Source organism: Trachypithecus francoisi, unplaced genomic scaffold, assembly GCF_009764315.1.
Source record: "Trachypithecus francoisi isolate TF-2019V2 unplaced genomic scaffold, Tfra_2.0 Lachesis_group0, whole genome shotgun sequence".
NCBI classification, from domain to species: domain Eukaryota; kingdom Metazoa; phylum Chordata; class Mammalia; order Primates; family Cercopithecidae; genus Trachypithecus; species Trachypithecus francoisi.
In genome coordinates, this window is record NW_022681453.1 from 60,513,191 (window position 1) to 60,584,002 (window position 70,812).

Genomic DNA, 70,812 nt, shown 5'->3' on the forward strand with positions numbered 1-70,812 from the left:
GTGCTGGGATTACAGGCTTGAGCCACCGCGCCCGGCCGAAACACTCTTGAAACAACATTGGATTCTCATCTTTACCCTGACAAATTTCCTTAACCTTTTCAGAGTTAATAGGCTTTTTCATACCTTTCTTTATCCCTTCCAACAAACAAGTGACCATATGATCTCTCCTCCCCAAGTCCTCACTGCCCCTTTGATAGTTCCACTCTGGGTCTTGATCTGGAACTGCTATACCTCCTGCCTGATACATATAATGGTTTGGGTTGTGAGCCAATACCTCGTCTGCATGGGTCCTAGCTGTCCCCAAAATGCATTCTTTCTCTTCCACTGTACAAAGCAGAGACAACAAGACATGCAGATCCTGCCAAGTTAAACTATAGGTTGGAGTTAATTTCTCCAACTCATCTATGAATTTTCCTGGATCTTCAGAGAAAAGGCCAAACTTCTCTTTATATAGAACCACATCAGGCAGAAAAGGGGATATGTACTCTCACAGTGCCTTCTTCCCCATTCGCCACCTCTTTTAAGTGGACAAAGGTTTCCTGTTGGAGGTTGATAGGAGGCTCCACTATGAGTGGTACTTGCTGGGCTAAGTTCCTCAGGGAGTGGTGGGTACAGAGTGGGACTAGACGGGTAAGAAGGAGGGGATGAAGGGTTCTCAATACAGCTTTCAGGTGGACTAGAAGGAGAAATGACCAATGCATCTGAACCTTCATAGCTGACAGAAGGAAGTTCTGCTCCACCCAAAAATGCCTGCTGTCCTTCATGGTCACCAGAAATATGTTACAGGACAGGAGTCCCCATCCAGGCCCCAAGAGAGGGTTCTTGGATCTTGTGAAAGAAAGAATTCAGGGCGAGTCTGTAGTGCAAAGTAAAAGCAAGTTTATTAAGAAAGTAGTGAGCCCGGTGGTGGTGGCTCACGCCTGTAATCCCAGCACTTTGGGAGGCCGAGGTGGGTAGATCACATGAGGTTGGGAGTTTTGAGACCAGCCTGACCAACATGGAGAAACCCCGTCTCTACTAAAAATAAAAAATTAGCTGGGCGTGGTGGTGCATGCCTGCAATCCCAGCTACTAGGGAGGCTGAAGCAGGAGAATCGCTTGAACCCAGGAGGCGGAGGTTGTGGTGAGCTGAGATCGCGCCATTGCACTCCAGCCTGGGCAACAAGAGTGAAACTGTGCCTTAAATTAAAAAAAAAAAAAAAAAAAAAAGGAGTCACTCTGGTTCGAACGCCTCTGACCACTATCACTAAGTAAAGGAGAATTTATAATAAAGGAAAATTTACATCCTGTCTTTAAAGTGGCAAAGGAAGGGGGAGAATAGAAAGACCTGTTTTCTTTGTCCTGCTCTAGGCCAACAGGAAAGGCAGAGAGCTCCCCTACATGTTCCTTATCTTTAATTCAAAATCCTTTATGTTTCGGGGAAAAATATTCTGGCTTCCTTCAATGACCATGCTAATAATGTCTATTTTGTAGCCTTTTTCTGATAAATTCAACTTCTATCACTCTCCCAGGCAATTTCCTCCTCGTTTGTTTTCTTCCAGTAGATCATGAATACATTCCTGTTTCTTTGTATACCTTGTACTTTGTTGGAAATTGGACATTTTGGATAATATGTTGTAGGAATTCTGGGTCTTGACCTGCCTCCCCTTTAGGGTTTAATTATTTGCTTTTGTATTTGTTTAGTGACTTACTGGATTTTTTTTGTGTGTGTGTCTGAGACAGAGTCTTGCTCTGTCCCCCAGGCTGGAGTGCAGTGACTCAATCTCAGTTTACTGCAACCTCTGCCTCCTGGTTTCTCCTGCCTCAGGCTCCCAAGTTGCTGGGATTACAGGTGCCTGCCATTGCACCTGACTAATTTTTGTAGTTTTAATGCAACAGGATGAGCCGCAGACAAAACCTCTCAGACACCGAATTGTAGAAGGAAGGGCTTTATTCAGCTGGGAGCATCGGCAAGCTACTGCCTTAAAATCCAAGCTCCTGGAGTGCACAATTTCTGTCCCTTTCAAGGACTCACAACACTAAAGATTTCACATGAAAGGATCGTGATTGATTTGAGTGAGCGGTGGTACGTGACGGGGCTGCATGCGCCGGTGGTCAGAGTGAAGCAGAACAGAGCAGGGAGTTTCACAGTGTTCTTTTATACAATGCTGGGAATCTATGGATAACATTAGTTTCAACCCAGTCATGAGTTGGTTTTTAACTACTAGGTTTAGGCCAGGTTTTGGGTCTGGCACCAGGCTGCCTGTCTTTGGTTTCACTTCCTTGTTTTTTCTTAAAACAGGTACTGAGTATCAAACAGTATAAAACAATATGAGAGGGTCTCTCTCTTCCCCATTTCCCCCCTTCGAGACTCTCACTTTTTGTTAGTGGGAGTTCTTACTCTTATTTTTGCTACTTGTGTCTTTTTGTGCAATAGATTGATAGTGATTCATATAGAACACTTGTGCTGAAGCATTTTGGTGAACTAAGGTAGCGATGAAGCTTTTTTTTTGTCATTTGAAGAAGTACAGGTAGCAAACAAGGGAACAGTAAGCAGGTTCTTATTACTATTATAACTTATATAAGAGTTTTAAATCCTCCTGGTGCTGGGAACTAATTTTTTTTTTTTTTTTTTTTGAGGCGGAGTCTCGCTCTGTGGCCCGGACTGGAGTGCAGTGGCCAGATCTCAGCTCACTGCAAGCTCCGCCTCCCGGGTTTACGCCATTCTCCTGCCTCAGCCTCCCAAGTAGCTGGGACTACAGGCGCCCGCCACCTCGCCCGGCTAGTTTTTTTGTATTTTTTTAGTAGAGACGGGGTTTCACCGTGTTAGCCAGGATGGTCTCGATCTCCTGACCTCGTGATCCGCCCATCTCGGCCTCCCAAAGTGCTGGGATTACAGGCTTGAGCCACCGCGCCCGGCCGCTGGGAACTGATTTTTAAACATGGCTTCAGGGTGGAATTTGTGCTACACTTGTACGGGCACATGCGTCAGTTTTGTCATATTTTTAACTCTGTCTTTAACTACTTGCCTTTGATTATCTATGTGTAGACAGTAATTAGTAAGGTTAGATTTCTTATAGACCTCTCTTTCAGCTGCTAGCAAGTAGTCGAGAGCCAATCTATTTTGATAGATAGCATTTCTTATCTGAGTTTCTTGCTGGGCCAGAATAGTCAAAGCTTGACCGGTTTTATTAGTGATGTTTTTTTTTTTGTTTTTTTTGAGGCAGAGTTTCACTCTTGTTGCCCAGGCTGGAGTGCAATGGCACGATCTTGGCTCACCGCAACCTCCGCCTCCCAGGTTCAAGCAATTCTCCTGCCTCAGCCTCCCTAGTAGCTGGGATTATAGGCATGTGCCACCAGGCCCAGCTAATTTTGTATTTTTAGTAGAGACGGGTTTTCTCCATGTTGGTCAGGCTGGTCTCGAATTCCTGACCTCATGTGATCCACCCACCTCGGCCTCCCAAAGTGCTGGGATTACAGGCGTGAGCCACTGCACCTGGCTATTAGTGATGATTTTTAAACCAGTTTGTAACCATATGATTTGGTTGAGCATGTAAATGGGGGTCCAGTATCCCCATGAGCCATCTTATGTCTAAGTGGCAGGCCTATAGCACTGTATAGTTTTTTAGGAGGTCATTTATCATCTTTTTAATTACCTATGGCTATGCTTCATTTTCCACAGGAAGCATAGACTGGGAAGCCCAGGAGTTCACCTGTTTTTTATGGGCAGTAGGAAGAAAGATGGTTTAATAGTGCCAATAACATAACTACCTGTGCACTGGTCAGGCAGCTTAGCGTAGGCTCTATGTCTACATATCCAGTATAACCTGGTGGGGGCAGTCCAGTCCCAGTGGGATTCTGGGTGGGCCCAGACAGTCTGCAACCTTGGAAATTTACTGAATGGATATCTTTCTGTGTAATTGGAACTCCACCATGTAACTGTTTTCTTTGGTACCATTGTACAGTTTTTGTCCCAGATAACTAAGTCATCTTACAGAATGAGTGAATTTTTTCCTTTTTCTAGCTATGCAATGTTGTCCAATAATTGAGAGTTTTAGAACCTAGAGATGATTAGGGTGATTCTTTTGGGCCAGGAATTCATCAGGAACTGGGTTTGTAGGCACTAATTCTCGGGCTTCTTATGGCCATTGATCTCTTGTTATAGTTTCTCCACAAACATAACATGAAGTGACGTTTAGAAACTGGGCTACATGCTCGGCTAATTGCAAAAACAAATTTCTGGTTTTTCCTGGAGTCTCTGGTACTGGCACATTTAGTTTATCATAGAAAGTCTGAAATACGGCCGGGCGCGGTGGATCAAGCCTGTAATCCCAGCACTTTGGGAGGCCGAGACGGGCGGATCACGAGGTCAGGAGATCGAGACCATCCTGGCTAACACGGTGAAACCCCGTCTCTACTAAAAATACAAAAAACTAGCCAGGCGAGGTGGCGGGCACCTGTAGTCCCAGCTACTCAGGAGGCTGAGGCAGGAGAATGGCGTAAACCCGGGAGGTGGAGCTTGCAGTGAGCTGAGATCCGGCCACTGTACTCCAGCCCGGGTGACAGAGCAAGACTCCGTCTCAAAAAAAAAAGAAAGAAAGTCTGAAATACTGGTTCCGGAGAGAGTTTATGAACCTCCTCTTTTACTAAGGTATTTATTCTAGGACCTAGTCCTTTCCTATTGATGCCCAGAGATACGTGTTCTCCTTTTTTTACCTTAGGTTTAAGGGATTTGTAATTATTAATTTTAAGGGGTTGCAGCTTCCACTCGTACAGGAGGGGCTGTCTTCTCCTTTTTAGAGCTAAACAGGATCTTTTTCATCCTTTTCCTAAGTAGTCTAGATGACATAAGACCAGTAATTACACACATTTGTACATAAGCTTAATTCATGGCAGATATACTTATTTCCTGCTGTGTAACATTTTTTTTTTTTAATTTAAAGAACTGCATTTTATTCTATGCCGATTGCTATTGATAGTGGTACAAGCATTACATTTTAGGGTTATGTGCTTGGAGACCCTTCTTTCTTTTGTCCTAGCTATTACTTTACTTGTGTTGCCTAGAAAAGGACCAGTCCTTAATTTTATTTTAAAAACTTTGATCATGGGAGGCTTAAAATGGGTCATAACAGGCCAGGCGCGGTGGCTCAAGCCTGTAATCCCAGCACTTTGGGAGGCCGAGGCGAGCGGATCACGAGGTCAGGAGATCGAGACCCTCCTGGCTAACACGGTGAAACCCCGTCTCTACTAAAAATACAAAAAACTAGCCGGGCGCGGTGGCGGGCGCCTGTAGTCCCAGCTACTCGGAGGCTGAGGCGGGAGAATGGCGGGAACCTGGGAGGCGGAGCTTGCAGTGAGCCGAGATCGCGCCACTGCACTCCAGCCTGGGCGACACAGCGAGACTCCATCTCAAAAAAAAAAAAAAAAAAAGGGTCATAACACGCATCAGGTTGGTTATTTCCTGGGCTACATACCTTGGATAGAATAGCATTATACAAACAAGTTTCTTTTAGAGTCCTGGTACACTAATAATAACCATAAAATAATAGGACTGTAGCAATCTTTTGTCCTATCTCAGTGGCCTGGGAACAGCCCTCAGTCTGAGGAAGGTCAGTTGAAGTACTTACTGTACAAGTCCAAATTTTAAGGAAAATGAGTCCTGCGATGAGTTCCTCATGTTTCAGCCGTGCATGGACCAGTCAGCTTCTGGGTGTGACTGGAGCAGAGCTTGTCGTCTTCTTCATAGGCACTTTGCAGGGGTTGGCGAAGCTGCTCCCATCCACGTACAGCTCTCAGTCTACTGATGTTTAAGGATGGTCTTGGAGGTTGGGCTCACTAGAATAAACTGAATCCAATACTTTTACACAGTTATGTTTAACTGGGCTCTCTGATACCATGAGCAAGGTGGTGGGGTTTAGGGTGTTGCAAACTTCAGTGGTTATGTGGGGATTTTCACGGAGCAAGCTTTGGTGTCTAGTTAGTCTAGCATTCATTAGCTAATGGTGTCCTTTGGTATTTATTAAAATTACCACAGCATGGGGGGACTTTATGTTTAGGTTTGCCTGAGAGTTAGCTTCTCTGCTTCTTGTGCTAACAGGGCTGTTGCTGCCAGGGCCCTTGGACATGGGGGCCAGCCTTTGAAAACCCTGTCTAGTTGTTTTGAGAGATAGGCCACTGGCCTTGGCCAGAGACCTACAGTCTGAGTTAGAACTCCAACTGCTATTTTTTCTCTTTCTGACACATAGAGTGTAAAGAGTTTTGTCAAGTTAGGTAGCCTCAGGGCTGGGGCCGACATGAGTTTTTCTTTTTAACTCATGAAAAGCTTTTTGCTGTTGGTTGTAATAGATGTAGTTTAATCTATATTTTTATTGACTGTCATCTACCAAAATATTGACTTAAATCCTGTAACTATTTGATTTCAAGCTTTAAATTGATCTGGTATTCCTTGCAGGGCTCCAATTGCATCTAAATAGATGTGAGAGTTGAAAGACCTATAAAGGGCTTCTCTCGCTTTACGATGTCTTATTATTTTATTTTATTTTTTCCTGTGGTTGATGAAATGCCAGGGTGAAAGGGATAGCCAAATGGACTAAAGCACAAGTGCCACTCTAGTTATTCGGCAGAGTGCCCAGTAAAGGTCCACCACAGTACCACCACACATCCTCTCGGGGATGAACAAGGGCTGACTGATTGAAAAGCTCTTGAAAATTCTTAAGCTCACTGCATCCCTTCAGGTCTCCAAGGAATGCTAAGTTTCCTTTCTGCTGTGAGAGACACAAAATGAACTTAGTGTTGGGAGATGGAAGCTGGATGGCCCTCGGGTGCTGACCCGCAGGGACTTTGGGATATAGCAGAGAGAGCCTGGCATGACTTATTACTCCAGGCTGTAGAATCCTGGAAAAGAGCTACCATGCAGCCTACGCCTGGTTGACTGGAGGACCACCTTAGTGGAAGGGGGACAGTCAGGGCCTCTGGCCTGCCATGGGCACAAACATAACAATTGCTTTTGTTTAACATGCAGATGGAATATTTGATCCATTTTAGCCAGGCATTTGCATCTGGTATGCTGTCTTAATTGCCAAAGTTTGTTTTAAGTTCTTAACTTCTGTCGGGCGCGGTGGCTCAAGCCTGTAATCCTAGCACTTTGGGAGGCCGAGAAGGGTGGATCACGAGGTCAGGAGATCGAGACCATCCTGGCTAACCCGGTGAAACCCCGTCTCTACTAAAAAATACGAAAAACTAGCCGGGCAAGGTAGTGGGCGCCTATAGTCCCAGCTACTCGGGAGGCTGAGGCAAGAGAATGGCGTGAACTTGGGAGGCGGAGCTTGCAGTGAGCTGAGATCCGGCCATTGCACTCCAGCCTGGGCGACAGAGTGAGACTCCGTCTCAAAAAAAAAAAAAAAAGGGCCTGCAAAACTGTCTCTTTAAGTCTGATAAAACTGTCTCTTTAAGTCTGATAACAACATTTACAATCTATTCTCTTTCAAGCCTGCATAATAGAACCTTAATTTCATCTGCATAATAAGAACCCCTTATTTTAACCCCAGACACTCCCGGATTCTATTGATTCCAAGGCTTTAGATAAACTCTCAACCAATAACGAATCAGAAAATCTTTGAATCCACTGATAACCTAGAAGCGCCCGCCTCCTGCTTTGAGTTGTCCCAGCTTTCCAGATGGAACTAATGTACATCTTTTTTTTTTTTTTGAGACAGAGTCTTGCCTTGTTGCCCAGGCTGGAGTGCAATGGTGCGCTCTTGGCTCACTGCAACCTCCACCTCCCGGGTTCAAATGATTATCCTGCCTCAACCTCCCAAGTAGTTGGGATTACAAGTGCCCACCACGACGCTCAGCTAATTTTTGTATTCTTAGTAGAGACAGGGTTTCACCATGTTGGCCAGGCTGGTCTCGAACTCCTGACCTCGTGTTCCACCTGCCGCAACCTCCCAAAGTGCTGGGATTACAGGCGTGAGCCACCACGCCTGGCGGAACCAATGTACATCTTACATATATTGACTGATGTCTAAAATGTGTAAAACTGAGCTGTAGCCCTACCACCTTGGGCACAGGATCTCCTGTGACTGTGTCACAGGCCATGGTCAATCACATTTGACTCATATTTCAAATATTTTACAAAGTTTCACACTTTTTGTTGACTTGGAGGAAATGATTTTTTAGAGGTCCTTACTTTCCCATTCCTACTGATATTGTCTTACCCATATAATATTTACAGAAGTCTTTACCTTTCTTTTCATCTAGGATGTTTTCACTTTGTGGTATTATAGGCAACGCTTCTGCGAATATTTTTGTCTATGTAGCTGGGGGTATGTGTGCTCACAGTTCTCTAGGGTATATGTTTAGGAATGACATTGTAGGCCATTGGGTTTGCATATCTTTAGCAGACTATTCCAAACTGTTCCTGAATGATGATACCTATTTATCTCAGGGAATGAGAGTCCCTTTGATCTGCACCCTCAGCAACAGTTGGTATTGTGAAACTAAAATTTTTGCCCATTGTGCAGAGATATTAACTTGTAAAAGATTTGGCCAGGTGCGGTGGCTCACGCCTCTAATCCTGAAATTTTGGGAAGCCAGGGCAGAGAGATCACCCGAGGTCAGGAGTTTGAGACCAGCCTGGCCAACGTGGAGAAACCCCGTCTCTACTAAAAATACAAAAATTAGCCATGTGTGGTGGCAGGGGCCTGTATTCCCAGCTACTTGGGAGGCTGAGGCAGAAGAATTGCTTCAACCCGGGAGGCGGAGGCTGCTGTGAGCTAAGATCACGCCACTGCACTCCAGGCTGTAAGATAGAGCGAGACTCTGCCTCCAAAAAAAAAGAAAAAGAAAGAAAAAGTTTTGCTAGCTGATGAGCATATACTGGTGTCTTATTATGGTTTTAATATGTGTTTCCCTAATTATTATTATTATTACTTTTGAGACAGTCTTGTTTTGTCGCCCAGGTTGGAGTGCAGTGGCACCATCTCAGCTTACCACAACCTCTGCCTCCTGGGTTCAAGCAATTCTTGTGCCTCAGCCTCCCAAGTAGCTGGGAATACAGGCCCCTGCCACCACGCATGGCTAATTTTTGTATTTTTAGTAGAGACGGGGTTTTAACCATGTTGGCCAGGCTGGTCTCAAACTCCTGACCTTGGGTGATCTACCTGCCTCAGCCTCCCAAGGTGTTGGAATTACAGACGTGAGCCATCGCGCCTGGCCTGCATTTCCCTGATTACTAATGACATTATATGTACTGTAACCCCGCTGGCCATTTGTATACACTTCTTTTTTTTTTTTTTGAGATGGAGTCTCACTGTCACCCAAGCTGGGTGCAGTGGCGCAATCTCGGCTCACTGCAACATTGGCCACCCGGGTTCAAGCAATTCTCTGCCTCAGCCTCCCAAGTAGCTGGGATTACAGGTGCCTGCCACTATGCCTGGCTAATTTTTTTGTATTTTGGCCGGGCTGATCTTGAACTCCTGACCTTGTGATTCACCCAACTCGGCCTCCCGGAGTGGTGAGATTACAGGCTTGAGCCACCGCACCCCGCTATATATTCTTCTTTTGGAAGTACAGCATCAATTCTTCTGTGCATTTTTCTATTATGTTATCTTTTTCTTAATAAGTTGTCTTTTTGTGTATATTTTGGGTATGAGTCTTCTGTCTGTTAGATGTATTTCAATTATCTTCTCCCACTCTGAGGCTTTATTTCTACTCTGTTAATGTTATCTTTTTCTCTAATTTTGAATTTCTGATATATAGGAGTTGAAAAAATAATAGAGAGAATTCTTGTCTGATCTAGGAGTGTCTGCGCAGCTGCCAATTTGTATCTGGCGTCCTTCACACAGCATTCCCTTATGTGAACATCTTACAAAATAATAACGAATTGGGTGGGCATCCTTTTTTTTGAGATGGAGTTGCCACCTCCTACAGGGTTCAAGCGATTCTCCTGCCTCAGCCTCCCGAGTAGCTGGGATTACAGGCATGTGCCACCACGCCCGGCTAATTTTGTATTTTTAGTAGAGACAAGCTTTCTCCATGGTCGGGCTGGTCTGTAACTCCCGACCTCAGGTGATCCGCCTGCCTCGGACCTCCCAAAATGTTGAGATTACAGGCATAAGCGACAGCGACTGGCCCCCTTTGTTTTTTTTTAGATGGAATCTTGCTCTTGTCGCCCAGGCTGGAATACAATGGCACGATCTTGGCTCACTGCAACCAATGCCTCACGTTATCAGTGTCTGTGAAGGAGAAAGCAGGGAGAAGCAACAGGGAACTGATGGGCTTGAGAATAGCAGAACCCCAAAACACACAACCAGGATTCCCTAGAGAACACAGAAGGCCAATGTGAGGAGTGGCTGAAACTCGGAGCACTCGTCCCCTGCCTAATGGTGAGTGAAATGGGCCTGTAGAAGGTCACGAGTCTGCAGCAGTCTGGCCCCTGAGAGCAGAACTCCCTTTCTGCCCTACAATGAGGAGAAACTGCTCAACACAATCAAAATTGAGCATGATAGGGACAATGGAGCTCAAAAACCAAGCAGGGGAGAGCTCAGAAAGCAAGCCACATGTTTTCACAGTATACTTCGTGAAAACAGCAGAGATCTGGGAAGGTACAAAGGCCATCCTAAACCATCCCTCCTTCCGAAAGATCACATTAAAAATGATCAACAGACAGTGGTTCATGCCTGTAATCCCAGCACTTTGGGAGGCAGAGGCGGGCAGATCACCTGAGGTCAGGAGTTCAAGACCAGCCTGGCCAACATGGTGAAACCCTGTCTCTACAATAATACAAACATTAGCTGGGCATGGTGGCACATGGCTGTAATCCCAGCTACTTGGGAGGCTGAGGTAGGAGAATCGCTGGAACCCGGGAAGCAGAGGTTGCAGTGAGCCAAGATCATGCCATTGCACTCCAGCCTGGGCAACAAGAGCGAAGCTCCATCTCAAAAAAAAAAAAAGGATCAACAGAAAAGAGTAAGGGTGTCCCTCACTGTTAGAATAAGTTATATAAGAAAAATGGGATGAAAAAGAGAACATCTCTGTAAGAAAATGAAAACATGCCAGCAAGATGCCCATAAAAACGAACCAGGAGACTGTTCCTGCTATTCCAAAAACAAGCTAAAGTATTAAGAAAATGACACAAGTCATGCAAGAACAACATAAACAATAATTAGAAAAATTCAGAAAAAAGATAGAAATCAGGAAGAAATTTAGAAATAAAAGAAGCATTTTAGGAATTAAGGCTAAGCTAGATGGATTAGAGTGAATAACAACAAACAATAATACTTTAAGATAAATAGAAGGTAAAATGAAGAAAATCAACTTTAATTATTTTTCAGAGACAGGGTCTTGCTTTGTCACCCCGGCTAGAGGGCAGTAGCACAATCATAGGTCTCTGCAGTCAGGAACCCAACTTCCTGGGCTCCTGTTACTCCTGCTTCAGTCTCCTGAGTAGCTGAGACTACAGGTGTGAGTCAGATCATTTTTCACTTGAAAAAATTTTTTTGTAGAGACTTGTTTTCACCATATTGCCCAGGCCGGTCTCAAACTCCTGAGCTCAAGTAATCCTCCTGATTCAGCCTCCCAGAAAAGTTTTTTTTTTTTAATCCTTTTTTTTTTTTTTTGAGGCGGAGTCTCGCTCTGTCGCCCAGGCTGGAGTGCAGTGGCACAATCTCGGCTCACTGCAAGCTCCGCCTCCCAGGTTCACGCCATTCTCCTGCCTCAGCCTCCCAAGTAGCTAGGACTACAGGCGCCCGCCACCTCGCCCGGCTAGTTTTTTGTATTTTTAGTAGAGACGGGGTTTCACCATGTTAGCCAGGATGGTCTCGATCTCCTGACCTCGTGATCCGCCCGTCTCGGCCTCCCAAAGTGCTGGCATTACAGGCTTGAGCCACCGCGCCCGGCCTTTTTTATCCTTTTGAGATGGAGTCTCGCTGTGTCGCCAGGCTGGAGTGCAGTGGCACGATCTCAGCAAACTGCAACCTCTGCCTCCCAGGTTCAAACGATTCTCCTGCCTCAGCCTCCGGAGTAGCTGGGATTACAGGCATGTGGCACCACGTCCAGCTAATTTTTGTACTTTTAGTAGAGACGGGGGTTTCACCATGTTGGCCAGGATGGTCTCGATCTCCTGACCTCGTGATGCGCTTGCCTCGGCCTCCCAAAGTGCTGGGATTACAGGCGTGAGCCACAACACCCAGCCCAGAAAAGTTTTAAATGAAAAAACGGGCCTGGCACAGTGGCTTACACCTATAATCCCAGTACTTTGGGCGGCTAAGGTGAGTGGATCACTTGAGGTCAGGAATTCAAAACCAGCCTGACCAATGTAGTAAAACCCCATCTCTACTAAAAATACAAAAATTAGCCAGGCATGGTGGTGGGTGCCTTTAGTCTTAGCTACTCATGAGGCTGAGGCAGGAGAATCGCTTCAACCTGGGAGGCAAATGTTGCAGTGAGCCGAGATCATGCCACTGTACTCTAGCCTGGGCAATAAAGCAAGACTCTGTCTTGCTAAAAAAAAAAAATAAATAAAAAAGAGGGCAGGCTCAGTGGCTCGCGCCTGTAATTCCAGCATTTTGGGAGGCTGCAGCGGGTGGATCACCTGAGATCAGGAGTTCAAGACCAGCCTAGCTAACATGGTGAAACCCTGTCTCTGCTAAAAATACAAAAATAGCTGGGCGTGGTGGTGGGCACCTGTCATCCCAGGTACTTGGCAGGCTGAGGCAGGAGAATCCCTTGAACCCGGGAGGCAGAGGTTGCAGTGAGTAGGGATCATGCCACTGCACTCCAGCCTGGCGACAGAGCAAGATTCCATCTCAAAAAAAGAAAGAAAGAAAGAAAGAAAAGAGAAGGGGCTGGGTGCTGTGGCTCACCCCTGTAATTCCAGCACTTAGGGAGGCCGAGGCAGGTGGATCATGAGGTCAGGAGTTCGAGACCAGCCTGGCCAACATGGTAAAACCCCGTCTCTACTAAAAATACAAAAATTAGCTGGGTGTGGTGGCATGTGCCTGTAATCTCTGTTACTCAGGACACTGAGGCAGGGGAATAGCTTCAACGTGGGAGGTGGAGGTTGCAGTGAACCAAGATCTCACCACTGCACTCCAGCCTGGGCGACAGAGTGAGACACGGTGTCAAAAAAAAAAAAAAAAAAGATTCAAGACAAAGTACAAAATATTGAAGATGGGCAAAACCCAACAGTAAAATAAGAGGAATCCCCAAAAAAAACGATTTTCAAAAAGGTTTGAAACTACAAGCTGAAAGAACATAATGCATACCCAGAACTATCACTGCTAAGATATGTTCTAATAAAACATTAAGACTTTAGGCCGGGTGAGGTGGCTCACTCCTTTAATCCCAGCACTTTGGGAGGCTGAGGCTGGCGGATCACCTGAGGTCAGGAGTTCGAGACTAGCTTGGCCAACATGGTGAAACTCCATCTCTACTAAAAATACAAAAATTAGCTGGGCGTGGTGGCGCATGCCTATAATCCCAGCTGCTCAGGAGGCTGAGGCAGAACTGCTTGAACCCAGGAGGTGGATGTTGCAGTGAGCCAAGATCGCAACTCTGCACTCCAGCCTGGGCAACAGAGCGAGATGCCATCTCAAAAAAACAAAAAACAAAAAAAGACACAAAAAAAGTTATTTACAGAAATTTGTGGCTTGCCTGCAGGTGGTAATTTGCAGACTCCTGCTCTGTAGGGAAGGAACATGCCCTCCTGCTTCCCTACTTCTCTTCTCATTAGATGGTGCTCTGATTTGCATGTTTTTGTACCCTTCAAAAATTCATATTGGAATTTATTCCCTAATGCCACAGAATTGGAAGGAGTGACCTTTGGGAGATGACTGAGTAATGTGGGCTTTGCCTTTGTGAATTGCATTAAGTTCCCTTATAAAATGACTTGATGGGAGGGAGTTCACTGCTTTTTTGCCCTTCTGCCGTATGAACATCCAGCATTCCTTTCCCTGGAAGATGCAGCATCAAGCCACCCTCTTTTTTTTTTATTTTGAGACAGAGTCTTGCTGTGTTGCCCAGGCTGGAGTGCAGTGGTGCAAGCTCAGCCCACTGCAACCTCCGCCTCCTGGGTTCCAGCGATTTCCTGCCTCAGCCTCCCGAGTACTGGGATTACAGGCACCTACCAGCACACCCTGCTAATTTTTTGTATTTTTAGTAGAGACAGGGTTTCACTATGTTGGCCAGGCTGGTCTCGAACTCCTGACCTCAAGTAATCCACCAGTCTTGGCCTCCCAAAGTGCTGGGATTACAGGCGTGAGCCCAAGCCACCCTCTTAAAAGCAGAGAGCAGCCCTCACCAGACAGCCAGTCCTGCTGGTGTCTTTTTTTTTTTTTTTGAGACAGAGTTTCGCTCTGTCACCCAGGCTGGAATGCAGTGGCACAATCTCGGCTCACTGCAACCTCTGCCTCCAGGGTTCAGGCGATTCTCTTGCCTCAGCCTCCCAAGTAGCTGGGATTAGAGATGTACACCACTATGCCCAGCTGATTTTTTGTATTTTTAGTAGAGACTGGGTTTCACCATATTATTCAGGATGGTCTCGATCTCTTGACCTCGTGATCTACCTGCCTCGGCCTCTCCCAAGGTGTTGGGATTACAGGCGTGAGCCACTGTGCCTGGCCGAGTTTTGACTAATACAGATAATAACAGAAATTTGGAGTGTGAAGGAACTCTTCTGAACATTCTTCCATGTGCATTTGGTGGGCTCAGTGTTTTTGTTTCCTGTGATACCTGGTTAGTTCTATCTTTCCAAAATCAGAGAATAAGGAGGTTTCGCTAATCTGCTGATGTGCAGTATGGTATTTCTCATGTTTACTTGACTATGTGGAAACACTTTTCTACAACTTTTTATTGAGACTTGCAACACCCCAGTCACTCTGGAAGTCATCAATGGGGAAGAAATGGATGGAGCCTTGGTGTTCTCCTTTCCCACAAAGAAAATCAGGTGCACATACAACCTATGAAGAGACATGGAGATAAGAAGGATTAATACTTGAAGAGTCAGTTATTTTGTAGAATTTTCTTCAATTTTGGTTTGTCTGATTTTATCTTTTTTATTATTATTATTACTATTTTTTGAGATGGAGTCTTGCTCTGTCACCCAGGCTGGAGTGCAGTGGCATGATCTTGGCTCACTGCAACCTTGCCACCACACCTGGCTAATTTTTTGTATTTTTAGTAGACACGGGATTTCACCATGTTGGCCGGGCTGGTCTTGAACTCCTGACCTCAGGTGATCTGCCTGCCACAGCCTCCCAAAGTTTTGGGATTACAGGTGTGAGCCACTGCACCCGACCTCCTTCTTCTTTCTTCTTTCTTCTTTCTTCTTTCTTCCTTCTTTCTTCTTTCTTCTTCTTCTTCTTCTTTCTTTCTTCTTCTTTTTTTTTTTGAGACAAAGTCTCACTTTGTCATCCAGGGTGGAGTGTAGTGTCATGATCATAGCTCACTGCAGCTACGACTTCCCAGGCCCAAGTGATCCTCCCACTTCAGCCTCTTGAGTAGCTGGGACTACAGGTGCATGCCACCACACTAGGCTAATTTAAAATATTTTTTGTAAAGATGGAATGTCGCTATGTTGTCTAGACTGGTCTCAAACTCCTGGGGTCAAGCAATCCTCTTGCCTCGGCCTTCCAAAGTGCTGTGGTTACAAGCATGAGCCACCATGCCCAGCCTTGTTGGTTTTGTTTTTTTGGTTTTTGAGACAGGGTCTTGCTCTGTCACCCAGGCTGGAGTGACATGAACATGGCTTACTGAAGCCTTGATCTGTTGCTCTCAAGTGATCCTCCTGCTTCAGCCTCTCAAGTAGCTGAGACTACAGGTGTTGGAGGCATGTGAACCACAACAACTCCATCCTGAATAGGAGCTGGGTAAAATGAGGCTGAAACCTATGAGCTGCATTCCCATACAGTTAAGGCATACTAAGTCACAGCATAAGATAGGAGGTTGGCACAAAATACTGGTCATAAAGACCTTGCTGATAAAACAGGTTGTAGTAAAGGAATCGGCCAAAACCCACCAAAACCAAAATGGCAATGAGTCCTCACTACTACACTCCCACCAGCGCTATGACAGTTTACAAATGCCATGGCAACGTCATGAAGTTATGCTATATGGTCTAAAAAGGGGAGGCATGAGTAATCCACCCCTTGTTCAGCATATCATCAAGAAATAACCATAAAGATGGGCAACCAGCAGTCCTCGGGCTGCTCTGTCTATGGAGTAGCCATTCTTTTATTCTTTTACTTTCTTAATAAACTTGCTGGCTGGGAGCGGTGGCTCATGCCTGTAATCCGAGCACTTTCGGAGGCCGAGGCAGGTGGATCACGAGGTCAGGAGTTCAAGACCAGCCTGGCCAAGATGTTTAAACCCCATCTCTACTAAAAATACAAAAATTAGCTGGGCGTGGTGGTGGGCGCCAGTAATCCCAGCTACTGGGGAGGCTAAGGCAGAGAATTGCTTGAACCAGGGAGGCACAGGTTGCCGTGAGCCAAGATTGCGCCACTGCACTCCACCCTGGGCAACAAAGTGAGACTCCATTTCAAAAAAAAAAAAAAAAGAATAAATAAATAAAACAAAAAATAGTAAACTTGCTTTCACTTTGCATTGTGGACTCACCCTGAATTTTTTCTTGTGTGAGATCCAGGAACCCTCTCTTGGGGTCAGGATCCAGACCTGGGATTGGTGGCATGAGCCACTGTGCCTGGCCTTGTCTATATTTATGACTAGATTGAGGTGATGGATTTTCTGTAATTTTGTGGCAATACCACAGAAGTGATGTAAGTGGTGTGCCTTTCTCAATGGATCCTATCAGTAGATACCTAATGTTACTATATTTTACACGTGGTGATGTTAACTTTGATCACGTGTTTAAAGTGGTGCCTGCCAGGATTCTCCACTGTAGACTATTTTTTCCTTTGTAATTACTAAACATTTTATTTTTATTTTATTTCTTTTTGAGAGGGAGTCTCGCTCAGTTGCCTAGGCTGGAGTGCAGTGGTACGATCTTGGCTCACTGCAACTTCCGCCTCCCGGGTCCAAACGATTCTCGTGCCTCAGCCTCCGAAGTAGCTGGGATTACAGGTGTGCGCCACCACGCCCGTCTAATTTTTTTTTTTTTTTTTGAGACGGAGTCTCACCCTGTCACCTAGGCTGGAGTGCAATGGCGTCATCTTGGCTCACTGCAACCTGCACCTCCGGGGTTCAAGCGATTCTCCTGCCTCAGCCTCCCGAGTAGCTGGGATTACAGGCGCCCGCCACCACGCCCGGCTGATTTTTTGTATCTTCAGTATAGATGGGGTTTCACCATGTTGGCCAGGCTGGTCTTGAACTAATGACCTCAGGTGATCCGCCCACCTTGGCCTCCTAAAGTACAGGAATTACAGGCGTGAGCCATAGTGCCCGGCCTAATTACTAAACATTTTAGTAGAGATGTTTTGAAACTTTGCATATATCTTGTTTCGGCTTCAAGTTCTGCCTACTAATTTTAGCATCCATCGGTGGATGACGAAGGCCGACTTTTGCTTTCTTAGTCTGAGCAAAATTTCACTGTTTTAAGGAGCAAAACGAGCAGAATTATTGGACAGGAAGAATGGTAGGAGAGAGTAGAGACCTAGGCAAGTGCCGCTCCTGTAAAAATTCGGTAAGTGAAATTTAATAATAATAAGTGCACTCGCACTACAAACAGGATAGCCCGGGTAGCTCTGAGAGGGGTTTGCAATCAGGCGCCGAGTCGACTTCCCGGTTGCCCTGGAGACAGGGTCCTTCCTTGTTGGGCGCCTCCATCTTGTGTCACCAGCCCTTGCCCAATGAGCGGCTGCTCAGTGGCGGGAGGGCGGGCTACCGCGGCGGGGCTCTGCCCGCCTTGGCCCTCTGCTCTTCTCGGTCATGGAGGCGCCAGCCGCCTGCTTGTTTCTTCTCCTGTTGCTTGGGTCCTGGACCCCGGCGCCAGGCAGTGCCTCCTCCGAGGCACCGCCGCTGATCAACGAGGACGTGAAGCGCACAGTGGACCTAAGCAGCCACCTGGCTAAGGTGACTGCCGAGGTGGTCCTGGCGCACCTGGGCGGCAGCTCCACGTCCCGAGCTTCCTCTTTCCTTCTGGCTTTGGAGCCTGAGCTCGAGTCTCGGCTGGCGCACCTGGGCGTGCAGGTGAGTGTGGGCCATCCCTCGCCGCCGCTCCCGGGGCCCTTCCCGCCTCCCTTCCTGCCGGTCCCCCGACTCCGCCCGCGCCCCTCTAGGCCTCAGGAAATGCGGAGACCTGGGCGGCGGGTGGGGCGCAGGGGGTCCATGGGATTATCGCCTCGGGGCCCCGGTGCCTCCGCGGCCGGTGCAAGCCCGCCCTCATGCCTGGGCCACGTCAGCACTGGTCTGCCCCCGCGCCGGTCGCTGCTCACGTGAGCAGCTGCTGGGATTCGCGGCGGACCCTCCTCGGAGCTTGCCCCTGCTTGGGCCGTTCTCGGCACCGCTCTGGCGACCTCCGGCCGATAGAACGCATCTTCCTTCGGTAAGGCGAGCGCGGCAGCCGCTTGGCCCGGTGCCAGCGGGCGCCGGACTATTTCTCACGGCCTGACGCGGTCACCCAAGTGGAGGACAAATAAATGAATTAAAATGAATTTCATTCTGTTAATTCAGTATCTGGTCCGTTGTAGGTGCTTCTTTTTAGACATAGAGAACCATCAGAAATGTAACAGGTTTCGCATTTTTAACTCGGTAATCACTTGAAATTCCTATTAATGTGACGCATTTCTTAAGGTTGCTAATGAACACTTTCTAAATGTTAAAACTCTTCTTAAAGTTAATTTTGAAATTCATGCACGTAATATAAGTTCTCTTATGCCGTACAGAAAAGGAAAGTCCAGTTTTCTCCCTTCCCCCTGCTGCTTCTCGTTTTTAATCTCGGCGATAAATGGCTGTTTGGCTTAAATGTTTCCAGGTATTTCAGTGATCACCAAAGAAAATGTTGGGTTTGAGAGTAGAGAGAATATACATACACAGAGGTTTGTTTTTTATTACTATTGTTGTTAAACAATTTCATTAAATGATTACCTAATTATTTGTTGAGAGAATAGTCATTATAGTGTCACATTTCCCACTAAGCAAACTTCGTTCTCTGACTGAATATGGAGCTATAAAGCTGGGTTTATAGAGATTACGTTTCTGAAATGACTCCTATTTTCTTTCATGCCTTGTCCATGATGAAATAGGCTTGTGGAAAGATAGATCAAAACTTCATGTAAATTTGCCTTGCCACCTTTGAATGTCTTGAATGTTAAATCCCATTCTTTATAGAAGCCAGTTGTGATTTAATGAGCTTGTTACAGTATAAGTGGACCACAGCAGGAGCTCGGCTATCCTGCCATCATGCCTGCGAGCTAGGTTAATGTGCTTATTTTATCTTGTTTTTATTTTTTCTCCCAACTTTATTGAGGTATAATTGGTATACAGAAAACTGCCTATTATTAATATATTCAAAATACATATACACTGGTGTTACCGTTACCACAATCCGGGTAATAAACATATCTGTCACCTCCAGAAGTTTCCTTTTGTTCTTTGTTTTTGTAGTAAGATACTTTCTTACTGGGACTTTACTTTGTGTCAGGTATTACGGTGGGTATTTTAAATATATTTTAATTTAGCCCTCATAGCAACCATTTAAGGTATAAGTCCTCATATAGCAGGCAAGGAGGCTGTAGTCTGGCAGATTAAGTTATTTAGCCCCCTACATGTGGTCTTACAGTGCAGAGTAAGTCAGGGCTCCAGCTTATTCCATAATTTGTGTATTCTCACACTGTATAATGTTGCCTCTTCTGGCTTTGATTGCTGTGAGGTAGGGTTGTATTGGGTATAAGACCTGCAGTCACATCAACAGATTTATTTAAAATCATTTTCAATTTTGTAGTCCAAGACACTAGTTAAATGGATATATGTGCTATTTTGTACTCCTATCCCAGTGGGGAACAACTGGGTGATGAACTTAACAAGGAGGCGCATATTTTCCAACAGTTGTGTTGGAAACTGATGAGGTTGCTGAAATGTTTTTCAGTAGGTTCTTTTCTTTCTTTCTTCTTTTTTTTTGTTTTGAGACGGAGTTTCACTCTTGTTGCCCAAGCTGGAGTGCAATGGCGCTATGTTGGCTCACTGCAACCTCTGCCTCCTGGGTTCAAGCGATTCTCCTGTCTCAGCCTCTGGAGTAACTGGCCCATGCCACCATGCCCGGCTAATTTTTGTATTTTTTTTTTTTTTGAGATGGAGTCTTGCTCTGTTGCCAGGCTGGAGTGCAGTGGCGCGGTCTCAGCTCAGTGCAACCTCTGCCTCCCGGGTTCAAGTGATTCTCCTGCCTCAGCCTCCTGAGTAGCTGGGACTAAAGACGCGTGCCACCATGGCCAGCTAATTTTTGTGTTTTTTTCATAGAGACAAGGTTTCACCATGTTGGCCAGGATGGTTTTGATCTCTTGACTTCGTGATCCGCCCGACTCGGCCTCCCAAAGTGCTGGGATTACAGGTGTGAGCCACTGCACTTGGCCTGGCTGGTTCCCATTGTGATAAGATTCTAGTCAACGTAATGAAACTTGTTGTTTGTGTTAGACTGTACAGCTTTATTGAGGATGAATGTATGATTGTTTTAGGCTTTTTGATATAATATTTTAAAAGTTCACCATTACAGCTTTTTGTATCCTACTGGGAATCACTACTTAAGTCCTAAAAGATAGCCTAATTTTTGTTTTTTTTCAGTTGAGGGTGGGTTGGCAGAGAGATCAGTGGGGTATGTATACACTTCTCCCTTGCAGCCTGCTCCAGAGTCTTATGATTGGAGATAACTACTCTTTCTCAGAAAATCCCTGCAGCCTGCTGGAGTGAACGTCCTTTTCTTGGTTACATAGCTTGTTGCTATGAGGGTACCCCAAACAGTGGTCACTGGCTCCTCCCCAAGGGATTTTTGCCACTGTTAACTGTTTTTTTTTTTTTTTTTTTGAGAGGGAGTCTCACTCTGTCGCCCAGGCTGGAGTGAGTGCAGTGGCACGATCTCGGCTCACTGCAACCTCCGTCTTCCAGGTTCAAGTGATTCTCCTGCCTCAGCCTCCAAGTAGCTGGCTTTACAGGTGCCCGCCACCACGCCTGGCTAATTTTTTGTATTTTTAGTAGAGATGGGGTTTTACCATGTTGGCCAGGATGGTCTCGATCTCCTGACCTCAGGTGATCTGCCTGTCTCAGCCTCTCAAAATGTGAATCACCGCGCCCGGCCAACTTTTTTTTTTTGAGATGGAGTTTCACTCTTGTCGCCCAGGCTGGAGCTCAGTGGCATGGTCACAGCTCACTGCAACCTCCGCCTCCTGGGTTCATGCAATTCTCCTGCCTCAGCCTCCCAAGTAACTGGGATTACAGGCGCCCACCACCACGCCCAGCTAATTTGTATTTTTAGTAGAGACGAAGTTTCACCATGTTGGCGAGGTTGGTCTCAAACTCCTGACCTCAGGTGATCCACCCCCCTCTGCCTCCCAAAGTGCTGGGATTATAGGCGTGAGCCACTGTGCCTGGCCAGTTTTAACTTTTATATTAGTGAAAAAACAGTTTTAAGCTGGGCGTTGTATCTCATGCCTGTAATCTGTGGGAGGATTGCTTGAGCCCAAGAATTCGAAACCAGTCTGGGCAATATAGGGAGACCCTGTCTGTACAAAAATAAAAAATAAAAACCCATGAGACTTTTTTTTTTTTTTTTGAGACGGAGTTTTGCACTGTCGCCTGGGCTGGAGTGCAATGGCATGATCTCAGCTCACTGCAGCTTCCGCCTCCCAGGTTCACGAAATTCTCCTGCCTCAGCCTCCCGAGTAGCTGGGATTACAGGCATACACCACCATATCCGGCTAATATTTTGTATTTTTAGTAGAGACGGGGTTTCACTCTATTGGCCGGAATGGTCTTGAACTCCTGACCTGGTGATCCACCCGCCTTGGCCTCCAAAGTGCTGGGATTACAGGTGTGAGCCACTGCACTTGGCCTGGCTGGTTCCCATTGTGATAAGATTCTAGTCAACGTAATGAAACTTGTTGTTTGTGTTAGACTGTACAGCTTTATTGAGGATGAATGTATGATTGTTTTAGGCTTTTTGATATAATATTTTAAAAGTTCACCATTACAGCTTTTTGTATCCTACTGGGAATCACTACTTAAGTCCTAAAAGATAGCCTAATTTTTGTTTTTTTTCAGTTGAGGGTGGGTTGGCAGAGAGATCAGTGGGGTATGTATACACTTCTCCCTTGCAGCCTGCTCCAGAGTCTTATGATTGGAGATAACTACTCTTTCTCAGAAAATCCCTGCAGCCTGCTGGAGTGAACGTCCTTTTCTTGGTTACATAGCTTGTTGCTATGAGGGTACCCCAAACAGTGGTCACTGGCTCCTCCCCAAGGGATTTTTGCCACTGTTAACTGTTTTTTTTTTTTTTTTTTTGAGAGGGAGTCTCACTCTGTCGCCCAGGCTGGAGTGAGTGCAGTGGCACGATCTCGGCTCACTGCAACCTCCGTCTTCCAGGTTCAAGTGATTCTCCTGCCTCAGCCTCCCAAGTAGCTGGCTTTACAGGTGCCCGCCACCACGCCTGGCTAATTTTTTGTATTTTTAGTAGAGATGGGGTTTTACCATGTTGGCCAGGATGGTCTCGATCTCCTGACCTCAGGTGATCTGCCTGTCTCAGCCTCTCAAAATGTGAATCACCGCGCCCGGCCAACTTTTTTTTTTTGAGATGGAGTTTCACTCTTGTCGCCCAGGCTGGAGCTCAGTGGCATGGTCACAGCTCACTGCAACCTCCGCCTCCTGGGTTCATGCAATTCTCCTGCCTCAGCCTCCCAAGTAACTGGGATTACAGGCGCCCACCACCACGCCCAGCTAATTTGTATTTTTAGTAGAGACGAAGTTTCACCATGTTGGCGAGGTTGGTCTCAAACTCCTGACCTCAGGTGATCCACCCCCCTCTGCCTCCCAAAGTGCTGGGATTATAGGCGTGAGCCACTGTGCCTGGCCAGTTTTAACTTTTATATTAGTGAAAAAACAGTTTTAAGCTGGGCGTTGTATCTCATGCCTGTAATCTGTGGGAGGATTGCTTGAGCCCAAGAATTCGAAACCAGTCTGGGCAATATAGGGAGACCCTGTCTGTACAAAAATAAAAAATAAAAACCCATGAGACTTTTTTTTTTTTTTTTTGAGACGGAGTTTTGCACTGTCGCCTGGGCTGGAGTGCAATGGCATGATCTCAGCTCACTGCAGCTTCCGCCTCCCAGGTTCACGAAATTCTCCTGCCTCAGCCTCCCGAGTAGCTGGGATTACAGGCATACACCACCATATCCGGCTAATATTTTGTATTTTTAGTAGAGACGGGGTTTCACTCTATTGGCCGGAATGGTCTTGAACTCCTGACCTGGTGATCCACCCGCCTTGGCCTCCCAAAGTGCTGGGATTACAGGCATGAGCCGCCACGCCCGGCCCTGAGACTTTTCTGTTACATCACTGAATATATTTCTTTGAGTATGCTTATTTGAATATAAATGAGGAAGAAAAGCATCAAGAAAGGGGCCTTTGGGAAGTATATTTGGAAGTGTAATCTTTCTGTGTATTTCATCATTCAGGAAAATGTTATGCATTTATAGAAGTTTTATGCCACATTTATTTATTTATTTATTTATTTTGAGGCGAAGTTTTGCTCTTGTTGCCCAGGCTGGAGTGTGATGGTGCGATCTCATCTCACTGCAGTCTTCACCTCCCAGGTTCAAGCGATTCTCCTGCCTCAGCCTCCTGAGCAGCTGGGATTACAGGCATGCGCCACCATGCCTAGCTAATTTTGTATTTTTAGTAGAGATAGGGTTTCTCCTTGTTGGTCAGGCTGTTCTCGAATTCCTGACCTCAGGTGATCCACCTGCCTCAGCCTCCCAAAGTGCTGGGATTACAGGTTTGACCCATTGCGTCTGGCCATATGCCACTTTATAAAAGTAAGTCTTGGACAATATTCTTGTGTTTCAGAGAAAAAAAAATTGTTACTGAAAAGAAAATTCAATCTCTAAAAAGTTCTGGTAATTTGACTACTTTAATGGGGATATACTAAAGCACTTGGTTAATTATTGACTCAACATTTGGAAGCCAAAAGATGTGAAGAATAAACTATTGTTTTGTGTTCTAGGTGAAGGGAGAAGATGAGGAAGACAACAATTTGGAAGTGCGTGAAACCAAAGTTAAGGGTAAAAGGTAAGCTGACAAACAATATACCTTGTCTCTTGTTAAAGGTTATGTCAGGGTTGGGATCATATGGGATCATAAACTAGGAAAGTTGCTTAGGAAGTGCCTGCTGTATTACACATTTTTTTCTTTTCTTTCTTTTTTTTTTTTTTTTTTTTGTAGAGAGGAGGTCTAGCTATGTTGCCCAGGCTGGTCTTGACCTCCTGAGCTCAAGCCATCCTCCTGCCTTGGCCTCTCAAAGTGCTGGCATTACAGGTGTGAACCACTGCATCTGTCCTAGAGGATTTTTTTTTTTTTTTTCTTGAGACAGGGTCTGGCTCTGTTGCCCAGGCTGCATTACTGTGGTGCCATGTTGACTCACTGCAACCTCCACCTCCAGGGCTCAAACCATCCTTCCACCTCAGCCTCCTGAGTAGCTGGGACTAGAGGTGTGTACCACCACACACAGCTTGTGTGTGTGTGTGTGTGTGTGTGTATGTAGTTTTAGTAGACACAGGGTTTTGCTATGTTACCCAAGCTGGTCTTGAACTCCTGGCCTCAGGCGATCCGCCTGACTTGGCCTCCCAAAGTGCTGGGATTACAGGTGTGAGCCCCCACACCTGGCCAAGAGATCACGTTTAATATAATAATTTAAGTCTTTTATTAACCGGACACGGTGGCAGGTGCCTGTAGTCCTAGCTACTCGGGAGGCTGAGGCAAGAGAATCACTTGAACCTGGGAGGTGGAAGTTGCAGTGAGCTGAGATCGCATAACTGCATTCCAGCCTGGGTGACAGAGCAAGACTCCATCTCAGAAAAAGAAAAAAAATAATTTAGGTCTTTTAAGACAAATATCTAGCTGTTTCTTTCAGGGCTGTTTATAAATAGCAAGAGTGTAAAACAACGTAAATGTTCAACAATGGAACAAAAGTTAAAAACATTCTAATAGGTAATCCCCAGCTACTTGGGAGGTTGAGGCAGTAGAATCACTTGAACCCAGGAGGTAGAGGTTGCAGTGAGCCGAGATCGCACCATTGCACTCCAACCTGAGTGATAGAGCGAGACTCCAGCTCAAAAAGAAAAAGGTGATCTCTTAAAGATGATTGCTTTTGCCGGGCGCGGTGGCTCAAGCCTGTAATCCCAGCACTTTGGGAGGCCGAGACGGGCGGATCACGAGGTCAGGAGATCGAGACCATACTGGCTAACACGGTGAAACCCCGTCTCTACTAAAAATACAAAAAAAAACTAGCCGGGCGAGGTGGTGGGTGCCTGTAGTCCCAGCTACTCAGGAGGCTGAGGCAGGAGAATGGCGTGAACCCGGGAGGCGGAGCTTGCAGTGAGCTGACATCTGGCCACTGCACTCCAGCCTGGGCGACAGAGCAAGACTCTGTCTCAAAAAAAAAAAAAAAAAAAAAAAAAAGATAATTGCTTTTGTTTTGGGTTCAAAATTTTGTTCTGAGTTTGAACTGCTACTAGTGTTTTCAGTATCCTCAGTCTCTCTTATTTCTCTTGCCTTGTTCTTCCTTTAGTGGGAGATTCTTCATAGTCAAGCTCCCAGTTGCTCTTGATCCTGGGGCCAAGATTTCAGTCATTGTGGAAACAGTCTACACCCATGTGCTTCAGCCGTATCCAACCCAGATCACCCAGTCAGAGAAACAGTTTGTGGTGTTTGAGGGGAACCATTATTTCTACTCTCCCTATCCAACGAAGACACAAACCATGCGTGTGAAGGTTGCCTCTCGAAATGTGGAGAGCTACACCAAACTGGGGAACCCCACGCGCTCCGAGGACCTACTGGATTATGGGCCTTTCAGAGATGTCCCTGCCTATAGTCAGGTAGGCTCAGGTGGAGTCCAGCCCATCCCTGTCTGCTTCAGAGAATGTCTTGCAGAGTGACTACCTGTTGATAGGCTTGGGTGGTGTGGGGTGGATGGAATCTGCAGTCATTTCTAAGGTCATCCCAAAAGTGTTTAACCTGCAGTGAAATGATTCCATGGGGGTCTTGTTTCTCCTTTGGGGATCACAGGTAGAGGCTGGGGGTAGCATTCGGAGAGGTGGAATGGGTATTGGGGAATTGGAAGCAAGACATTCCATGCAGAGGCAGTAAGGACTTGAGATAGTGTGGCTGGGCAGATACTGGGGTAGCAAAGCTGTCTGAGTGGTTGAAGGCCTTCCTTGAATGTTGGGCCTCGGTTGGAACTTGAAGGGAGAGGGCGAAATTAAGGCTTACAAAGATTTTGTTACTATGGCAAATTGCAAACATGCCAAAGTACAAAAACTCCCACACACATCACTTAGATTCAGTGGTTATCAGGTTACCATAATTAACCTACCTCTTTTTTTCTTTGGTGGAGTACTTAAAAAAAAAATTTTTTTTTTAAGAGACAGGATCCAGCTCTGTTGCCCAGCCTGGAGTACAGTGGCATGATCATAGCTCACTGTAACCTCAAACTCCTGGGCTCAGTCCATCCTCCCAGCTCAGCCTCCCATGTAGCTGGAATGACAGGCATGTGTCACCATGCCCATTTAATTTTTTATTTTTGTTGTAGAGACATGGTCTTGCTTTGTTGCTCAGGCTAGTCTCAAACTCCTGGGCCCAAATGATCTTCCTGCCTTGACCTCCCAAAGCACTGGGATTACAGGCATGAGCCATGGTCCCTGGCCTCTTTGCTAGAGGATTTTAAAGGAAATCTCAGGAGTCATGTCTTTTTACTCTACCTACTTCCATACCATTTCTAAAAAATATGGATATTTTAGACGTTTAAGATTTCTTTGCACTGGGTGCAGTGGCTCATGCCTATAATCCCAGCACTTTGGGAGGCTGATACGGGAGGATCATATGTGCCCAGGAATTCAAGACCAGTCTGGGCAACATAGTGAGACCTCATTTTTACAAAAAATATTAAGCTGGGCATGGTGACACACTCCTGTAGTCCCAGCTACTTGGGAGGCGGTGGGAGGATTACTTGAGCCCAGGAGGTTAAGGCTACAGTTATCTATGATAGCACCACCCCACTCTAAAAAAAAAAGATTGCTTTGCATCTCTCTGTGTGTTTAGAACATGTGTCACTAAGGATGTGCAATCAAAATACTTTGTTCTAATGCTACGTGAAATAATTGTTTCTTTGGTTTTTTTTTTCTTTTTTTTGTCTTTCTTTTTTTATTTTTATTTTTTGAGGAGGAGTCTTGATCTGTCACTCAGGCTGGAGTGCAGTGGGGCAGTCTTGGCTCACTGCAACCTCTGCCTCCTGGGTTCAAGCAATTCTCCTGCCTCAGCCTCCCGAGTAGCTGGGATTACAGGTGCCTGCTACCACGCCTGGCTAATTTTTGTATTTTTAGTAGAGACGGGGTTTCTCCATGTTGGCCAGGCTGGTCTTGAACTCTTGACCTCAGGTGATCCGCCTGCCTCGGCCTCCCAAAGTGCTGGGATTACAGTTGTGAGTCACCGCGCCTGGCCTGTTTTTTTATGTTTCAAATGTCAGTTTGATACATAGGGCTGTTCATCTTGGGTTGTTTTAAACTTTTAAGAACTTTTTATTAACTTAATTTTTTGAATGTGAAAACAACATGATTTCATAGTTAAAATTATGTAAAATAAGTTACATATAACACAATTATAAAAACAAGTTATATATAACACAATTATAAAAACAAGTTATATATAACAAAATTATATATAACAAGTTATATATAACAAGTTAAAAGGCCAGGTGCATATATATATATATGGCCTTATATATAAGTGCACTTACATAAGGTGCATATATACACACGCACACACACATACACATACATACATACATAAGGCCAAGTGTACCATTTTAAGTTATATATATATATCTCTCACAAGTTATAAGGCCAGGTGCACTGGCTCATGCCTGTAATCCCAGCACTTTGGGAGACTGAGGTGGGGCAGATCACTTGAAGCTAGGAGTTCAAGACCAGCCTGGCCAACATGGTGAAACCCCATCTCTACTAAAAATACAAAAATTAGCTGGGTGTAGTTGCACACAACTGTAGTCCCACCTACTAGGGAGGTTGAGGCACGAGAACTGCTTGAACCTAGGAGGTAGGGGTTGCAGTAGCCAAGATCATGTCACTGCACTCCAGCCTGGGCAACAGAGCAAGACTCTGTCTCCAAAAAAACAGGCAAGTTATAGTCAGAGAATTCTTGCTTCCAATTTTCCCGTTCATTTGTTCTCCTTGGTAACCATTTATGTTAGCTTTTGGTTTATTCTTCTAGTGCTTCCTTCTAAATGTATACAGATTTATAGTAAACATACTCATATTCCTCCATGTCTCAAAACATAGCTCCCTATGTATATTGTTGCTCTGTGGGGTTGTTTTTGGGGAGGGGGAGGGTCTCTGTGCCTCCTGTTGTGGTTGCAGAGTGCCCAGGGCCCACGTGCCCACTGTGAAGATGACAGCCTTGCCACTCTGAGCTGTGCTTTCTCTAACTGCATGATTTCTTTTACTTACTTAAAACTGAGTGAGAGTTCATATTGGGGCACTGATTTGATTTTCCTCTGTGCAGGCTTTTAAAAATATAAATATTTTGGGTTTTCAAATTTTCCTCCATTTTAATAATAGAATGTTCTTGAGAGGCTGGGTGCGGTGGCTCACGCTTGTAATCCTGGTACTTTGGGAGACCGAGGTTGGCAGATCACGAGGTCAGGAGTTTGAGACCAGCCTGGCCAGCATGGTGAAACCCCATCTCTACTAAAGATACAAAAAATTAGCCAGGCATGGTGACATGTGCCTGTAATTCCAACTACTTGAGAGGCTGAGGCAGGAGAATCACTTGAACCCGGGAGGTGGAGTTTGCAGTGAACTGAGATCACGCCATTGCACTCTAGTCTGGGCAACAGGGTGAGACTTTGTCTCAAAAAAAAAAAAAAAACGTTCATGAGAGACCATTTGGCAAATACAAAGGAAGATTTGAGGTCAGTTCACCACCACTATCGACACTATTGACATTTTAGTACCTGAGTCATTTCTAAGCATAGGGCTTTTTAATATATATATTATGTTTAATGTCATATTATGTAAAAGGATTGTGTAATACCTTTGCCACTTAGAATATTTTCTAAGCATTTTACATATTACTACATTACCTTTGTCAACTTTTTTTTTTTTTTTTGAGACAGGGTCTTACTCTTGTCGCCCAGGCTAGAGTGTAGTGGTGCACTCTCAGTTCACTACAACCTCTGCCTCTTGAGTTTAAGTGATTCTCCCACCTCAACCTTCCCAGTAGCTGGTACTTACAGGCATGTGCCACCATGCCTGGCTAATTTTTGTATTTTTCGGTAGGGACAGGGTTTCACCGTGTTGGCCAGGCTAGTCTGAAACTCCTGACCTCAAATGATCTACCCACTGTGGCCTCCCAAAGTGCTGGGATTACAAGTATGAGCCACTGTACCCGGACGGCCTGTAACCGTGTTTTTTTTTTTTTTTTTTTTTTTTTTTGAGACAGTCTTGCTCCGTCACCCAAGCTGGAGTGCAGTGGCTCAATCTCGGCTCACTGCAACCTCCACCTCCTGGGTTCAAGCGATTCTCCTGCCTCAGCCTCCTGAGTATCTGGGACTACAGGCGCCCGCCAACACACCCGGCTAATTTTTCTTTCTTTCTTTTTTTTTTTTTTTTTTGTTGAGACGGAGTCTCACTCTGTCGCCCAGGCTGGAGTGCAGTGGCCGGATCTCAGCTCACTGCAAGCTCCCCCTCCCGGGTTTAGGCCATTCTCCTGCCTCAGCCTCCCGAGTAGCTGGGACTACAGGCGCCCGCCACCTCGCCCGGCTAGTTTTTTGTACTTTTTTTAGTAGAGACGGGGTTTCACTGTGTTAGCCAGGATGGTCTCAATCTCCTGACCTCGTGATCCGCCCGTCTCGGCTTCCCAAAGTGCTGGGATTACAGGCTTGAGCCACCGCGCCTGGCTAATTTTTCTTTTTTTTTTATGTTTTTATTTTTATTTTATTTTTTTATTTTTGAGACAGAGTCTCGCTCTGTTGCCCAGGCTGGAGTGCAGTGGCGTGATCTCGGCTTACTGCAAGCTCCGCCTCCCGGGTTCACACCATTCTCCTGCCTCAGCCTCCCGAGTAGCTGGGACTACAGGCGCCCGCCACCAGGCCGGTTAATTTTTTTGTATTTTTAGTAGAGACGGGGTTTCACCGTGTTAGCCAGGATGGTCTCAATCTCCTGACCTCGTGATCCACCTGTCTCGGCCTCCCAAAGTGCTGGGATTACAGGTATGAGCCACTGCGCCGGGCCACCCCTGGCTAATTTTTCTATTTTTAGTAGAGACGAGGTTTCACCGTATTGGCCAGGCTGGTCTCAAACTTCTGACCTTGTGATCTGCCTGCCTTGGCCTCCTAAAGTTTACAGGCATGAGCCACCGTGCCCAGCCACTACACCGTTTTTAAGTGGCTAACTCACTGATTTGATGTCCTAGAGCTCATTTGCCTAGTTTCTATAGTTAAACAGTTAGGTTTTTTTTTTTTTTCTATTTAATATTATAATATACATCTCTGCACATAACTTTGTATTCTCAGGATTTTCTGAAGTAGTGTTTTTCAAATTGAAGGATATGAACATTTTTAAATCTCTTGCTGGTTGGGCACAGTGGCTCATGCTTGTAATCCCAGCACTTTGGGAGGCCAAGGTGGGTAGATTGCTTGGGACCACCTTGGGCAACGTTGTGAAATTCTGTCTCTACAAAAAATAAAAAAAATTAGCTGGGCATGGTGGCATGCACCTGGAATCCCAGCTCTACTCACAGGGCTTGAGGTGGGAGGATTGCTTGAGCCCAGGAAGTTGAGACTGCGTTGAGCCAAGATTGTGCCACTCACTGCACTCCAGCCTGGGTAACAGAATGAAACCCTGTTCATTAAAAAAAATTTAAAAAAAGAAGAAAAAGAAAAACCTCTTGCTGTAGTTTGCCAAGTAGTTTTTCAAAAGATTTGATCAATTTTTTAGGATTCCAGCTGTGTGAAACTGCTGGTTTCCCTATGCCCTTGCTTGTACTGGCATTAAATGCTATCAAATATGATTATGAGTGAATTGTACTTTTAAAAATCTAGTCATAGAATGAGTGAATAAACTAGTGAATAAGCTAGCTGTAAGAGCTAACAAAATAGATTGTCTTTTTCATGGACTTTTGGGAAGCAAGGTGTGTTGGGCCTTATTGAGAGGTGACGTTTAACATATAGAAGAGTGAAATCAGGCTGGACATGATAGCTGGCTGGGTGGCGTGGTGGCTTACGCCTGTAATCCCAGCACTTTGGTAGGCCAAGGTGGGCGATCACCTCAGATCAGGAGTTCGAGACCAGCTTGGTCAACATGGTGAAACACCAAAAATACAAAAATTAGCCAGATGTGGTGATGCACGCCTGTAATCCCAGTTACTTGGGAGGCTGAGGCAAGAGAATCGCTTGAACCCAGGAGGCGGAGGTTGCAGTGAGCTGAAGTTGTACCACTGTACTGCAGCCTGGGTGACAGAGCAAGACTCTTGTCTGGTCTCAAAAAGGAAAAAAAAAAAAGCAAAGTCAGAACTTAGCAGACCTTGTATTGCTAGTTAGGTTTATGACCTTGAACAAGGTAATGGAAACTGCTAGGCCTTGAGATTTTTATTTGTCAAATGGGGATAAGTAGTTCTTACTTCATCATACTGTCTTGAGAATGAAATGAGATAATGCACTTATTTAGAACTCATAAAACTGCCTAATACATACAGTCAGCTCCAAACACATTAGTTATTGTTTTGTGTCCTACTTTTTGAATAATATATCATAAACATTTTTTCCCGTATGTCAACAAGAAGTCCTAGTAAACATTTTACAATGTTGCATACGTTGGATACATCATAATTACCCATTCTGTTGCTGATACATAGGTTGTCTCCAATCAATTTGATTTAAATTAATGGTGATTTCTCTGTTGCCAAAATTTGGACTATTTGTTTCCTTCCTTCCAGGATACTTTTAAAGTACATTATGAGAACAACAGCCCTTTCCTGACCATCACCAGCATGACCCGAGTCATTGAAGTCTCTCACTGGGGTAATATTGCTGTGGAAGAAAATGTGGATTTGAAGCACACAGGAGCTGTGCTTAAGGGGCCTTTCTCACGCTATGATTACCAGAGACAGCCAGATAGTGGAATATCCTCCATCCGTTCTTTTAAGGTATGGAATGTTCAACTTGGACATTGTGAAAAATGAGGACTTCATCATAGCTACTTACTCTTTGCTTTTTGAAACTAGCTAAATATATAGGCAGTTGTTTAGGGTTGACTGATGCTTATGTTGTTGATTGGGAGTGTTAGAAACCAACAGAATCTTTAAAAATACCCCCTCATGACTGGGTGTGGTGGCTCATGCCTGTAATCCCAGCACTTTGGGAGGCCGAGGTGGGTGGATCTCGATCAGATCGAGACCATCCTGGCTAACACAGTGAAACCCTGTCTCTACTAAAAGTACAAAAAATTAGCTGGACGTGGTGGCGGGTGCCTGTAGTCCCAGCTACTTGGGAGGCTGAGGCAGGAGAATGACCTGAACCTGGGAGGCGGAGCTGGCAGTGAGCCAAGATCACGGTTGTATACAAACCACGGGAGGTTTATTTATTTATTTATTTATTTATTTATTTTATTTATTTATTTTTAAAAATTATTTATTTATTTATTTTTATTTATTTATTATTTATTTATTTATTTATTATTTATTTTTATTTATTTATTTTTATTTATTTATTATTTATTTTATTTATTTATTATTTATTTATTAATTTATTTATTTTTGAGACGGAGTCTCGCGTCTTGGCTCACTGCCAGCTCCGCCTCCCAGGTTCATGCCATTCTCCTTCCTCAGCCTCCTGAGTAGCTGGGACTACAGGCTCCCGCCACCATATCCGGCTAATTTTTTGTATTTTTAGTAGAGACAGGGTTTCACCGTGTTAGCCAGGATGGTTTTGATCTCCTGACCTCGTGATCCGCCTGCCTCGGCCTCCCAAAGTGCTGGGATTACAGGCGTGAGCCACCACGTCTGGCCTAATTTTTTGTATTTTTAGTAGAGATGGGGTTTCACCATGTTGGCCAGGCTGGTCTTGAACTCCTGGCCTCAAGTGACCTGCCTGCCTTGCCCTCCCAAAGTGCTACGATTACAGGCGTGAGCCACCATGCCCTGCCTAAACCATATTTTTTAAATGAAAATTTGAATAGAAAAAGGAAAAGCATACTCAGTACCACACCACCCAAACACAGCTGACATTTTGACCTATTTCTTTTGACCTATTTCTTTGTTCTTTTTTTTTTTTTTTGAGATGGAGTTTTCACTATTGTTGCCCAGGGCTAGAGTGCAATGGCCCGATCTTGGCTCGTTGCAACTTCTGCTGGTTCAAGCAATTCTCCTATCTCAGCCTCCTGAGTAACTGGGATTACAGGCGCAAGCCACCATGCCCAGCTAATTTTTGTGTTTATAGTAGAGGCGGTGTTTCATCACATTGGTCAGGCTGGTCTCCAACTGCTGACCTCAGATGATTCACCCGTCTCGGCCTCCCAAAGTGCTGGGATTACAGGCTGCTGGGATTACAGGTGTGAGCCACTGTGCCCGGCCCTTTTGTAATGTTTTTAAAAAACATTTTATCATATTGCATATAATTTTAAAATCTTTTTTGTCTTATAAATGAAATCTTATAAACTTTTTTTTTAATTTATGTGTGATAGAAGGGGTCAGTATGTGAAAAAAGGTGTTATCCCTTCCTCCCATGATCAAAATACACTGACAGATTTGGAAGATACAATGAAGAATATCAAGTAGAAAAACCCTTTCTGTAACCCTACCACCTAGTAATTTGATGAGATTTCTTCCGTCTTCCATCTTTATCTGCAAAATAACTTGAAAGATTATTTTTACCTTTGTATCAAGTCTTCAGTATTCACAAAGGTATTTGCAATTCTCTTAATTATTTACTGTTTAGAAGAATTTGGGTAGTTAGCACCCTTAATTGAGAGGTCGACGTAATTTCTAGAAATTCTGAAATCTTTGTGGGAAAGTTAGACTTTTTTAGGTTGTGTTTGGGGACTGTTTTAATTAAGTAGTACCATGTGAGGATCTTGGTGCAGAAAGTCTTCTGTGTTTAGGATCATTTCCTCTTTGAGCTGATTCCTGGAGTTAAGAAGGGCATATCTACTCTCTTGCAGACCATCCTTCCTGCTGCTGCCCAGGATGTTTATTACCGGGATGAGATTGGCAATGTTTCCACCAGCCACCTCCTTATTTTGGATGACTCTGTAGAGATGGAAATCCGGCCTCGCTTCCCTCTCTTTGGCGGGTGGAAGACTCATTACATCGTTGGCTACAACCTCCCAAGCTATGAGTACCTCTATAATTTGGGTCAGTCTTCAATAGCAAGGGAGAAACTAACCTTTTCTTTAATATTGTGCATTTTTTTTTCTTTCAATTACCAGTCTTTATAGATGGGGAGTGTTCATTTGTCATTCTTAGGAAGGCTGGTTTATCAGGAACTTTTATTAAGTGGGTACAAGTTACTATTGTAAAAGTAATACAAGTATTTGATAGTCAATTCGAACAGCATGTAAAAGTCCTCTCCTTGTAGTTCTGTCATCAGATGGAACCGCTTAAATTCCTTTAAATAGTTTTTGAGTTATTTAAAAAATAAAAATTCAGAGAATAATAAAACACTTTTATATGAGCACCCAGAACTAATGATTGTAAACATTTTGTGGTATTTTCTTCAAGTCTTTCTTTTTTTTGAGACAGAGTCTCACTCTTGCCACCCATGCTGGAGTGGAATGGTGTGGTCTTGACTCACTGCAACCTCAACCTCCTGGTTGAAGCGATTCTCATGCTTCACCCTCCCGAGTAGATGGGATTATAGGCGCCCACCACCACGCTCAGCTAATTTTTTGTATTTTTAGTAGAGACATGGTTGCACCATGTTGGCCAGGCTGGTCTTGAACTCCTGACCTCAGGTGATCCACCTGCCTCGGCCTCCCAAAGTGCTGGGATTGTAGGTGAGAGCCACCACGCCCAGCCAAGTCTTTTTTTTTTTAAACCTTTTTATTGAAAAATAAGATATAGAAAACCACACAAAAAATATATAGTTCAGTGAATTATTATAAGAGGAACACCTTGTGCCACTCTCCACCCCCTCCCATCAATAAATCAAAATTTGCTAGCTACTCAAAAAGCGTTTCATGCACCTCTTCCTTCTCCATTAAGTAATCACTTCCCTGACTTTGAGTAATCACTTTCTTGAATTTCTTTCTAGTTTTAACACCCAAGTATGTGTCTCTACATACTATACCTTAGTTTTGCCCTTTTCAATCTCTTCAATTTGTCTTATCCTTTAATCTTTTTTTTGTTTTGTTTTGAGACGGAGTCTCGTTCTGTTGCTCAGGCTGGAGTGCAGTGGCGTGATCTCGGCTCACTACAAGCTCTGCCTTCAGGATTCACACCATTCTCCTGCCTCAGCCTCCTGAGCAGCTGGGACTACAGGCGCCCACCACCACGCCTAGCTAATTTTTTTTGGTATTTTTTAGTAGAGATGGGGTTTCACCATATTAGCCAGGATGGTCTCGATCTCCTGACCTCGTGGTCCACCCGCCTCAGCCTCCCAAAGTGCTGGGATTACAGGCATGAGCCACCACGCCTGGCCTTTCTTATCTATTAATCTGCAGTTAACTCCTACATCTGTTTTCCTTGGAGCGATCTCCGCTCACTGCAACCTCCGCCTCCTAGGTTCAGGCGATTATCCTGCCTCAGCCTCCCGAGTAGCTGAGACTATAGGCACCTGCCATCATGCCTGGCTATTTTTTGTATTTTTAGTAGAGATGGGGTTTCACTACGTTAGGCAGGTTTTGAACTGACCTCAAGTGATCCACTTGCCTTGGCCTCCCAAAGTGCTGGGATTATAGGTTGAAGCCACTGTGCCAGGCCTGTTTCTTCATTTAAAACTTTTCTGGGAGGTTGAGGCAGGAGAATTGCTTGAGCTCAGGAGTTTGAGACCAGCCAGGGCAACATTGTGAAAACGGGTCTCTACAAAAAAAAATTTTTTTTTTTTTGAGACGGAGTCTCGCTCTGTCGCCCAGGCTGGAGTGCAGTGGCCGGATCTCAGCTCACTGCAAGCTCCACCGCCCGGGTTTACGCCATTCTCCTGCCTCAGCCTTCCGAGTAGCTGGGACTACAGGCGTCCGCCACCTCGCCCGGCTAGATTTTTTTGGTATTTTTTAGTAGAGACGGGGTTTCACCGTGTTAGCCAGGATGGTCTTGATCTCCTGACCTCGTGATCTGCCCGTCTTGGCCTCCCAAAGTGCTGGGATTACAGGTTTGAGCCACCGCGCCCGGCCAAAAAAATTTTTTTAAATGAAAAATTATCTGGCTCACACCTGTAGTCTTAGCTGCTTGGGAGGCTGAGGCAGGAGTAACACTTGAGCCCAGGAAGTTGCCCTCTATCCTGGGTGACAGAGCAAGACTCTGTCTCTAAAAAATAATTAAAGTTGCTTTTCTTCGCATTTATCTTAAAGCATTATTGTTTGTTATTATTCACTCTAATCCATCTATATTCACTCTATCTAGCTTAGCCTTAATTCCTAAAATGCTTTTTATTTCTAATTTTTTTTTTTTTTTTTGAGACAGAGTCTCACTCTGTCACCCAGGCTGGAGTGCAGTGGTGCATTCTCAGCTGACTGTAACCTCCCAGGCTGGAGTGCAGTGGCGTGATCTTAGCTCACTGCAACTTCCGCCTGCCAGGTTCAAGAGATTCTCCTGCCTCAGTTTCCCAAGTAGTTGGAACTACAGGCGCGTGCCACCATGCCCAGCTAATTTTTTATTCTTAGTAGAGATGGAATTTCACTGTGTTGGCCAGGCTGGTCTCAAACTCCTGACCTCAGGTGATCCACCTGCCTCGGCCTCCTAAAGTGCTAGGATTACAGACATGAACCAGCACGCCCGGCCTGAATTTTTCTAATTGTTTATATTGTTCTTGCATCACTGTGTCATTTTTTAAATACCTTTAGCTTGTTTTGGAATAGCAGGAGCAGTCTCCTGGTGCGTTTTTATGGACGTCTTTCTGGCATGTTTTCATTTTCTTATAAGGATGTTCTCATTTTCATCCCATTTTTCTTATATAACTTATTCTTTCCTTTTTCCTTTTTTTTTTTTTTGAGATGGAGTCTCGCACTGTCGCCCAGGCTGGAGTACAGTGGCGCAATCTCAGCTTACTACAACCTCTACCTCCTGGGTTCAAGCGATTTTCTTACCTCAGCTTCCCAAGGTGCTGGAATTACATGCATGTGCCACCACACCTGGATAATTTTTGTAGTAGAGACAGGGTTTGGCCAGGCTGGTCTTGAACTCCTGACCTCAGGTGTTCTGCCCGCCTCTGCCTCCCAAAGTGCTGGGATTACAGGCATGGGCCACTGTTTGTTGATCATTTTTAATGTGACCTTTCCAAAGGAAAGGGTGGCTTTTGTACCTTCCCAGATCTCTGCTGTTTTAGTGTGGTATACTGCAAAAACATGTGACTTGATTTCTGAGCTTTCCCCTGCATGGTTTTTGAGTTCCATTGTCCCTGTCATGCTCAATTTTGATTGTGTTGAGCAGTTTCTCCTCATTGTAGGGCACTATCCCAGAAGGGGAGTTCTGCTCTCAGGGACTAGACTGCTGCAGACTCGTGACCTTCTGCAGGCCTGTTTCACTCACCATTAGGCAGGGCACGAGTGCTCCGAGTTTCAGCCACTCCTCACATTGGCCTTCTGTGCTCTCTAGGGAATCCCGGTTGTGTGTTTTGGGGTTCTGCTGTTCTGAAGCACACCAGTTGCCCTGTTGCTTCTCTCTGCTTTCTCCTTTACAGACACTGATAATGTGAAGGTCTTGTGGCTGTCAGTGTTTTGACCCCCATCCCTGTCTCTGTGTTGTGTGGTTCAGTAGAGATACTTTGTTGCCTGGTTTTGTTGTAAACATGGTCCGTGGGTTTTTGGTTTTGCTGTCTAGTTGCTTTGTCTTTATGTGAGCCCCTGTACTTCTTTCTCTCCTGCCCATTTGATCTGTTTTCCACATCATTGCTTATGCTTGCTTGATCCTTCAGGTGACCAGTATGCACTGAAGATGAGGTTTGTAGACCATGTGTTTGATGAACAAGTGATAGATTCTCTGACTGTGAAGATCATCCTGCCTGAAGGAGCCAAGTGAGTGTGACTGTTCCTTTCCTTTGCACCTGATTTTTCTGGTTGTACCCTTGTGGTACTCTAATGGGAGCCTATGTTCTAGGGGTACAGTCTTTGTGTCAGTTTGCTCTAGATTTACTTTATCAGGGAACATCTACTTGGCCTCTCTTGAGTGACATGTCCACTCTGACTGACAGAATGAGAGACCCCTTGATTTTCTTCCTGTGGAGAACGTTCCATAGGGGAAGGATAGTTCCTCACGCAAATCCAGGCTGTGCTGTTTCCCAGGAGAAGGGACAGTGGGCCTGGGCAGACAAAAGCAGGACATGTCCCCTGCCGCGTAAGAAACTCTTGTTCATGTGAAGAGAAAGAACATTCAGAACAGCCTGTGAGGCATCTGTTCAAGCCCCCGAGGGACTCACTGGGTCGGATGTACAGGAGAGCTGTGTCAACTTTGTCACTCCAAGGAGTGGGGCCAGTACCTGTGAGAACTTGGGAATGGAAGATTCAGAGGGACAGTTGTTGTCCCAGCAGACAAGGGCTTTAAAACAGAGGGCTTTCTGGCACTTGCTTCCCTGTCTCAAGAGAGTGGATGTTCTCCATAGCTGGGAAGGGAGCAGAGTGGAGGAGTGTAAACTTAGGGACCTTGAAAGGCCCCTTAGCCTTGGAATTCTCTGATTCTAAACCTGGTTTATCGGTGTAGTTGGTTGGAGGCTATGTTTTATTCCCATCTTCTTCCAGGAACATTGAAATTGATAGTCCCTATGAAATCAGCCGTGCGCCAGATGAACTGCACTACACCTATCTGGACACATTCGGCCGCCCTGTGATTGTTGCCTACAAGAAAAATCTGGTAGAACAGCACATTCAGGACATTGTGGTGAGTGGCTCCACTGTTTGCCTTCCATGTCATCTTCCCCAGACAGTGGGCTCCGGGGCCAAGAACTCACCCCCCATCCCTCCTTGGGCTGGAGTCATTTGAGCTCACAGCATCTTCTGGTCTTAGGGTGGGGCAGCAGGTCAAGTGGGCCAGCCTGGGTGGATCTGGGCTCCCGTGTCCCTGCAACTCCGATGAAGCTGTCCTCTTGCTTCTCCCAGGTCCACTACACGTTCAACAAGGTGCTCATGCTGCAGGAGCCCCTGCTGGTGGTGGCAGCCTTCTACATCCTGTTCTTCACCGTCATCATCTATGTTCGGCTGGACTTCTCCATCACTAAGGTACCCTCTCAGCCTTCTTCCTGCTTGTCATTTATGTCCTTGGTAATATTTCACCAGCTTGAGCACTGATCCTCACAGTGAGCCCAGGGCAGGATGCCATGGGCAAAAGACTGCCTGTGCTCATCCTTGCCGGAAGGGTACTTTGTTTTTGTTGCTTGTGGTCACCAGCACAGGAGGTTAAGTCCCTGCTTCTGTCTTGTTTTGGCTCTGGAGACAGAGTAACTTGGATGTTCAGGTGAGGTAGGAAAAACAAAAAGATTGGTGCTTGTTATTCAGCTGTTTTGCTTCTTGTTATTCAGTGGAACTTGGGAGGTGGAACTCCCCTCTTAGTCCCCTCACCAGTGTCCCCGCTCCCTTCCCCTGTGGTGGTTCCTTGTTGGGAGCAGAAACCACTAACCTGGCCCCATCAGCACCCTTCTCCCTACCCCCACTCTCTGCTCCCTGACACACAGGCTCTGTGACTCCTTGGTCCTCCCAAGGCTGCACTACCGTTATCCTCAGGTCATCCTCTTGGTCTTTTCTTCCTTCTTTCCTCCATTTCTCATTCTCTCATTGTTCCTTAGGGCTCTTGGCGCCATGCTCCAAGGTAGGCACTAGTACCAGGCACTTATTGTAGTCAGGTGGGTGAGGCCTGGGGGAGGAGATGAGCATAGCTGGTGCTTGAGGACTGTGGGAATGTGATGACAGGCACAGTGTGTGCTTTTTTTTTTGAGATGGAGTCTCACTCTGTCTCTAGGCTGGAGTGCAGTGGCGCTATCTCCGCTCACTGCAACCTCTGCTTCCCAGATTCGAGCGATTCTTCTGCCTCAGCCTCCTGAGTAGCTGGGACTACAGGTGTGCATCAAGGGTGTGCTTTGAGTGGGGCAAACTGGGAGGCCCCAAGGCTACCCTGAGGAGGTGACAGGCAAAGAAGGTGGGGAAGGACATTCAGCTGGAGGGGCTGATGTTTGTGAGACAGCAGGGAGGGGTTTTGGTAGGACCTGTGAGCAAAGATGTTGATCCAGCTGAACTGTGTGGGTCCATTTATATGCAGATGTTTTTCTTTTTTTTTTTGTTTTTTGAGACGGAGTCTTGCTCTGTTGCCCGGGCTGGAGTGCAGTGGTGTGCTCTTGGCTTGCTGCAACCTCCGCCTCCTGGGTTCAAGCAATTCTCCTGCCTCAGCCTCCTGAGTAGCTGGGACTACAGGTATGTGCCACCACACCCGGCTAATATTTTGTATTTTTAGTAGAGACAGGGTTTCACCGTGTTAGCCAGGATGGTCTTAATCTCGTGACCTTGTGATCCGTCCGCCTCGGCCTCCCGAAGTGCTGGTATTACAGGTGTGAGCCACTGCGCCTGGCCAGATTTTTTTCAATCAAATGCAGATAGGAAATACAATACCCAATACAGTGTTTGAGGGATCTGAAACCAAATATGTGGAGGGTTGACTTTCTGTATGCTTGGGTTTTGCAGGGCTAACTACAGGACTTGAGTATGTGCAGATAGTCGGAGAGTGGGGGACCTGGAGGAATAACTGTGTGTGTGTGTATGCATGTGTACATGTGTACATGCATGCGTGTGGGTGTGTGTGTAATTATTTTTGCTGAATCATTGGAGGTTAAGTTGTAGACATTGTGCCCCTTTACCCTGGAATAGTTGAGCATGTGTGTAGCCTGAGAGCAAGGGTATTCTCTTACATAATCACAGTACAATGATTAAATTCAGGATATGTAATGTTGCTAATAATCTGGTAGAACAGCATGTTCAGAACTTTGTGGTGAGCGGCTCCACTGTTCTGCCTTCTGTGCCTTCTTCCTCAAAGAATGGGTAGTGTAATTAATTAATTAGTTAATTAATACTATTAACTGGCCAGTTAATTAGTACTGTTGACCAACATGGAGTCCATAATTTTGCTGACTGTCCCCTGATCAATCATAGCTCACTGCAGCCTGAAACTCCTGGGTTCAAGCCATCCTCCCACCTCATCCTCCCAAGTAGTTTGGGAGCATGCCATCATGCCCAGCTAATTAAAAAAAATTTTTTTTTTTTTTTTCAAGACAGAGTCTCACTCTGTTACCAAGGCTGGAGTGCAGTGGCATGATCAGGGCTCACTGCAGCCTCGACCTCCTGGGCTACAGTGATCCTCCCATCTCAGCTCCTTGAGTAGCTGGGACTACAAGCATGCGCCACCATGCCTGGCTAATTTTTTGTATTTTTATTAGAGACGGGGTTTCGCCATGTTGGCTAGGCTGGTCTCGAACTCCTGGACTCAAGCAGTCTGCCTGCCTTGGCCTCCCAAAATGTTGGGATTACAGGTGTGAGCCACTGCACTTGGCCAACATTTTTTTTTTTTTGTAGAGATGGAGTCTCATTATGTTACCCAGGCTGGTCTTGAATCCCTGACTTCAAGTGATCCTCCTGCCTCAGCTGCCCAAAGTGTGGGGATTATAGGTGTGACCCACGATTCCTGGTCCTTTCTTTGTGTTTAATAACCTTGACATTTGTAGTGTAGAGACCACTTAGTTTTATAGAATGTCCCTTACTTTTGGTTTATCTAATGTTTTCTGCTGATTAAATGGGCAAGACTGCTGTAATGCATATGCAGGGCACACTGACATTATCATCCTTGTTCACATCTATCTGTCTGCCTTACTGGACTGTGAAGTGAAATGTCTGCTTCATCTTTTTCTTTTCTTTTCTTTTCTTTTTTGAGATGGAGTTCACTCTGTCGCCCAGGCTGGAGTGCAGTGGCACAATCTTGGCTCACTACAACCTCCACCTTCCGGGTTCAGGTGATCCTCCTGCCTCAGCCTCCTGAGTAGCTGAGATTACAGGCGCCCACCACCATGCCCGGCTAATTTTTTTTTTTTTTTTTTAGTAGAGATAGGGTTTCACCATATTGGTCAGGCTGGTCTTGAACTCCTGACCTCGTGATCTGCCCGCCTTGGCCTCCCAAAGTGCTGGGATTACAGGCATAAGCCACCAGGCCCGGCAGGTCGGCTTCATCTTTATGGCCCTAGTTTTGCCCATTGCTGAACCTGGTCCAGATTAGGTGTCAGTAGGGGTTTGACTCTTGACTTTCCAAGAAGGTGGCATTTCTTTTTTTGGATGGCTGGTGGTGGCAGATGTTCTTTGGGAGATAAGCTCAGAGTGGACCCAAGCCTGGATGTTGTCACACATGGTGCCTCTCCTTCCTTCAGGATCCAGCCGCAGAAGCCAGGATGAAGGTAGCCTGCATCACAGAGCAGGTCTTGACCCTGGTCAACAAGAGAATAGGCCTTTACCGTCACTTTGACGAGACCGTCAATAGGTACAAGCAATCCCGGGACATATCCACCCTCAACAGTGGCAAGAAGAGCCTGGAGACCGAACACAAGGCTTTGACCAGTGAGATTGCACTGCTGCAGTCCAGGCTGAAGACAGAGGGCTCTGATCTGTGCGACAGAGTAAGTGTCGGTAATCACTGAGTCGCTTGGCTTGGGGCTCTCCATGCCTCACTGCTGTGTCTAGGGCAGACACTGGGCAGCTCTCTTGCTTACCTGCATGCTTGTGGGATGAGACTGCATCTGGCCATAGCTTTTCATGTGGTACCAATCCTTGTGGAGGAACAAGGGATTTTGGGGTCCTGGTTATGAGCTGGGTGTGGAGGAAGCTCTGCCAGCCTTCTCAGCACTGTGTGCCCTTATGGCCAGTGTAGCTGCATCCTCTCCTGGAGGCCAGACTGTTGTAGGTCCCAGGCCACTTATGTCGTGGTAAAATGAACCTAGACTTTAGAATCAATAGGTTTGAATCCAGGCTCTGATTCAGAGTTCGTAAACCTGGCCAAGTCACCTAACTTCTGTGCCCCAGTTTCCTCATCTGTAAAATGAGAATGCTGTTAGCCCCTCATAGGGGTTGTGAGTGTGAAATGAGTTAATGCATGCAAAATATTCAGAACCCTGCCTGATACAAGCTATGTAAAGGAGTTATCTGTAAATGAGGATAGTAACCTTTTCGCAGAGGTGCCCCTCAGAGTCACTGACTCCCCTGTCCACTTCCTGGCATTCCCTCTCCTCACCCTATGTGAATTTCCTCATAGCGCCTACCACTTTTTTCGCTCTATGGCCCAGGCTGGAGTGCAGTGGCGCGATCTTGGCTCACTGCAAGCTCCGCCTCCTGGGTTCATGCCATTCTCCTGCCTTAGCCTCCCCAGCAGCTGGGACTACAGGCGCCCGCCACCACGCCTGGCTAATTTTTTTGTATTTTTAGTAGAGATGGGGTGTCACCGTGTTAGCCAGGATGGTCTCGGTCTCCTGACCTCGTGATCTGCCCGCCTTGGCCTCCCAAAGTGCTGGTATTACAGGTGTGAGCCACTGCACCCGGCCTCACTTTTTTTGGTGGTTGTTTTTGAGCCGGGGTTTCACTCTGTTGCCCATGCTGGAGTGTAGTGGCGCAATCTCAGCTCACTGCAAGCCCCACCTCCAGGCTCAAGCAATCCTTCTACCTCAGCCTCCCAAGTACCTGGGATCACAGGTGCACACCATCATGCCCGGCTACTTTTTTGTATTTTTTGTAGAGATGAGGTTTTGCTATGCCCAGGCTGGTCTTGAACTCCTGAGCTCAAGTGTTCTGCCTGCCGTGGCCTTCAAAGTGCTGGAATTACAGATGTGAGCCACCATGCCTGGCCCACACCTACCACTTTCTGAAACAATTTATTCTTCTACTTAAGTGTTAATTATATGTCAGCATCTAAGGGCAAGATCCCTTATCTGTCCTTAGTGCTGTTTTCTGGAACCTAGAATTGTGCCTTGCGCCATGGCTCACTAATTTGTTGAATGTTGAATGAATGTGACTATACCAGTCCTCAATGTGACATACAGTAGGTGACAATGGCTGTCACCCCCCCTTCCCTGGCCATTGATCTTTTGCCTAATTGAATCCCTAAAAGAGGTATCAGAGTGTTGAAAGAGGTGAAGTGGCTTAGGTCACAGAATGGAGTAGTGGAGTGAGGCCTCCGTTTTTGTAGTTTTTGCATCCTTCCTGTGAGTCATGTTTTACTCAGCATCAAGGCAATTGATGCTAAGGACCTAATTTGGCAAGCTGCAGGGAGAGAAGTGACGTTCATAGAGGAGCTGCTCTGTGCCAGGGTGCATGCCAGGTGCTGCCAAGTACTTTCACACTCAGTCCTCAGAGTCCTGGAACGTAGATGAGGCCCAGGGATGGTGCAGGGCTTGTTTACAAGGGCGTAAGAACAGGGCTTGTGGGTGGTGAAGTTGGCATTTGAAGCCAGGCCTATCTTCCTCCATAGCCAGCCCTGCTGCCCTGGGACACTGTGCTGTTGGCTGCATTTGTGGCTGATCCTTGTAGAGCTCTGGGGTCTATAAGCCTGGGAGATGGTGGGGCCTGCTGAGTGGGGTGGGAGGATCGCTCACAAGTCCTGCCCTGCTCTTACCTCGGCCAGGTGAGCGAAATGCAGAAGCTGGATGCACAGGTCAAGGAGCTGGTGCTGAAGTCGGCGGTGGAGGCTGAGCGCCTGGTGGCTGGCAAGCTCAAGAAAGACACATACATTGAGAATGAGAAGCTCATCTCAGGAAAGCGCCAGGAGCTGGTCACCAAGATCGACCACATCCTGGATGCCCTGTAGCCCCTGCCCGCATCCTCAGGGGGGCCCAGGGTGCCTGCACTTTGCAGTGGCAGGCGGAATGGGTGGTAGTGGGAGGTTGTGCATGGAGGCCAGTGAAGGCGGACATCTGTAAAAGGCCTTCAAGGAAGAGAAACCAGGCCCTGCCTCAGGCAGTGTGAGAAGCTTGCTGTTTGTCCTTAAATCTTTACTTTTTTTTTTAAAAAAAAGAAAACTTAAAAAAAACTCCCATTAAAAACAAATATCTTTTTGTTTTGAACGAAGGAATTTTCAATATTTGATTGGTATTCTGTTCTGAAGCTAGGATATTTTTTCAGCCTATAAAGCCCCCTGTTCTATGCCCTTCTAATTCCTGATGTTTGGGTGTTTTGTGAGTGCATGTGTTTTTTTTTTAAAGCGTGTGTGAACAAATGGAAATAAAGCAGGGACTATGAACATTTGTTTTTGATCTGTCGAAGATCTCTCATAATTCTTAATTTTGGGAATAGTGCTTTTATCAAGTGCTTTTTATTCATTAAATAATGGATTTGCTTCTCAGCAGGTTTGTAAGGCAAGTATTTACATTTTACTTATTAGAACACTGAGGTATTCTAGTACCAGAGTGTTGAAAGAGGTATCAGAGTGTTGAAAGAGGTGAAGTGGCTTAGGTCACAGAATGGAGTAGTGGAGTGAGGCCTCCGTTTTTGTAGTTTTTGCATCCTTCCTGTGAGTCATGTTTTACTCAGCATCAAGGCAACAGTGATGAGCAAAGCAGAGATCGTTCCTCTCAAGGGGCAAGGGATTGAAAGGTCAGGTGGAGAATTGACAGTGCCAGTGAGTGCCAGGCTTTCTGCCCCTCTTTCCTCTCTGCAGGGGTTCACTCCCTGTCTCCACTTAATGAATTCCTGCTCAGCCTCAAGCAACATCTTAAGGTTACCGTGTCAGAAAGCCATCCACGGCCTGCCACACTCAGTCGAGTCCTGTGGTACCCTCTTGTTTTCCTTTGTACCTCTTCTCCACCTCATATACCACAGTTGGAATGTGTGTGATGACTGAACTAGCTTCAATAGGGCAGGGGTTTTATCTGATATGCTCATCTTTATGTTAACAGCTAGGTGTTCAGACCAATCTGTGACATGTAGTTGGGTTACTGAATGTTTGCATGAGTGGCTTACAAACAGCCTAAATATTGGCAGGTGGGTTGAGGGATTACTGGGGAAGTCTGTAGAAGACCAGTTGTGAGGAAGTGATACTGAATTCTGTTTCAGACATGGCAAAATGGAGGTGCTTGGGACATCCAAGTGGCAATGTCCCTGGGCAGGTGGATACTCAGGCCTGGAACTCTAAGGTCTGGTGTGGCAGTGGTAAATGTGGGGCTGCTGGGCCTAGACAAGGTTATGGAAAAGGTGAGAAAGAGGCTGTGGCAGGGGCAGTGCCTAGGAAGGGTGTAGAATAAGAGATCCAGAACTGAACATTAGGACGACAAAGTAATAGTGGCCACTTGGGTTGACAAAGACCAGGACTCTCCTCACCTGGGACGAGAAAGACCAGGACTATGTAGTGTTGTGAAGCCAAGTGGAAAAATGTTTCCAGGAGTGAACCATCAGCAAATGCTGAAGAGATCGAGCAGTGCCTTTTGGCCGTAGGAATGGATCACTGAAGCCTTTTACCCATTGGTGACTTGAGAACTGTGTTGGTGTGGGGATGGGAATTGGACCGAAGTGAGGCTTTCTTTGAATCCTGACAATGCATTTTGCAAACAGGCTGGGAATGGGATGAGTGAGGGCCTACAGGAGGATGTGCAGCTTGAATGTTCTACTCTAAGGTGGGAGACACCAAGTGTGTTGAATGCCATTGGGAAGGATCCAGTTGAAAATAAGAAGCTGAACATAGGGATTAAGAGATTGTGCAGGGGGAAAATGGGGGATCCAAGGACAGTGGAAGAATGGGAGGAGCAAGAAGGAAGAACCTCTAGAATGGGGCTCTGCAGTAGGATCCCTGGGTGGAAATCCCAGGCCTGCCGTTCTCTGTGACCTTAGGCAAGCCTTTCCGTGCAAAATGAAGCAGGGCTGTTACCTGCTTCCTAGGATGGCTGTATGGATCACGTGCGGTCATAATGCAAGGTGGCCTATAGCAAATGCTTGTTAAACAGTGACGGTCTCACCGAACTCTGGCCTGAAAGCCGGGGGCGGAGGGTTGGTTCTGTCCTGGGGGTTGGAAGCCGTGGAGGCCACGTTTAACCCGTGTTCACAGTGGTGTGCCCATGGACCTGGCCGCACGCACGCCCGGCCTCGGGAGCCCCTGCGGGGGGTGCATACCCTGACCTGCCCGAGAGGCGTCCGCCGCAGCCCCTGCTTCCCTAGGGAACCCCCGGGCCGCTGCGCCTCACGGAGGGGCCCTGCTTTACCGCGGCTGCATACCACCTCGGGCCATTTAGCCAGCTGCTTCACCAGCTCTCTTCATCCTCTTACTCTCCCTGAAACTTTCTCTCCGTTTTTTGGAGCAGTCAGAAAGCTTGGCCGAAACCAAGAGAACTCGCTGGGCCCGCGTGCAGGTTGATGGGCGCCCTCTGCTGGGCCGGCGGGCGTCTCGCAGGCCTGAGGAGCCAGCTGCTCCTGCGCCCTGGTGTCCCTTCGTAACACTGCGGCACGTCACTAGGGGTCGCCAGGGAGTATGGGCGAGCACGCAGGCGCAGACGGCGGGCTCGGGCTAGAAAAGTTGCGCATGCGTGGGGCTGCTCCTAATTTAAAGGCAGCGCGGCTCCAACATAACCAAAACCAATTCTCCGGCTGTGGCGCCACCTACGGGTGTGGGCTTGTAAACGGCCGCCTCTGCCTGGACTAGGACTGGGTCTGGGGTCGGCGGCCTCAGGACCACTGGGCTGCTGAGGGGCTTAGCCGTGGGGATCTGGGCTCTCAGCTGCCCTGGAAGGCCACAGGGCTAGCTGGGTTGGCCAAGGCCAGTGGCTCCCCCAGCATCCTGTGCTGGGTGCATTCCTGGGCCCAGTGGGGCATCCAGCGCCGCCCTCCCCACCTATGGCCTCACATCTGTTGCTTGCTGGGACGGAGCGCCCTAGGCCACGCGCAGCCCTGTGCTTCCCTGATCCTCGGTTTCCCCAGTTGTAAACAGGGCCTCAGTTTCCCCCTTGTAAATCTCAGAGAGGAGGTGAAGTGGGGCCCTAGGTGTAAAGCCAGGTTCAGGCCGGGCATCCCTTGGCTCAAGGTGACATGCCCCAGACACCTGACACCTCTCACTTAGTCTCAGACCCCTCTGTTGCCCTCATGTGGCCGTATAGGAGTGACCCACCCACTCCCACTCCCATTCAGATTCCCCAGGCCACAGTGCCTTTTGTCTAGCATTGGCCAAGATGCCTGACCCTAGTGGCCTGGCCCTGGCAGCCTCCATGGCTGCAGCTTTGGGATGTCCCTGTAGCCATAGGTGGCCGCATGGCAGGCCCCCAGCCTTGAACCTGAACCCTGGCTCAGGGAGGGGAAAACACGCTGAAGAAGGGCTGGGTGTCACTTTCTCTCTTCCATTTGTCTTGGAGGCTGTCATGGGAGAAAACCCCAAAGGACCCAGCGCGCCCTCACAGTTTCACCACAAGTATCCTGACCGGGCGTCTGGTGCCGAGCTGATAGTGCAGGCCCCGGCCGCAGCCCCGCCGGAAGCCCATGCTGCCAGCGGTTGGGGGCCGCAGGCTCAGACAGGAAATGCCCCCAAGTGTACCCCAGGGCCCTCTGCAAAGGCCTGATGCTTTGGATGAGGCCTGGCGCCATTTTGAAGCTGGGCCTGACTCTGGGACCCTGGCCTGGTTCTGGGGCTGGTGATCTGAGATCTGGGGACTGCTTTGTCACCTGCCTGGACAGATATGGGAGATGACAGGGAGGGAAGAGAGAACCTTCAAATTCAACTAGCCCTGAAGCGAAAGCTGAATGATGCAGCCTGTCCCCTACCATGGCCAAGCCCTTCATGGTGTCCCCAGCCCAGCTCTTTATGGTCTCAGCTTCCGTCAGGCCCTTGGTTCCATATGTGGTGTGACAGGCCCAGGACTAAATGCAGGGGACACAAAAGGGAGCAGACAGCAGAAGTGCTGGGCATCAGGAAAGGCAGGCCGGAGGGGAGGGTCATCAGGAGGGGCCATCACCACATCTGAAGGGTTTGCCTGTGGGGGATGGTGGGGAGGGAGGAGCCCAGACTCCTTTTTTGACTTCCAGTCAGGAGATAGAATCCGGAAAGACTTAAGACGAGCATCGCAGTCTGTTAGGGCTGCTGTAACAAAATACCATATTCTGGGTAGCTATAAATAGAAATTTGCTTCTTACAATTCTGGAGGCTGGGAAGTCCAAGATCAAGGCACCGGCAGATTTGGTGTTGAGAGGTCCTGCTGCTTGGTTCAAAGATGGCACCTTCTTGTGTCCTCACATGGTGGCAGAGATGAGGGAACTCTTGGAGGTATCTTATAAGGGCACTAATGTCCATTCATGAAGGCTCTACCCTCATGGCCTAATCACTTCACAAAGGTGCCACCCTCTAATGCTTCACATTGGGGGTTAGGTTTCAACATAAGAATTCTGGGGGGATGCAGACATTCAGTCTGTAGCAGTGGGAAGGACAGGAGCCTGTTCAAATGCTGATGGGAAGGAAGGAGGTAACAGGGACATAAAGGCAGAAGATCCAGGAGAGAAGGGGCCAGTGAATAGGTCCCAGTAGAGCAGGACTGGGTGGGATTGAGGGCTTAAGGGAGAGATCTCATGGGAGAGCCCTGAGAGATCATGCCTTTGTTAGCACTGAGGAGGAGATCAGCAAAGACCTGTTCAAGCTTCGCCTCCTGGGTGGCCTTCCCTATTCCCCAGGTGGGCTGAGATGTCCCTACCTTACACTACGGGACACCACTTTCTGAAGTGGAATGGACTGTTTGCCTCCCTAGACTGGGTGCTGTATTTCAGCAGAGTTTAAACAGAGGCAGTGCATCAATTCATTCAACAGTATCTTCAACTGAGTGCAGTGGACTTCATAAATGTCCTCCAAACACTTTGGGAGGCTGAGTTGGGAGGATCATTTGAACCCAGGAGGTTGAGGCTACAGTGAGCTATGATTACACCACTGCACTCCAGCCTGGGTGACAGAGTGAGACCCTGTCTTGGAAACAAAAACAATTTTTGTATTTTTTGTAAAGACATGGTTTTGCCATGTTGCTCAGGCTGGTCTCAAACTCCTAGGCTCAAGGGATCCTCCTGCTTTTGCCTCCTGAAGTGCTGAGATTACAGGCATGAGCCACTGTGCCTGGTCTATTTGCCATTTTTAAATAATGGATGAGGTTGGTCATTTTTCCTTGTGAATTTGCCCTCTTATGTGCGGTTTATGTATTGTTGAGGTTTTTGACCTTTTCAAAGGTGAGTAGGAAAGCTAGTAACAGAAAAATGGGTGCTCTTTGTGATTTCTTTTTCTTTTCTTTTCTTTTTTTTTTCTGAGACAGAGTCTCGCTCAGCCACCCAGGCTGGAGTGCAGTGGCATGATCTCGGCTCACTGCAACCACTGTCTCCCGGATTCAAGGAATTCTCTCATCTCAGCCTCCCAAGTAGCTGGGATTACAGGCACCTGCCATCATGCCTGGCTAATTTTTGTATTTTTAGTAGAGACGGGGTTTTGCCATGTTGGCCAGGCTGGTCTTGACCTCAGGTGATCCACCCACCTTGGCCTCCCAAAGTGCTGGGATTGCAGGCGTGAGCCACCGTACCCGGCCTCATTGTGATTTCTAAAAGTCAGCAACTCAGAGGGCAGACAGGAGTGTTCTGGAAAGGGCCCTGCCCTGGAAGGGACAGGAACTGGAAGACCAGAGGGAGGGCTGCGTTGTATTTTTACAAATAAATGCAATTTGAATGGCTAAAAACAAACCAACCAACCATACAAACACCCACCAAAGAAAAATCCACTTTGTAGTGGGCACTGTTTTGGGCACCAGCAATATAATAGTGATCAATGCTATGAAGGAAATAAAATGAGTGATGTGATAAATGGATGTAGTCTGGAGGGTCAGGAGGCCATCCCTTGGAGGAGACTCCTGAGCTGAGATCCAGGACAGCTGAGAGCTGGACAGGGTGGTGTAGCAGGGTGTGGGCTGGCGGCCATAAATCCTGCAGCCTCTTTTCTCCTGGCCTCTTCCTCACCCCATCTGGGCGTCTGGTGGGTGCAGGACCTCTTGCCTCCAAATCAGGTCTCGTGCATACCTGCCCTCTAGAGCGCTCCAGCTTCTCAGCTTCCAGCTTCCTCTTCCCTAGACCTGGGTCCTGGTGCCTGCAATGGCCCCAGCACTCACGCCCCCTAGACTTTGCATCAAGGAGCAGTCATACCCATGCCAGGCTCCCGATGGGTGTCTGACCCACTCAAGGCTCTGGGCTTTCTGTTTCTCTTCTCTGAGCCTCATGTTGCTCACCTGGAGAGTGGGGACCATAACGATATTGGGACTGAAAGGAGCTCAGAGCTATGCTGCCCGGGAAAGCCCCTGGTGCAGCACCGGCTCAAGGAGCAGGAGTCTATTCCTTTGACAGATACCAGGGCGACAAGTATAACGCTTTGATTTGAACTGAGCGTAGCTGTTTACAAAGTGCTTTCTTTATAAATGTCCCTTTATTCATTGGTTCAGACTGCAGATTGAGGTCTCAGCACACACTGGGTTGGAGCCCTAGGTGTGGAGGGAGAAGCCAGCCCTCGCGGAGACAGACAGACCTGGGACAGGTCCCTCTCTGCAGCCAGCACCTGTGTGAGCTTGGGCAAGTCCCTGACCTCTCTGGCCCTCAAGTCTTACTGCACAATGACAGATATCTGAGGGCCTTCTAGCATTGATGAGTTGGGATTCTGGGGCCAGTTAGTGCAGATGGAGTCCCAGAAGCAGCCTCAGTGGAGGGGGGGAGGAGGCACAGGTTTTTGTTTTTATTTTATTTTTCCAAATTCCTGTTTCTCCACAATGCTGGGATGAGGCAGGTGTGAGGTTCCCACGGCAGGTCTCCTGGTTGCCTTGTCAGTGAATGCTGGGGGTGCTATGATGCAATGTGGATCCTTCCTGACCCCTGTGACCTGTGCTAGCATGGTGGGCCTTTCTCTCTGTCTCCCTCTCCCATGTTTACCCTCATGGGGAGTGCGCAGAAGGCACATGGGCATGCACATGCAGCCCTTCCAATGCTCAGGTGTGCACATGCCACTCTCACACCTGTGACTGTCACCGAGGCTCACAGACATGCACACATGAGTGAACACATGCAGGTGCACACCCATTGCTAGGCAGATTCACACATGCCAGATACATGCACTCGCCATGTCCCTGGCCCTGGGGATACAGTAGGGAGTGGACAGAGTCCCCGCCACAGGGACCTTGTGCAGCCCACGGACATGCCTGCAGAGTGGAAATGATAAAGAGCCCACTCACACTCTGCCAGGTACTGCTCTGGCCACCACTCTTGTCACTGAGGGAACTTGCACAGCATGTGAGCGTGGCGTGCCAGTCTCAGAGCCTGTGTTCTCACCCTCTGTCCTTTCCCACAGACTCTCCCCTTCATGCACACGTGCACAGACTCCCAGAGGCACGCAGAGGCACACAGGCTGCTCTGGGGCACATGTGTGTGCAGAAACACTTTGCATGGTGTGCTCACACAGTGAGTGCACCCTGCCGTTGTGTGCTACCACGCGCCTGTCTCTGGAGAGCACCTGTCTCTTTTCTTTAAAAAAATTTTAAATATAGGCTAGGCACGGTGGCTCATGCCTGTAATCCCAGCACTTTGGGAGGCCAAGGCGGGCGAATCACGAGGTCAGGGGATCGAAACCATCCTGGCTAACATGGTGAAACACCCTCTCTACTAAAAATACAAAAACTAGCTGGGTGTGGTGGCGGGCGCCCATAGTCCCAGCTACTCGGGAGGCTGAGACAGGAGAATCGCTTGAACCTGGGAGGCAGAGGTTGCAGTGAACTGAGATTGTGCCACTGCACTCCAGCCTGGGTGACACAGCAAGACTCTGTCTCGAAAAAAAAGAGAAAAAAAAATTATATATGTATTTTTAAAATTGTAGAAATGGGGTCTTGCTATGTTGTCCAGGCTGGTCTTGAACTCCTCGGCTCAAGTGATCCACCCACCTCAGCCCCTCAAAGTGCTGGAATTACAGCCATGAGCCATCACGCTGGCCACATTCCTAAGTCTCAGCCCCAGGTCCTGTCACTCTCCCCTCTGCCCCTTGGGGCCTGGCTTGAAGCCCTGAGGCCTGCCCACTTTCCTGACCACTTCTCTCCATCAGGATGGGGCCCTGGGCCTGGAGCTTGTGCATGGCACAAAGGCCTGGAGGAGAGGGGGTGGGGTCCAGGCACACAGGGAGTGCGTGTTGGATGGACATGGATGAAGGCACAGCCTCCCATCACCAACATCCGCAGCTCTACCCGAGAGCCCAGGGTTTCCCTCTCCACCAGCAGAGAGGTGTGGTCTGCAGCTGGGCCACTGGGCCAGGTACTGGGAGCCCTGGGGGAGCAGGACCAGAGGATGGAGTGGGGGGGATTTGTCAGAGATGGAGGCTGACCTGAGGAGGGGACACTTCTGAACCTGACAGTACTAGAGAGGGGTGATTTGGGGAGGGAGGTTTGGGCTGGGGGAATCCATACACACTCGGGGTGAGGGGGAAGGAGAGGCATTAGCTCTAGGAAGGTGTTATTTTGGGGTATGGCCCGTGTGTGTGTGTCTGTGCGTCTCTGTGTGTGCATGTGTGTGTCTGTGTATATATATGTGTGTGTCCTTGTGCATGTTCATGTGGCTGTGCATATGCACGTGTGTGTGCATATGTGTGTGGGTTGTGTGTGGTGGGAGGCAGCCTGGGGCTGTCAGAAGAGGGCAGGAGGTGGGATCAGGCCTAGCTGGACCTGGACCCTGCTTGTGCCAGCTGGGTGACTTTGAGGCAAGTCACTTAAGTTCTTTCTGCCTGTTTCCCCATTCAGAAAATGGACCAAATATTACCTGTGTTGTGAGGATGACAAATATGTGTGTAAAATCCAGGCACACATGATGTGCTTAGGACACAGCAGTTGTGATTTATTTGTGTGTTGTGTTTGTGGGGTGGGGGGAGGATTTGGAGCCTTTTAAGGACTTGGGAATTTCAGGTCTTGACAGAGCCAGTCTGGAAGGCCCATCTGGTGTGGCTCCTCTGAGGGAATGGGGACACTGTCCCCGTGTTTACAGAGACCCATAGTCAGACATCCATGGGCCAGGCACAGAGGCAACACAGCAGTCCTGCCCGCAGGGCCCCCAGCAGACAGACAGAGGCACAGATAACACAGTGACTGTCCTAGGGTCCACAGCTAGGTGTGGGGGGCCTGAGGGTTAGAACTGGCTGGGCCCTGTGTGGGGCATTTGATTTTAGTCCATTCTATTTTTATCTTTTTCATCAGATCAGGGCACTCTGCCCTCTAGGCTCACTGCTTCTTCCTGCTTCCCAGTCCCAACTTCCCTCCCCTTTCCCACCGCCAGCGCATCTTGTATAAGACGCATGGGGACAGGTATGTGTACACCCTCGGGAACATGTGTGGGTTTTCATGTACTTGTGTCCATGTGGATCAAGAGCACACACTTATGCTGGTGTCTTAGTCTGTTCAGGTTGTGATAACAAATAACAGCAATCGGGGGACTTAGAACAACACACATTCCTTTCTCACAGTTCAGGAGGGTGGCAACTCCAGGATGAGGGTGGCAGCAGGGGCGAGCCCTGCAGAGGGCTGTCTTCCGGGATGCAGCCTGCTGGTGTCCTCACTGTGTCCTCGCAGGCAGAAGTTGGCACGCCAAGCGAGGGCTCTGCTCTCAGGGTCTGGAGCCCAATTATGAACACTCCTTTATGGCCTAGTCGCCCCCAAAAGGCCCCACATCCTGATACGATCACTATGGAATTAGGACATCAACAGGTACATTTTGGGGGGATAACAGCATTCAGACCATGGCACCAGTTTCAGCTGTCATCTAAGTCACCACTCATATATCAAGGCTAACCCATGACCCTAGTTCTACGTGGGGTCTGCCCTCTACCTCACAGCAGAGATAGACACCCACACCACCGTCTTCCCCGTGTCTCACCACCTGCACCCCAATTATGGACACCTATGCCTCTCTTCCCTGCGTCTCTCAGCACTCTCCAGTGAGTGACACACACACCTTCATCTTTCTTCCTTGCTTCGTGTTGGAGTGGAGAGGCTGGGAGTTGGGAGGAGGTGCTGCTGGGGTGTGGGGAGTGAGATCTGTGCCGCAGTGGGGTGGGATTCAGGAGAAAACCAGGCAGTGCCTCACCAGTTCACTTGGTTGTAACACAGAAACCTCTTCAATGGAAATGGAACCCTGTCTAGGATGCCAGGCTGTCTGCTGACCATTCTCTCTCTAGCTAAAACTGGATCACTTTATTTGATATACATTGTATTTGATTGATTTTTTTTCTTTTTTAAGAGATGAAGCTGGCCGGGCGCGGTGGCTCAAGCCTGTAATCCCAGCACTTTGGGAGGCTGAGACGGGCGGATCACGAGGTCAGGAGATCGAGACCATCCTGGCTAATACGGTGAAACCCTGTCTCTACTTAAAAATACAAAAAACTAGCCGGGCGACAAGGCGGGCGCCTGTAGTCCCAGCTACTCGGGAGGCTGAGGCAGGAGAATGGCGTAAACCCGGGAGGCGGAGCTTGCAGTGAGCTGAGATCCGGCCACTGCACTCCAGCCTGGGTGGCAGAGCAAGACTCCGTCTCAAAAAAAAAAAGAGATGAAGCCTTACTATGTTGCCGAGGCTGGTCTCAAACTCCTGGGCTCGAGTGGTCCTCCTGCCTCAGCCTCCCAAAGTGCTGGGATTACAGGTGTGAGCCACTGCACTGGCCATAAATTGTATTTGATTTTTACAGCTACCTGTATTTAGCCATGTGAAAGTGATTTTCCACTTATGTCAGAGATACAAAGTTCCATTTAAGGATAAATTATAAAAAAGAGTATAGGCCTGGGTGGTGGCTCATGCTTTTAATTCCTGTACTCCGCTTGAGTATGGAACCAAGACTAGTCCAGGCAACATACTGAACCCCATTTCTTTAAAAAAAAAAAAAAAAGGAATGGCTTGAGCGGAGTGGAGCTGGGTTAGCTGGAAGCTCCACCTTGCAGATGCTGGGAGCTGGTGGCCTGGGTTGAGTTGCTGGATTTGATGCCGCCTGGCTGTGTGACTGTGGAAAGGTGCTCAGCTGCTCCGAGCCTTCATTTTCCATTCATAAAACGGGGTCATATTAATTTCTAATGAGAGTGTGGTTGTTGGTGTGATCCTCAGATAAGCTGACAGTGGTCAGGTGGTGCCCATGGTCAGCACTGCATAGGCCTGGCATTAGGATGTGAATATGAACATGGGTGATAGGTGCGTCCTGCACACACTGCAAGGTGGACTTGAACGCTGGCAAAACACTGATCTAGTTCAGCTCAGGTTTCAGAGGATAAATGGTCCGTTTTGCCTCATGCCACACTCTGCTGGCTCCAGTGGAACCCAGTGGCTGTTAAGGGGCTGTCTGGGGTCAGTCGAAATGGGTGGCTTTAGAGTCAGGTGGGTCTCTGAGCCTCAGGGTCTCATCTATAGAATGAGATAACCCCTTTGGGAGGCTGAGGCAGGTGGATCATGAAGTTAGGAGTTCGAGACCAGCCTGACCAACATGGTGGAACCCCGTCTCTACTAAAAATACAAAAATTAGCCGGGCATGGTGGTGCGTGCCTGTAATTTCAGCTACTCAGGAGGCTGAGGCAGGAGAATTGCTTGAACCTGGGAGGTGGGGAGTTGCAGTTAGCCGAGATCGCGCTACTGCACTCCAGCCTGGGCGACAAAGCAAGACTCCGTCTCAAAAAAAAAAGGGATAACCCTATGCTGGCGGTCGGGGAGGTGGTCATGGGACCACACCTGCAGAGCACACAGCTGGTGCTCCATAAATGCTGGAGTCACACCCCATGTCCGATGTGCCAGCTACCTAGCAGCAAGTCTGGTCTCCTCCTCCAGTTCTCCCGTGGACGTGTTCCATGGCCCTGAACAAAGTCACCGCTCCAGGGACAGCCTTGGTTTCTCCTTGGCAAAGTGGGGCTCTGGGCCCTGGCTAGAGCGCGGCTGCCCTGCCCCACGCCTGCGAGGCCGGCGGGGATCGGAGCCTGTGGCCACCAGAGGGCGCCCCCGCCTAGGCCACGCGCGCAACCCGGCGGGCAGAGGGGCCGGTCCCCAGCGCGGTGGCAGCCTGGGCGCCCGCCCACCACTCCCAGACTGTGTGTCACCCTGCGTGCCTCAGTTTCCTCAGCTGTGGCGTGAGATTCTCCCCGGGATCGCCTCGCAGGGCTGCTGAGAGGCTCGATGAACGCCAGCGGTTGTTACGGCGTTGCTGTTCTAAGCCTGGGGTGACGGGAACCCACGTCCTGACGCCCTGGCTCCTCCCGGCTGCCCCGCGCACCGGCAACTTCCCGTTCAGGAAACTGAGCCTCGGGAAGGGCAGTGAAAGGTCCCGCGGCTGCGAGGAGCCCAGCGGGGCCTGGCGCCTGATGACCGGCTCCGGAACGGGCTGTCACCCTGCATATCTCGGCCTCTGCAGCGGCCAAAGCCTCCCGCTGACCTGGAGCACCTGCAGGCCCTGGGCAGAGGACCCGGGGCTGTTCCCACAGCTCTGGCCTGGGAGCTCCTGGCTTCTAGTGGTGGCTCCGGGTCCGGTCCTGTGGGGTCCCAGGGACATTTCCAGGCCGAGGTTCCTGCTCAGAGGCCACCCTTTGGTACCAGAACCATCCAGCGCGGCCTGCGATTCAGGGCCAGACGAGACAGCAGATACTGAGTGGCTGTCTGGCCCCAGCTTTGCAGAGCCTTTGCTTAGCGGGGAGAATGGATGCCCGTTGGAGAGCCATGGCTCTTCCCAGCCTGTGTGGCAGCGGTGGGTGTGGTGGCCCCTCTCCTGGGCTGACTCTGAGCCATTCGGTGAGGATCGGTGCCAACTCCTCACAGCCTGTGGGCAGTTCATTAGCTGTGGTTCTCAGGTGCTTCTCATACACTCTCTCAGTAGGGCACAAGTTCCATGCTCCCATTTGTTTATTTAGAGATGTGGTTTGGCTATGTTGCTCAGGGTGGCCTCAAACTCCTGGGCTCGAGCCTTCCTCCTGCCTCAGCCTCCTGAGTAGCTGGGACTACAGGCACAGGCCATTACGCCCTACTACACATCCCCGATTTAACAGGTGAGCGAATGGGGCATGGATAGGGCAAATTCAAGGCTTCACGCCAAGTAAGTGGCAGAACCTGGACTTGAACCCCGGTCCTCATTCCTCCCTGCCATCAGGGAGATAGCCTTCCTGGAGCCACAGCCAGATCCCACTGCCCCTGGCATTGTTCTGTGTCCATGCCTATGCTACACTCCCCACCCTAACCCCCGTCTCACTCCGATTCTCCCCTCCTTCAAGGCTTAACACCTCCACAAATGCCACAAAACATTCCCCAGTGATCCCCACAGCTACTGATGTCCTGGGTCTTCGAAGTGTTCCTTCTTGTCTGCCTGGAAAAACTCCTATTCATTCTCTAAAGCCCACCTCCAGTGTTACCTCCGGGAAAGCTTAAGTGCTACTTTCGTTCTCCCTCTCATAGGCATGGTTACTGCCTTGCTGGGCTCTCTGTGCACTGGGGTTACAATGTTGTGACGGTATCACCACATCTGTTTATGTCCAGATTCATTAAAAAATGTTTCTGTGTTTTAAAAATTGTAAAAGTGGTATGGGCCTATAGTCTCAGCTACTTGGGAGGCTGAGGAGGGAGGATTGCTCTAGCTCAGGAGTCTGAGGCAAGCCTGGGCGACATAGCAAGACCCTGTTTGTAACAACAAAAAGATATTTTAAACATTGTAAAAGGCCAGGCATGCTGGCTCATGCCTGTAATCCCAGCACTTTGGGAAGCTGAGGTGGGCAGATCGCTCAAGTTCAGGAGTTCGAGACCGGCCTGCCCAACGTGATGAAACCCCATCTCTACTAAAAATGCAAAATTTAGCTGGGCATGGAGTTGAGTACTTGTAGTCCCAGCTACTCAGGGGGCTGCAGTGGGAGGATTACTTGAACCTCCCACTAGGAGGTTGAGGTTGCAGTGAGCTGAGATCACACCACTACACTCCAGCCTGGGTGACAGAGTGAGATCTCAGAAAACAAAACAAAACAAAACAAAACAAAAAACAAAAAAAACCCCAACCAAATTGTAAGAGTTAACACATGCTCATAGTAAGGATCCAGACAGATCAGAAGGGTATACAGAGGCAAGCAGAATCTCCGGCTTCCTACCAGCTTCCCTTCCAGAGAAACACGGTGTTAGCAATTTCTTGTGAATTCCTCTGGAAAGTCTCCATTCATGTACAGGATGTCATACTCTCTCTTTGCTTTAATTATCCTTCTCTGTCCACTGCTCCATGCCTAGTTCCCCGAGGACTGGCTAGGATCTGACTTAGGTAGGTGCTCGGAAGCAGTCCTGGGCTGGGCTGGAAAAGATGATCAGAAAACTTTGCATGGGATAGTTTTATTCCCTCCTGACACCAACTGACTAATAGCTTGGGATCTGGTGAACCTCCTTGCTCCTAATTGGAGGCTGCATCTCCTAGCTGGCAGATATATTTTCTTTTCCTTATAGAATATTATTATTATTATCATTCCTAAAAGGTGAATTCATTTTCAACATTTAAAACCCGAGAGATATTACTTAAAAAAATATAATTTTCCCATCTGGCACAGTGGTTCATGCCTATAATCCCAGAACTTTCAGAGGCCGAGGTGGGAGGATCGCTTGAGCCCAGGAGTTCAAGACTAGCCTGGCCAACAGAGGGAGACCTCATCTCTACAAAAAATTTTAATAATTAGCCAGGTGTGTGGTGTGTGCCTGTAGTTCCAGCTATTCATGAGGCCAAGGCCAAGGTGCGATCGCTTGAGCCCAGGAGGTCGAGGTTACAGTGAGCTGATTGTACCACTGCATTCTAGCCTGGGCAACAGAGCAAAACCACTTAAAAAAAAAAAAAAGTACAATCGAATTTTCCAGATCTCTTGAAAAGGTTCAGAGGGTTCACCTGAGCACTCAGGTCTGTGCAGCCTCACGTGCATCCACCCTCACTCCTGGTCCCCAAGCCCCGGGGCCCCTAAGTCTATGTACCCTGTCCTTGGCAACCTAATGAGGAAGATGGACTTGCATGAAAATAGTCCATGACATTTGTGACTGCAGCAGCTGAGTGCCCCAGCAGAGGTGGGAGAATGATTGAGACGGACCTCAGGCCGGGGACCCTGCAGAAGCGTGAACCCCAGTGCTGTCCTGTGTGACACATACTCCTCCCGATCTGTGGGGTTCACACTGTGGATCCTGACTGTTCTGTTCACTACAGAGAGGAGCAGGGGTGGGAAGTGGGTGGGCCTGTTTCAGGGTGGCCCCTGCTCAGCTCCAGGCATGGGGCTGTGAAGGAATGTTGGCTCAGAGTGGCCAGAGCTTCCAAAGCAAAGCAGGAAATACAACCTGAAAGAATGGACTTAAAGAAAATAAAAACCTGGTAACCCATGCAGCAAGCTCAGTATGCTAGTGGCCCTCCGTTTGTGTCTCTGATTTGCTGGTACCTTCATTGCTTTAGAGAAAAGTTTCCCCCACTTAAGAAATAGGAAGTTCCTAATGACAGAGCCCGGGACAGCCCTTTCAATGGCTGCATTTTGCTTTATAGAAAATCCAGCTTCTGGTTGTCCCATGAGGAGAGGGAGCTTCATCGGCTTGAGCCTGTCGACCATGTGTGGTCCTGAATGTGATGACCCCAGAGCAACCCCCGGCCTCCTCCTGCAGTCCTAGTGTGCTCTGCCAAGTCCAGTCTGGAGTCCCTGCCTGGCTGCAGAAACACAGGGACACTCCGCAGCACTGAGAGAGGTGCCCGCCAAGGAGAAACACATGTCTGCCTCCAGGGCAGCCACCCTGGGGGCTGGCAGGACCAGGGACTGGAGTGCAGGGTCCTGGGCTGGGAGGTTTGGAGTCAGCCCCGGCTTTGGGGAGCTTCCAGGCTGTGGGGGCTCAGCAGGCAGCAGCTCCCTCCCACCCTCCTGCACAGCCAGGGCCTTCTTGGGCATCAGACTGGCCCATGATACCAGCCTGGCCTCACACCTTGGCCTCTTCCCACCCCAGGTGCCCAGAGCCTGGCCGGTGCAGGTGGGGCAGCCAGGCTGAGGCCTCAGGGCAGGGCAGGGCTGTGCTGTCCTCTTGCCTGTCTCCGGGTGAGGCCTCCTCTGTCCTTCCTTTCCCAGTGCCCACCCCGCCCTGCTCCTCTGTGGGGGTGCAGCATGGGGAGGTTGTTGACAATTTGTGCATTAATCTCTCTGCCGGGGGCCTCCTGGTCAGGTGGTGCTTATCAGGGCCCTGCTCCTGTCAGATGGGCCTTCCGGAGCCCGTGGGCGAGGGGGGGGTGGCAGAAGCCCCTGCTGCAGGGCTTGGAGGCTGCCTCACCATCCCTGGGCCTTCACATCCCCTTGCGCCCCCGCGGGCAGCCTGCTTTACCACATCAGGATACAGAACATTGCATGAATTCCGGTCTCAATGGAATTATTTCAGAATTCTGGTCAACCGCAAGCTCAGGGTATTTCACAAACTATCTATCACTGCTGTGCGGTGGGCAGAGTCTGGGCGGGGGGCAAGTAACGGATGCAGGGAGGCCCTGTCCACTGCCTGTGGGGGTGGCGTGTCCCCCCCAGTGGCACCCCTGCCTCTGCAGACAGATGGCGTGTCCCCTGCCCCCCATCAGCAGGGGAGCTCAGGCCCGGGGTGGGGGCTCAGGAGAGGCAGTGGGAGGCCAGGCTCTGGCTTTGAGGGTGCCTTCGAGAGAGCACCTAGGTTTGGGGCCCACTCCTACCAGCGTGGAGCCTTGGCAGGTGCTTGGAGTCTCAGTTGCCTCAGCTGTAAAATGGGATCATGATGCCCAGCCCCCATTTAGCAAACGTTCAGAGATCAGCAAGATCTGCATACCCTTGCTGATTCTCTCAGCACTTCAGGATTGCTACAGGGCAGCATCTATGAAGTGCCTGGCTAAAAGTGGGTGCTCCATGACTGGGAGCTGTACTGTAATGAGAGCAATACTATGAATCATTCTCCTGATAACACCTCCCCACCCCTCTCTACTTGGGATCATGCATAGAACTTGGGGGAAAGAAAGGCCCTACCTCCAGGGTGGCACACATCTGCACACTGCCCGTCCTCCACTGTGGCGAATGTGGCAACATCTCTGAGGAGCTCCTTCCTTCAAGCATGGATGGTGCCTCAGAATCCTCCTCATCACACTACTGACCCCTCAGAGTAGGCGCCAGAGGAAGTCGCTTAGTTATTCTGGCCCCAACTCGTGAGAGTGCTCTGAATTGGCAGGGCAAGGGGTCCCCCTCTGCTTCCTAAACTTTCCTGGAAGCTCCAGGTCCTTCCTCCAGAACCTGGCACCAGCCAGCTTTCCCAGAGGCAGGGATTGGAGGGCCAATCTCGTCTCTCCCTCTGCAGGCCTCCTGCTGACCACGAGTGATTAGGCCCCGCACTGGGAGGAAGGAGATCGGGGCACACGGGCTAGCACAGGCTCCACTTCCCACAAGGGTCTAGGCCTCCAGGCTGTCTGTTCAGCAAGACGCTCTCAGGCAGCATGGCCAAAGTGGGGCTGGAGCACCCAGGGGCTCTGCTGGCCCAAGCCAAGCTCAGACTGCCCAGCCAGTGGTGATGGGCTCTAGGGCCTGAGTCTGGGATAGCAGCCCTGTCCCTCTTGGGCAGAGGGTAGGGGAGGACAAGGCCCTCACCCAAACATTTTTCAAGCCCACTTTGGGATCCCCAGCTGGCTGAGGGTATCAACAAGGGTAGGGGAGGGAACTTTTGAAATCAGGAGTCCTGAGAAACCCAGGACTCCTGTCCTTGTGGTAAGACTGTGAGGGATACAGAACTTGCGGGAGTTCCCCAGGGCCACTTAAATCCTTCTCCACCCCAATGATGGCTTTTTCTTGTCCCTTTAATGAGATGCTCCCCCTGCCCCCATGGCCATTTTGCAAGCTTTCCTGGGGTCCTCCGCACCTGTGGGCTGAGATCCACGGCTGTGTGAATTCTTCCATAGGTAGGACCAGAGCGCACAGCCATTCAGCCTGCGGTGCCTGGGCTTCATCTGTTGTTTTGGAGATTGCGTATATTGATTATGTTTTTCTGCCTCATTCTTTTCTTTGCTTTTAAACTTTTGGCCAGGCTGGGTAGCTCACATCCACAGTCCCAGCACTTTGGAAGGCTGAGGCATGGGCAGATCACTTGAGCTCAGGAGTTTGAGACCGGCCTGGGCAGCATGGCGAAACCCTGTCTATACAAAAATCAACCAGGCGTGGTGACTTGTGCCTGCACTCCCAGCTACTTGGGAGGCTGAGGCAGGAGAATCGCTTGAACCTGGGAATTGGAAGTTGTAACGAGCCAAGATCGCGCCGTTGCACTCCAGCCTGGATAACAAGAGTGAAACTCCGTCTCAAAAAAAAAAAAAAAAAGCACTTTGGAGGCTGAGGTGGGCAGACCATGAGGTCAGAAGATCGAGACCATCCTGGCTAACATGGGGAAACCCCATCTCTACTAAAAATATAAAAAATTAGCCAGGTGTAGTGGCGGGCGCCTGTAGTCCAAGCTACTTGGAAGGCTGAGGCGGGAGAATGGCGTGAACCAGGGAGGTGGAGCTTGCAGTGAGCAGAGATCGCGCTACTGGACTCTAGCCTGGGCGATAGAGGGAGACTCCGTCTCAAAAAAAAAAAAAAAAAAAAAAAAACAGGCTGAGTGCGGTGGCTCACGCCTGTAATCTCAGCACTTTGGGAGGCTGAGGCAGGTGGATCATCTGAGGTCAGAAGTTCAAGACCAGCCTGGCCAACATGGTGAAACCTTGTCTCTACTGAAAATACAAAAATTAGCCAGGTGGCAGTGGCACGTGTCTGTAATCCCAGCTATCAAGGAGGCTGAGGCAGGAGAATTGATTGAGCCTGGGAGGCAGAGGTTGTGGTGAGCCGAGATCATGCCACTGGGCTCACTCTAGTCTGGGTGACAGAATGAGACCCAGTCTCAAAAAAAAAAAAAAAATACAAATTTTAAATGTTGCCTGTCAATTTGCCTGTGAACCACGTATTAGACAGAATTGATGAATTATTTTGTCAGCGATGATAATGTGTTTTGACTATAGAGAAAAAGTATTTTTTTAAACTTGTGCACTGAAGTATATAAAGGTGCATGAAGACATGATGGCTGTGATCTACTGAGAAATATGTCAGCATTAAACATAAAATGAATTAAGGTTTTCTTCTGCATAAAATGAATTAAGTTTAACTTTAGATCGGAGCTTCACATCAGCGTTCCAGAGATAAAGGTCATAAAGTTGAGGATTGGCTGAGAAAGAGGGTGGCTCTAGGGCAGGCCTGGGGAAGCTGAGGAGGTGAGGGGCTCAGGGAGGGAGGGGCCCAGGCGCTGGCAGGGGGCAGCAGGTGGAGGAGGGTGACTGGGGCTTCAGAAGGACTTGTGAGCTGGGTGCTGTTCTAAGCACTTCTGCGTGAACTAACTTATTTGATCCAAGCAATGGCCCGACGCTGTCGGAACTGTTATTATGCCCATTTTAAAAATAAGGAAACTGGCCAGGTGTGGTGGCTCACACCTGTGATCCCAGCACTTTAGGAGGCTGAGGTGGTCAGATCATCTGAGGTCGGGAGTTCAAGACCAGCCTGGCCAACATAGTGAAATCCCATCTCTACTAAGAATACAAAAAAATTCAGCTGAATGTGGTGGTGGGCACTTGTAATCCCAGCTACTGAGAGGCTGAGGCAGGAGAATCACTTGAACCCTGGAGGCAGAGGTTGCAGTGAGCTGAGATTGTACCACTGTACTCCAGCCTGGGTGATAGAGTGAGACTTTGTCTCAAAAAAAAAAAAAGGAAACTGAGCCAAAAAGAGGGGATAGGACCCTGCCACACACACTGGCAGGGGACTGCAGGAGCCGGGACAGGAGCCCAGGAAGCCTGTCTTTGCTGTTAACCACCACCTTCACCTGGAGTGACCACAGGTGGCCTGGAAGTTTTTAAGTTGCATTTATTTATTTATTTTCAAGGAGTTTTGCTCTCGTTGCCCAGACTGGTGGCGTGATCTCGGCTCACTGCAGCCTCTGCCTCAAAATGATTCTCTTGCCTCAGCCTCCCTAGTAACTGGGATTACAGGCGCCCACCACCACGCCCACCAATTTTTTTTTTTTTTTTTTTGTATTTTTAGTAGAAATGCGGTTTCACTATGTTGGCCAGGCTGGTCTCAAACTCCTGACCTCAGGTGATCCACCCGCCTTGGCCTCCCAAAGTGCTGGGATTACAGACATGAACCACCACGCCCAGCTCGCATTTATTTATTATTTTATCTTCTGAGTTAAAATCTTGCTCTGTTGCCCAAGTTGGAGTGCAGTGGCATGATAACAACCCACTGCAGCCTCAACCTCCTGGGCCCAAGCAATCCTCCCATCTCAGCCGCCACCCCTCTGCCCCAGTAGATGGGTCTACAGGTGTGTGCCACCATGTCCAGCTAAGTTTTTTTTAAGAGATGGGGTCTCACTATGTTGCCCAGGCTGGACTTGAACTCCTGGACTCAAGTGATCCTCCTGCCTTGACTTCCCAAAGTGTTGGGATTATAGGCATGAGTCACTGCTCCCGGCCTGTATCTATTTATTCTGAGAAGTGATATATCATTGCAGAAGTTTTAAAAATAACAAAACCAAAGTGAACAAACAAAACATTTCCTCACAAAACCGCATTCCCACCATGATCATTTGGGTGTGTCCTTGCCCGATGGACATTTTCACGAACATAACTTTTTCATTTTCTTCCCCTCCCTTTATCTTTTTTTTTTTTTTTATGACTTTCTAAGACTAGATTTCCAGAAATAAATGAACAGGGCAAGGGGGATAGGTTAAAAACCATATTTTAATGGTTCCTGGCAGCGATTATGTGAGGCCCAAACTGAAACTAGGGGACTCTCATTCGTGGACGTTCACAGATCAGAAGATGCATCTCAGATCACTTTCTGGAAGCTTCTGGGCAGTGCCGTTTGTCGGCGTCATCATTGTCCTTATCGCTGACGGCCATCTTCGCTGCATTATCTGCAGCCCTTTCGGGAAGTGCCAGCGGCTTGGTAGAGAGGACCCAGCCCCAGGCTCGGTCTGCCTTGGGGCAGATGCACACCACAAGTGTGGAGCCCACGGAAGGGCACCCTCAAACCCAGGCAGCCCTGTGTGCACAGCATGGGGAGCAGGGCTGAGGGCCTTGAGATCTGAGATCGCAGACGCCAAGCCTCCTGGGGCCCCTGCTGTGTGGGGGGTGGATGGCGGAGGTGCCATTCTCAAAGACCTGGCTGAACATTGCCCCCTGGGGAGGAGCAGTGTGCAGCCGTTACCACGTTGAGAGGGGCCTCTGGCCCAGCAGCCCCGTGCATAGTGAACAGGACAGGTGTCTGCAGGTGGACTGCACCTGAACATTCTGCATGTCCACAGAGGAAAACTTGAGGCCCTTCCATTTATTTTCTATTTTCCAATTTCTGATGGAGACATGGGTACCAAGAACTATGCCTCCACCATGAGCAGACCAACAGCATAAGGGCCCTTAAAAATGAAAACAGTAGGGTTGGTGTGGTGACTCACACCTGTAATCCTAGTACCTTGGGAGGCCTGAGCTCAGAAGTTCGAGACCAGCCTGGGCAACATGGTGAAACCCCATCTCTTCTAAAATACAAAAAATTAGCTGGGCGTGGTGGCACGTACCTGTAATCCCAGCTACTTGGGATTCTGCTGAGGCAGAAGAATCGCTTGAACCCGAGAGGCAGAGGTTACAGTGAGCTGAGATCGCACTGCTGCACTCCAGCCTGGGTGATAGAGCAAGACTCTGCCTCCAAAAAAGAAAGAAAACAGTAGTTCGGCTTCAGGTGGTGGGGACTGGGGCAAACTGATGCTCACATGTTTCACGTAAAAAGGTAGCTGCTGCTCAGCACCAGCTGACTGGGGCTCTGTGAGGGTATAGGCCTAGGGCTGGTCGATCTACTTTTTTTCCTAGAGAAATTTGAAATTTGGATTTAAAAAGTGCAATCCTTTGATATTTACATGTTGACTCAGATGTGTTTGAATTACCACGTAGGCCTGACAAAACTCGCTGGAGGGCTGCACCAGGTGTGGAGAAGCAGCTGGGATAGCAACATCTGTCACCTGTTGGTAGGGCAAGGGCTGGGCACTCACAGGGGCCTGAGAAACAGCAGTGTCCACCCTGCCCACTTTGGTTGTGGGGGTTGGAAGAAGCAGCAGAGCCCTGCCCTCACCCATGAGTCTCAAACATGGCCCTTGTTTTGGAGCAGGGGACCTAGTGAACTGCTGGCTTTCTAGAATGTCCGCCCAGGGCCAAGGCCGCCACCCCCTGCTGGGCATCAGGCACCAGTGCCCAGGGCATGGAGGGGGCTGAGAGGACAGCACCAGCAGGGTGATGTTGTCTTCTCTCTCCAGGGCTTAGGCCCTGCAGCCAGGCAGACGGGCTCTTGCCTTAGCCCTGCATTCAATCCTGTGTGTGGGTCTCTGTAAACACTAGTCTCCCCCTTGTCACTCCTCAGTCCCAACTCGGTGAGCAGAGCTCTCCCTGGGCAACCTCCTGGCTCAATGATCTTTGGCAGGTGACTTACCCTCTGTGTGCCTCAGCTTTTCCATCTGTGGAGTGGGAGGACTCATAGCAACTACGTTGTCAGGAGTAATGGGACAGTAGACCTAAGACCCTGCAAGCAGGACCACTGCCTCTGCTCCTCGGCGCTTACTGTGATTTGCGGTCTCAGTGAAGCCACTTGTATGTAGGGATTAGGTGTTAGACTTCAGCCTTCTCTTTCTTTTCTCCTTTCCTTTCCTTTCCTTTCCTTTCCCTTCCCTTCCCTTCCCTTCCCTTCCCTCCCCTCCCCTCCCCTCCCCTCCCCTCCCCTTCCTTTCCTTTCCTTTCCCTTCCCTTCCTTCCTTTCTCTCTCTCTCTTTCTTTCTCTCTTTCCCTCTCTTTCTCTGTCTCTCTCTTTCTTTCTCTTTGTCTCTCTCTCTCTCTTTCTCTCTTTCTTGATGGAGTTTCACTCTGTCACCCAGGCTGGAGTGCAGTGGTGCGATCTTGGCTCACTGCAATCTCTGTCTCCTGGACTCAAGCATTTCTCCTGCCTCAGCCTCCTGAGTAGCTGGGGTTACAGGCACCTGCCACCATGGCTGGCTAATTTTTGTATTTTTAGTAGAGATGGGGTTTCACCTTGTTGGCCAGGCTGGTCTCGAACTCCCGATCTCAGATGATCTGCCCACCTCGGGATTCCAGACATGAGCTACTGTGCCCGGCCTTATTTTTTTTTAGATAAGGTATCTGTCACCCAGTCTGGAGTGCAGTGGTACAATCTTGGCTCACTGCAACCTCCGCCTCCCAGGCTCAAGCAATCCTCCCACCTCAGCCTCCCAAGTAGCTGGGACCACAGGTACACACCAGCACACTGGCTAATTTTTGTATTTTTTGTAGAGACAGTGTTTTGCTATGCTGGCCAGGCTGTTCTCAAACTCCTAGGCTCAAGGTATCTGCCCACCTTGGCCTCCCAAAATTTTGGGATTACAGGCATGAGCCACTGTGCCCCGCCCAGCTTTTCTTTTCTGTTTTTGTTTTCATCTTCTGTGACTTGCAGACCAAAGATTTCAGCTTTTCTGATTTGATTTTTTTGTTTAGACAGAGTCTCGCTCTGTGGCCCAGGTTGGAGTGCAGTGGCGCAATCTTGGCTCACTGCAACCTCCGCCTCCCGGGTTCAAGCGATTCTCCTGCCTCAGCCTCCTGAGTAGCTGGGGTTACAGGGACAGGTCACCATGCCTGGCTAATTTTTATATTTTTTAGTGAAGATGAGATTTCTCCATGTTGACCAGGCTGGTCTCGAACTCCTGACCTCAAGTGATCCTCCCGCCTCGGCCTCCTAAAGTACTGGAGTTACAGGTGTCAGCCACAGCACCCGGACAGCTTTTCTGATTTTTGAAAGAGGAGAGGGCACTGCTGGGCACAGATAAATAACTCTTAAAAAAAAGGAATTGAGGTGAGTGTGCACGGTCAGAGGGCTGTCTTCCACCACATCATGCTGACACTGGCCTCCGCCTTCCCAGTGGTCCCGCTGAGGCCCCAGAAGTGCAAACCTGGCACCAGATCAAGCTGCCACACTGCACAACTCAGGAATGCCAGGCCTGTTTGAGTCCTCATGAAAGGTGCCGCCCTGGCCCGTGTGTTCACATTAATCTCCTTAAACCAGACAGTGTGAATTTGGAACAAGAAACGGTGCCTCTACCACATGAAGAGCAACAGCGTGAGGGCCTTTAAAAAGGAAAACAGTATCTCAGCTTGCATGTCAGGTGGCAATAGGAAGTGGTGGGGACTTTGGCAAACTGGTGCACATATGTTCCACGCAGGAAGGTGGCTGCTGCTCGGTGTCTGCTGACTGGGGCTATGTGGAATTTTTTTTTTTTTTTTTTTGAGATGGAGTCTCACTCTGTCACCCAGGCTGGAGTGCAGTGGCACGATCTTGGCTCACTGCAACCTCTGCCTCCCGGGTTCAAGCAATTCTCCTGCCTCAGCCTCCTGAGGAACTGGGATTACAGGCGCTCGCGACCACGCCCAGCTAATTTTTGGTAGAGATGGAGTTTCACCATATTGGCTGGTCTGGTTTCGAACTCCTGACCTTGTGATCCGCTCACCTCACCCTCCCAAAGTGCTGGGATTACAAGCATGAGCCACCACGCCCGGCTGGGAAGTTTAAACCATGTTAGTGACTTGATCTCTCTGTGCTTCATTTTCCTCACCTGAAAGTGGGGATCACCCCAGTAACCACACAGTTGTTGTGAGAATCAGTTAAGCCCAGCACTTGAAGCTGTGCCCTGCTATGTAAGTGTTATTATGACCATTTAATCTTCCCTCCACTGGAACATCGGTCTGTGCCCACAGGCGACAGTGGAGGGGAGATGTGTCCTGTAACCAAATGGATCGATAATAATACTGTAATAGCAAGTAACTTGCTGTGTGCAAGGCCCTTTCATCTATATTATCTCATTTAATCTTCACGCTCATCCTGGGAGTTCTTGACCCTAGGTTACAAAGAGGAAATAGGCACAGGGGGGTTGCAGAGGCCTGCCTGGAGGTGGCAGAGGCCGAGTCAGAGACTTGGAGCCAAAGCCCCCTGCCCAAAGGCATGCTGGGCTTTGAGCCAGGCCTGCCTCACAAGTGGGAGACCCTGATATTTCTGCCGCACTTCAAGGGGGTGGAGAGAGACCTCCTTGGCCAGTGCGCTTCTCCTGTGTACTCCTGTACTCCTGTTCTATGGGACTCGCCTCCCCGGATGAAGGCTTCCTTCTCAGGCCCAACTCCCCGTGTGCTGCAGGGAGGGCCCTGTGGTGGTTCCCTTTGGAGGACCCAGGAAACAGCACCCAAGGACACATGTGGATCCTGAGTCTCCCTCACCCTCTTGCAGGGGCTCATCTCCTTTCCCCCGTCTCTGCTGTGGCCTCAACTCTTGAAACGCCTCATCTGATCGTGGCAAAGTTCATGAGGCTGCAAGTTGCTTCTATGTTTTTAAAAACTGAAATCTTGATTGAGATGA

At 48.4% G+C, this 70,812-nt stretch overlaps 1 protein-coding gene across 1 annotated transcript; it reads left to right on the forward strand.

The window, feature by feature from the left end:
• The first annotated feature begins 17,761 nt into the window (after positions 1 to 17,761).
• On the forward strand, positions 17,762 to 45,603 carry RPN1 (ribophorin I). Its single transcript, XM_033210878.1, has 10 exons — positions 17,762 to 18,122; positions 24,139 to 24,203; positions 25,702 to 26,008; positions 32,139 to 32,348; positions 34,361 to 34,553; positions 38,269 to 38,368; positions 39,089 to 39,227; positions 39,446 to 39,565; positions 42,745 to 42,990; positions 44,985 to 45,603. The coding sequence occupies exons 1-10, from the start codon at positions 17,862 to 17,864 to the stop codon at positions 45,165 to 45,167; spliced, it is 1,824 nt and encodes a 607-aa protein (XP_033066769.1). The 5' UTR covers positions 17,762 to 17,861; the 3' UTR covers positions 45,168 to 45,603.
• Positions 45,604 to 70,812: the final 25,209 nt, after the last annotated feature.

Bases quoted from the DNA above. Each gene is read 5' to 3' on its own strand.
- RPN1 (XM_033210878.1), top strand. From the start codon at position 17,862: ATGGAGGCGCCAGCCGCCTGCTTGTTTCTTCTCCTGTTGCTTGGGTCC. The intron at 18,123-24,138 runs GTGAGTGTGGGC...TTTGTGTTCTAG, and splicing joins TGGCGCACCTGGGCGTGCAG to GTGAAGGGAGAAGATGAGGA. The intron at 32,349-34,360 runs GTATGGAATGTT...ACTCTCTTGCAG, and splicing joins CCTCCATCCGTTCTTTTAAG to ACCATCCTTCCTGCTGCTGC.